Source organism: Pempheris klunzingeri, chromosome 4 (genome assembly GCF_042242105.1).
Source record: "Pempheris klunzingeri isolate RE-2024b chromosome 4, fPemKlu1.hap1, whole genome shotgun sequence".
NCBI classification, from domain to species: domain Eukaryota; kingdom Metazoa; phylum Chordata; class Actinopteri; order Acropomatiformes; family Pempheridae; genus Pempheris; species Pempheris klunzingeri.
The window spans coordinates 29,053,474-29,125,562 of NC_092015.1; the positions used below are offsets into that span (position 1 = coordinate 29,053,474).

The following is a 72,089-nucleotide window of genomic DNA, read 5'->3' on the forward strand; positions in this document are numbered from 1 at the left end:
CTGGCACACCTCACCGTGGGAATGACACTTCTCAGCCCATCTCTGTTTGAACAGGTTGATTCCACTTTCTCTGCGCTCTGCTCTGGGCATTCAGCGGCTTTTCCGATTCATAATGGAGCGCTGGCTGAATGCACGAGCTCAGACTTCAAAAAGGCCTAATAAGTGTTGAATACGAGTCCTAAGTGTGCACACGAATGCACCTTCCCCTCCGTTTGAAGTATGAATTAATCCTGTGTTATTGTTGACGGTCTGACAGGTTGACACAGAGGTGTGGACAGAAAGGCATCAATAAAACTTGCTGCTGAGCTCTATGAATTTCCCCGTTGGTGTTTTCTATTCCACGTATATATATATTTGGGTGGTGTGCTGCTCACGCCCAACTTAACACTGTCAACACAGATTTAGACTGAAATAATCCATTTTAATTATTCATCATGGTGGCCTAATTTTGGCTAGAATACATCTGTGCTGGTTATAGTGAGAAAATCCAGTGAAAACTGAAATAAATGTTTAACTTGGATTCTGTCTTTTATTAAACGTATGAAATAAATATATGAACAGATACATAGTCAGTCAGAGATTATTATCTGCAACTATCTCAGTTCATCGATTAAGTCAGCCGTCAAGCAGGCTAAACATTCGCTGGTTCCAGCTCCTCTGAGGACGATTTTTGTTGCTTCTTCCTGTTTTTCTAAAAGTGTCAACTGAAAATCTGGGGTTTAAACTGTTTAAAACTATTTTCCGCTGTTTTATACACTGGTTAATAAATCAGTTCATCGAAAACAAAAATCAGTAGATTAATGGAAAATGGAAAATTCTCATTAGTTGTAACAATGAATTCAAAAGATGCTGCCTTTTTCCCACATTTGAAACACACACTTCACCAACATTTTATCTGTGATGATAACATTGTATGTAACATTGCATGAAATCTGGAAACATGGTGCCATCACTACAACGAAGTGTCATGAGGGATCAGTCGGTCAGACAGTTTGTAGATATTTTGAGCTTGTGTGTTTGGAGGTAAACCTGAAGGTGAGCTACGTGAAGGTTTGGTTACAGCGGACTGTTCAGGTGATAATTTCACCCTTGCCTTCACTTCCAAATGAATCTGACTAACCTGGGGATTTGTTCAAAACCCGTGTGAACGTCTTACGGCTTGTGTTTCTTGCCCCACTTGACTTATTTTTAGCCATGTTGTTGGGTTCTCAGACCTCTGTGGAATCACCATTTAACACGTAGGGGAGTAACTGGAGACTTTCAGCTCTGAGCTGTTTCAGCTCTGCTCACTGTGTATTAACCACAGAACCATTCTCGGAAACCCTTCCCCATCAGTTTAACTCCATCACACCTGATGCAGGTGTCCTCTGATGACTCTACCAGTACTTCCAGTCAAATAGGAATTCAGTCACGCACCAGAGTCCACAGCTCGCTCTCAACACCCCCTGTTCGTGTCAGAAAACAAAGGCCATGGGCGTCCCTGCTATACATAGCCGCTGGGGCAACCGGACAACACCTCTAAAGCAAACATGCTTACCCGCTCTTTATAAGAGCAGCATAATGCCCAGCCTTTGTCCTTTCCAATCCTCCACCCTGGTCCTCCTGCTCCATAACAGGTGCCACTTGAAGTTGCTCTTCTGATTCATTGTTTCTTCAGTTCCAAAAGCCCATCTCTTGTTATATTTGCCGACTTTGCCGACTGACTCAATAGGCAACTCTATAAATGCATTCGACAAACCTACAACCTTTTATTTTGTGTGGTGCAATGAAAGCATGGCTTAGTGAGTGTGGGCCTGTGTGTGTGCTGTGTGCTTTGGTCTTTGGTTTTCCCTGTGAGAAATGACACGGCTCCATCTCTGCCCTGCCTTCGCTCTTCACTGAGATGTGAATCATTTCCAGTGTTGAGCCTGAAGTTCATTCCCTGACTTTGGAAATAGAAATCTCAACCTGATCCCCCCTCACTGGCTGCTGACGCCACAGTCGCCCCAAAATGTCAATGACGGAAACTCTGAAGCCCTCTAGTGGCCGTAGGATTCAAGACTCCGTCGGAAGTGCAGGAGGAGGTCGATGACATCATTATTAGATTTTTGTTTATCATTAATATTATATTATTATTATTATTATGTAACCATGACAACAAAGTCTCTCTAACGTTAACAAAGTAATGATATTAACCAAAACTATGATATTTCCCTGAGTACTTACTTCAGACCAGAACACGATCTTTCCTTTAGCTGAACCAGGTTGTCGTTGTGCCTCCAAGTCCAACAACCAGTAACCTGTAATGGTTTTGGAAGGCACAGACAAACGATCAGACCACAGAGGCTTATATGTGTAACAGAAACTATGTTGTTCTAATTCGGAGGCCTTGTTGATCCCAGCGGCCTTTGGGCAGGTCCCAGTCCGTCACGGGGCCAACACACACAGGTGACAGTGCTACAGCTGAGCTGCCATGCCGCCCCGGCTGTGTTCTGGCTCTTTGTACAATTAATAAAAGATTAGAGTCGGTCCCATCTTTTGTATACTTGCGAACATTATCTTGATGTAGTTTAGTTTTTCAAACAGACCAATAAAAGCAGCCGACTGCAACAACACATAGAGCGAAGTACCGTGAACTCACATGACCAAAGGGGTAAACAGACAACATCACTATCTTGGATTAAAGTGTTTCATTTACAGACAAACACTTTCACATTGTCTGCCGTCTTCTAACCGTAGCAGAGACTCCTGTGATGATAGTGTTTTCCAGCACTTTTTCATGGGCAATAAAAGTATAGTTCTGTAAAAGTGGCCCATAAAAAAACAGATGGCTTTTGAGTTGAACTGAACATGCACCCACTTAAGAATCATTCTATTTATTATAATATAAAAGTGCGTTTGGTGTCAGCATATATCCATATATGGTTGCTCGGGTTTTTACAAACACAGTTTTTGCTTAAATGATGTACAACTGGGAGGCAGAATGAAGAGATGAAAGGCAGCGAAGCAGAGAAAACATGTCAGTAACTGTTGTGTTGATCCCTGTGTACCAGAAAAGCCATATATCAGTCAGGCCTGTAGGTGGTGGAGGTGTAGCAGCAAATAACTTACCAGGGCTAAAGCCATAGGATCATGAGAGTGCAAACATGATTATTGACAGAAACACAAAGGGAGGTTTAAGGTAGTCTCATCCCAGCTGTGTGAAATTTCAACCAAACAGCCCTGTGCAAAGAGGGTGGGCAGGTGACAGTGTCGGAGAACACTCGTACCCACCCCCACAACCAATTTGTATGCAGTTTCCTTTATTCTCTCTTCTCGTGGTTTTCAATCATGACCCAGTTTTGGTGGGACAAAGCCCCTTTGCACCCCTGTTGTGCTTATAATAGCTACGTCTCTAATTAATAGGGCAGTCTGTACGTTCGTGTGCGTGCATCTGCGTATACTGATCATGGGGCAACCTGATAATCCTTCTTCTGTCACACAAAGGTGTTGCAGACATGCTGTCTTTGCCTTTGCCCACCTCCCGCTTGAGTCCTTAAGCCTTATTGCCCTTGACACACTGCCACACTGCAGAGGATGAAGTCATCCCATTTGTCTTACTCGTTGTGGACAGAGTGGGGCACTGTTTCCCTACTTTGCCAGCAGGGACTCGTGTGATTGAGCTGCGAATGGTGTTCCGGCCTCCGAGGGCTCACCATTGGGCTTTGTTGCTAGGTTCAACCGCGATGTCTATTGTGTCGGTAGCAATAAAGAGACATCTGTTTCTTAAGCTAATTCTGCTCATTTGCGATCGCTCCCCAAAGTGAGTGGCTCACCCAGAGACAACAAGGCACCGCCATTCTTCAGTTCATCTTGTCACTTTTGTTTTGCCAATCTGTCCAAACAGATTTACTGTTACTGAAATTAAGTGCTTGAAAGAATGTTAAAACAAGTTAATGAGACGGCCAAGGGTCCCAGGATGGAGACACCATTTATAATGACACAAGCGGAGCATTTCTGGGCCTAAACCAACACTGGTGTCCCCGGGGATGAACTATTAACAACACCAGTTAGCAGGAAAAAGATTGGTCACCGCTGTGTGAGCAGCTGATCTATAGAGTAGAGCCTGGGCTTGTTCTGAAACCATTTACTATTATGGCACCGCTTCAGTCTACCACATAAACATGTGGAGATAGATTGCAGCCAGACCAGTGTGTTTTGCTCACGGTGCCACTGGGTGAGGAGAAGCCATGCGGAGTTTATTTTCAAAAATGCCAATGCAGATGACATCAGCAGAGAGCCTCTCCAAGACTCATAAGTCGTGATTGCTTAGCTTTGATTTTCAGAGTCTGGCCTCGATGCCTCTTTGCTTAGTTGACAAAAGGGATCAGTGATGATTTACAGCCGCGCACAGTTTGACAGTAATGTCATGTAATTTAAGTTATTTTATTCTCTGACTTTCTACAGGGAACTGTTGCTACGGTGAAATATCTCTGCACAGATTCAGCTGCTCGAGGCGCTCAGTCGACAGGTTATTAGTTTGGTCAAAGTGTTTTAGTGCGGCTCTACCACACCAAATAGGGTGGAAAAAATATTAGGGATGCATTATGGGTACTTAACAAACTGGCAGTTAAGCGTATAGTTGCTCTGTGGTGACGTGTCAAATCATATTGGATGGAAATCACTGTCACCACTACATTACTAGGATATTTAATGCGTCTGTCACATGCTCCTTTTGTGACTTCTTCATTGTTGAACTGGGTTGTAGTACAAATTTGTACCTTTGTGTCATCTTATCTGTGGAGCTCTGTCTTCCTGTCCATCACTACAGAACATTAAAGTGCCACATCGAGTGTCAAAACTCCTGCACCCATAGTTTTCTATGATACACCACTGTACCCTTTCTTAACATCAACGCTCCGACCAACAACTCTGCTTTTTCACTTCCTGGGTCAGATTATCCCCGCTGCTGTACCATGTCGTCAAAATGCACTTTTTAATATCTTCTCAGCATAAACATGTGTCCGTGGTGTGTTCAGGGACCCCCAGACTCTGAGAGAGGACCGTCCTCTGTCCGTTTTTGGTCCATCTTTCAGTAAAATGTGTGTCAAAACGCTCCGTTTAGATTTAGCCCCTCTTGTGACATCACACTCAGGGATCTGTCCTCACTGGGGACAACTTTCTGATGGGCCGACACCGGCTGTCTGTGACCCGCCCTCAGACTTTGAAGCTGTGGGGGGGTTTGTTGTGCTCTATGTTGCTTTTTGTTTATTTGGCTGGTTACTCTGTTGAATGTGGTGTTAGCATGTTGCTATGCTAATGTGTTTCACCTTTGGAAACAGGAGTTGGTGGGCGGGGCCTGATCAGCTCGTGGGGGCTGACCAATCAGAGCAGACTTGGCTTTTCAGGAGGGGGGGCCTTAAAGAGACAGGAGCTAAAACAAAGCCTTTTAGAATGAAGCTGAAAATGCAGTATGCAGTATGACTGAATGAGGAAAATAATGCATTACATTATTTTACATTGAATTGAGCATTACAGCGTGAAAACATAATGCAGTAGGACCCCCAAATACAGGTTTGAACATGAAAATGTCTGATTAAGTATGCTACAAACAAAGTGCTTATAGAATCATCTAACAGCATCCATTTCTTATTATCCATAGAAGAATATGGATATATACAGACACAATATATATATATATATATATATATATATATATATATATATATATATATATTATTATATATTGTCATCATCATTCATTCATTCTTCAGCATTTAGTAACTTTGAAACAGAAGATATGGCATTCACGCCTTTTTCATATAACAGTTGCGCACCATTATCCCAATGTGCATTATTCAGTTGGGACTACACAGACATGCCAGTGTGGCCATTTGGGAACAGTTGTAAACGCTTTTGCCTTAAGACATGGTCGTGTGACATCGAACCCTACCTTTAACGTCTGGTGTGATTTTCTGTCTGTTTTCCTTGCCTCTGATTTGTAGCATCCTACCAAAGTCTTGTTCCATTAGAAAACCTTTAGCATGTTGTAATGAGTAGCTTTTTTTGTATACTTATTAATTCTGAACTTATGACATGTGAAGTCTACTAAGAAAACACATTTTTGTTTTGTTGAACTTGTGCTTGTGCTGTGCACGGTTACCTGATTTTCAAAAATTGACAAGTAACATCACTAAGGGTGTCAACTCGTGAAGCGCTCAAACCAAACAGAGGGATTCACCAAAGTAAACACTGGTGTCATCTGAACAAAAACATCCCCACACACTCTCGCCTATTAAGCACACACTTTGACACAAACAGCAGCGCGGCAAAAGCTTGCAGAAGCGACAAGAATAAGCTGCAAAGCAAACGAGGGAGTGGAGCTTAAACCTTAGAAGAATTCTCAGGCTGCAGGGCCTGTGGGTGTCAGGGAGAGCTCTACCTCTCACCTTTTGAATTGTGTTTGCACACACGTGTTTGCTTGCCTGTCTGTGAGTGTGTTTGCACATAGGTAAGGATAAAAGTGTAATGTTTGCTCTCTTAGCCTGCCTGACAGCTGTCTCTCAGCTAAAGCCCCATCCAGTTTGGGCCTTTCAGCAGCACTGACTGCTAATGGAAAAATAAGCTCTGGAAGGAGAGGCAATCTGAGAGAACACATTCATTTGCAGTCAGGCCTTTGTATTCATTGAATTTGAGAAATTGGCTGTCATGGATCCCTGTTCTAATAATTTTTTAGTTAATACTTTGTTCATGTAAATGTATCAGTGGTTACTGAATGCTTGAACGAGGCACCCATCGGCCTGCTTGGTCACAGTGGAGTTTAATGATGTTGATGTTCAGTCATCATTAGACTTACACTGCTGGTGACCTCTCTGCTTTTCACTTCAGCCTCTCGTTGGTGTTGTCTGCTCTGTTTTCCTCTATACATGTGCGACATACTGTTGGTCAAAATCAGCTATTCCTCCAATTCCAGGTGTCTTCTGATGCCCCGACCGGACAGACGACTTAATCTGTCTGTGCCTTCCAAAACTGTACTAATCACCGTTATGCTGTTATGTTACTATGTTCAAGGTTCAGTGCAAATACGATAGGGGAAAATAATGATTTGGGTTAAACGTACACCTTGGTTAAGGTAAGGGGACCTTCGTTGCCATGGTTACAGCCGTCTCCTGTGTTACAGTCTGATGTTTTGTTGACCTGTCCGTCCCACCCCCCCCCACGAGCGCAGCCTTGGTGGCCCCATAATAATGTCACATGACTTATGCTCCTGTGCTCCTGTGTAATAATTCCCAGAGCCACCCAGTGGCGCTGTCACTTTTTCATAAACATACAGTAAGTCGCTAAGGAACAATGCTGTTGTTCTCCTTGGGAGGACGGTCATTGGCATTTGTCGGCGATGCTGTTGGCACGGCAACAGTGATGCATAACTGAAATAAGTTTATCAATCAAAGAGTCAAGGAGCTGTGACGACTGTTTTTTCAAAAACAGGTTGTTGTGAGACATAGCAGAAGTCTCTTTCCTGATAGCTATTAGATTTTAAAAGTTACAATAAATGTATGAGATAGAATACTTTGTTTAACTTAAGATTTAAGATGAGACGCACCTCGACCAGCTCTAATATTAAAGTTATATAAAAGATAGTAATCCCTTGATGTAACCCAGGTGTGTGTCTGCGTGATGAGTGCTTTTGATACTTGAAATTCTTTACATTCTGCTGTCACTTTTATAACTTAAGCAACGGATCTGAGTGTTTATTCCACCTTTAGTGGATACACCCCCGCTCCCGACCCAGTCAGACAGTTATCTGTGAGGATGCACAGAGTGGCCTGCACCGCGGGGAACCTGTACTCAAAGAGTTGCTTAAGCCCTCCTCCTCCTCCTCTCTGTCTTCCTCACATACACTGTGGAGCTCATGCTCCTGCTGCAGCAGACACACTGTCTTGTTAATTTCCTGATTGTGTAATTATATCAGGATGTTATTTGTGCTATCTGAAATTTCGCTAATCATTGTTTGGGCTGTGTGTGTTTGTGTGAGATGAGTGCCAGTGATAGCAAAGCTTGGCTCCATGCTTGCGCTATCTAAGCCATCAGAGATAGCCGTTCCTACAGTCTGACTTTTTCACATAACACAGCCTTTCAACCTACTGCTTGTTTTGGAAGATGTGTGGTGTGAGGAAAAGCTAAAAGTTACAGCAGTTAGAATCTGATACATCCTTGCTCCTGCTCTGCAAAGCTCAGGAGGTGTGTTTGTAGTGTGGGCGGATGTTTTTCGAAGGCAGAAAGAGGACAGAGATACTATCCAGCCCATTAACTGTAATTGTGCTTGTTTAGGGTTCATTTGACAAGGAGTGGGGCCTGTAGGAAGAAGGCAACGGAAGGGGAGGTGTCATCCTCTCACATCAGACAGGAGGCTCTGGGGCCAGCAGGAGAGGAGGTGCAAATGAGTTTAGGTCCCAGCGAAAAGGGACTGCAAGATGGACATGATAAGTTCCACTGCGGCTGCCCACCCTTCCTGGGCCTGGTGATGATAATCACTCAGCTTGTTTTGCCTTCACTACCTCATGATAGAAGCCAAGGGCTACATGACAAGACTCTAAACAAACACTTGAGATGATAAAGGACAGACGGCTGGTTCACACAGCTGAGACTAGTCATGCTCTAAAAAGGCTGTTACACTGGAGACACAGTGAAACTTGTTGCTTTCCCTACACTTTTCCTTGTTCTGATAATCATGCAGTACTCCAATAATCCTGTTAATCGGCAGAAAGACGCTGACCACCGTTACAGGAACATCACCTCTATCTAAAGTCCACTACAGAAGACTTGCACCTCGTGCCTGTCCCAGTCAACAGTCTGAAAACACTTCTGAAGCACGCTGAGCCTGACTCTGATGGGCTGGGAGTCCACAACACACGCAGACAGCAGGTTTCATCCATACTGCGCCACACATACGTTCGTCGACATGTATGGTCTCTATGTTTAAACTCTGCTGCAGTGGGACACACAGACCCTCACGTAGATGCCACACTCTTTGACCCTTGTGGCCGTTTGGATGCAGAAGAAATAATTTGGGTTTGACACCGGAAATGAGTAGGATCCCGTGAGAGGACAATGGGAAAGTGGGGAGGATGGAAGCGGTGGACGTTCCAAAGCACAGTAACCAGGAGTCACTCAGCAACCATTGACTCCCGCTGTGGATCTCTCCAACTGGAACAATCTTGTAATCAGTGCACCTCATCTTCGATCCCTTAAGGTCTGCAGTTGGCTTCCGTGACATCTGTTAATTATTCTCTCAGACCAACACAACTGCAGTTTACTCCCTCCTACACGATGAAAACAAGCTTGTACACGTTAGCATATGGTGTGTAAATGTTGCCTGCCAATAGCTGCTGTCAGAATCCTTCCTGGACCTGTTTTGGAACACATTATGGAGTTTTCAATCCAGCGTAATGGGATCACCCTTTAAATACCCTTTCAAACAGCTACCCTAACAGGATGCGCGACCCATTCTTCAGCCATCTCCTCGATCAACCTGGCTGCGTTGCGTTAAGTAGACACCTGATTTGATGGTCAAGCTTTGTCAGATCGTCACAGCCTAAGCCCTGAGGGGATGAGCCACAAATCACCTGCTAAGACTCTTTTGAGTCAGAGCTGAGGACTTAAATCCCCAAGTTTACCTTTCTTACCTGTGCTTAGTCCTCTTACTGTATGCTCACATCTCAGGACACAGGGTTGTGTCCTGGAAAGGCCAGCTGGTAATCCAACACCTGCTGTAAGGAACACCCGGTGTCCAGATTTACTGAGATTGCATTGCAAGGGCAAGACCTGGATTTTACACCTCTGCTTGCGTCGACCGAGAGCAGAGGTTCTGTTGTATTCATTAAGAAATGAATGCAAATCAAGATATCGCATAAAACAGTCAATTATCATTAATTACAGGCTTAAATGACATGTTTAGGTAGAAGTTATTGACACCCTGGTGCTCTTTGAGGTCTGATTCAAGGATGTAGTTTCTTGTGTCAGTGCAACAAAGATAGAAACTGTTTTGAAAGCAAAGGTTATCTTTGAATTCTTTACATCACTTTCCTTTATTTTAAAAGCAATGGCTGAAATTGGAGTCAGTCATTTTATTGAATTTCCACAACCTCTCTAGAAAGTCTCATCCCAAACTCAACAGTTTTGCACTTCTCTTCGTGCCTATTTTCTCACAGAAGTGTATTTATGAAATGTTGTCTGTGTAAATATCACAGACATATATCAAGATAGATGCCAGTGAGGTTGGGAGATACAGTACTCCCTCTCTAGACTCAAATACAGATGGTATTGTGAGGTTTACACTTTTATTTTGTGTTGTATAATTATAGTGAATGATTTTTAAGCACACCAGTACTGATATTTGAATTTGTAGAGTTTGTTTGAAGTACCAATGTGAAGTGTTCACCCAGTCCCACTGTAAGGCCTTAGGCTCTGACCTGAAGCCTGAAATCTGTGTGAGGAGGTGAAGAACCAGTGAGGAGCTTTGGTGTAGTGAATGTATCCAGTTTATTACAGCAATGCTTCACCTATTGGCTTTTATTACCGTGACATGGCCAAGCTGCCCGGCAACTGGACTGGACAGCAACACTGATGCTAAACGCTTAAATCTGTGTTTTGGCAAAATCCAAATTGGTAGGGTGAGATGAAACTTTCATCTTTACATTATTTTTATATTATTGTCATTTCAATAGAGTTATTTGTGAGTCATGTCATCAAAATATGCCCCAGACTACTCCTGTCTGACTCCATCTTCCTCCTTTGACTGACGGCCAGATGACGACTACAGATAGCAAAAATAATCAGGAGAAAATTAAAAGGAAACATCAAACAACGTCAAGATGTTATTTAACTGCACTTAAGTCACACTACCATGTATGTGAACATGGGAGCAGAGGAAATGGGTTGGACCATTCGTGATCTTGTTTTGTTTGATCCCATCATGAGCTCTGCCTGTAAAGAGCGTGCAAAATGGTGAATTTAGTTGTCTTGTGCCTCTCACCCAGCCTTTCTTTAGGTACTTAATCACCTTCAGGGGGATAGTTCCTCCTTTGGCTAACCAGCCCGTCTGCAGCGTGTGATCCCCAGTAAACCGTACTTATCGAACTAAATACTTGATCCGGACCAGGCTGGCAGCTAAAGATGAGGCTCTCAGGGGCCGGCTCAGAGCATTGTGATTACAGACTTAATAGAGGACAAACATCTAAGCAGGATACATGTGACCGCTCTGCCCTGTGAATCTCACCTTTACTTAACCCGGCTGGACTCTTGCCTATCTGGCTCTTCTTTAGGTGTTCTTTCTGGCAAAGCAGCGTGAATTCATGTTTCGTTTTCTTCTCAAGGATATGACTGTGAACGCAGAGGCCTTTCTTTGGCGAAATAAGGACTTATTTATGATATGTTGGTGAAATAAAAGCACTCTGCACAAGTGGAAAGAAACCCAAAGGAACTTATTCATGACCCAATAAACCCAATAAAAAACACATGCAAAGAAAACTAACAAATTTCCACTAACAGTGTTTGGTTTTTACCCTGCATGGGAAAATCTCTTTTAAACATCCCACATAAGACTTGAGAGATTTAGATGCCCACAAATGAGAAAAGGGTTTCACAAAGTTCCCTCATTTGGCACCACGAGCCAAATTCCATTTTTCCATTTCCTTAGTTTTACTGGGTTGCTGTCAGCAAATAAAACCCAAACTATCTGCATGAACAGATGCCGGTAGTGCTAAGTGATGAAAATAGTGCTAACATAACACAATCAAAAAAGCTTTATGTATAAGTTAGTTGTCATTTTGACAAATGCAGATGCAGACCTCAGAGATTACAATTCATCTTTGTTTGATATGACACATTTCAGCCAGTAGAGGGTAGAGGTACTCCAAGCGGAGATCCTCTTACTCTCAAGCCTCATTGTCTCATTGCACATCATTACCTTTCATTTCCACATGTCTCTGAGGGCTGTTTGTACAGTGGATGCACTGATGTCAGACCCCCTCCCAACAGGACAGCAGGAGTCACACTTTGTGCACCACTCCATTTTTTCTGTGTTTGAGGTCGTTTGTAACCGTGCTGATGTAACTGAGCTCAGCAAGTTAGAGACCCATCTCCCACCTGTGGGCAAACATCAACACAAGACCTTCAAAAGCATTTCTACAACTTTTCAGGACGGGGAATTCTGAGGAAGTGTCCTTTACCCTGTCGAATTTGTTAAATAGGGGCATGTACTTTGAAAGGACCCACTAAGCCGCGATGAATGTGGTGGGGGTGGGGGTGTGGGTGGAGGGGTTTGGGTCTTCGTGTCAGGGTGCCTGCCCAGAAAGCCAGACATCAAATAGGCTCCAGCCAGAGGTGAAAGAGGGCTGAGCGGGTTAAAGGAAATAATTAGGGATCCAAAGAGTGCGCCTCAGTGCTCGCTTGGCTGATGACGAGGCAGACGCGTTATCGAGCAGCATTTCACTCAGACTCATTAATTGCCTTAATCACGATTGCCTTTTTTTTTTCTAACATGTTAGCTCCCGTGGTTCACCTTGTTGTTTCTAATTGAAAACAGTAATTAAGACCAGAGGGGAGAACAGAGGGAAGCAGAATCCGTCCGTTGGCTAAATGAAGTCTAACAGACTGTGTTCAGTCTGAAGAACAGCTCAACAGCTTCTGCTCACGTATTTACTATAAACTAGCATCACGTGTCAAGTTATTAAAGGAAGAAAAACATTTTGTGGAGGCGAGTTTACCTTTGCTTTTATGTACAATAGCAATCAGTGTTGAAGTTGTTTTGGAAGTCGACCAGTCTGTTATTTGTTAATAGCAGAGCTTAACTTTACAAGCCGCACGATGCAGATAGCAACATATGGAGGTTAGTGGCCAAGAAGAAGAAATTACAATTACCATCCACTTTGGAACCATAAAACTTAATGAAACTTATAGCACATGCACATGTAGGAGAACAAGGGTTATTGTTGTTATTATGTGAAATCCAATTAATAGAGCAGGTATTTATGAAAATCACCCCGTCTTCTCCTCAGTTGTTTGGAACTGAACTAGCCGTCTTATTACACTCTGCTCCAAGAAGAAAGTATTAATCACCAACAATGATATTTGACATTGACATTTAGCCTTTTATTACTCTTTCACCTTCAAAGGTGATGTTGACTGCAGTGTAAAAGTAATAGCCCGCAACATGCCAAACAGTAAATAACAGGATCCATTAACAATATTTCCTCAACTACATAAAACACGCAGCCAAAGAGAAAACACAGCCAGAGATGGAGGTCAGGAAGTGAAACGCTGTTTCAATCCCAGCTGACTTTGGGCGAGAGGCGGGCTCACCCTGGACTGGTCGCCAGCCAATCACAGACACACACTGACCGCTTACAGCTAAATTACAAACTCTTGCTGTGCAGCCAAATCTTGTTCAAAGCCACAGAACTTTAATCTACTGGAGAGTCCAGTTTCTAAAGATCCCAAATATGTTATTTCAACATGTGTAAATGCGTATTTCATTGACCAGTGCAGCCATAAAAAATGTTTGAGTACTTCACCCAGTGTAAGGATCATGTATCTTCAGTGAAGAACTGGAACAAGCAGATACTCAATATAGAGTCAGGCAGAGCGGAATAAAATGATTTCAACAACCTCCGAGTTACTTAATGGGAAACAGACGTGGAAGTTTGAATGTTAAAGGGTTGAAACTACAATGAATACACAAAAGTAGAGAAGTAAAGCAAACAACACTGCTTAAACAGCGTGCAGACAGTAAACTGAAGCTCTCTGCCATATTTACTAAAGCATGGTACCACCGATCAGGCCTGTGTGCTCAGTGTATTCTTGAAAGGGACAATTGTATTCAGGTATTACAAAATGACAGAGATTAATGACAAACAGTGAGTGTGGTTTGTAGTGGAGGTTTGGATGTAGCTGATTTGCTGCTGCTCTCCCTGGTGCTGAAACAACACATTACCCCACAGCCAGGTCAGGGTCAGAGGTGCTGTTACACCTGCACTGTGGCGTAATCAGTGGAGACAATATGATTAATTAAGACTCATTAGTGTGACAGACAAGATGGTCACAGACAGGTATTTTTACATAGTGACCTAATGTCAGTGCAGGGTGAACTTTTACCTTCTGATCTAACTATCAGCAAGAAAGTGAATAAGCGTCTTTCCCAAAAGGACAAACAACTCTTTTAAAGACAGTCAGATAACGATAAGATGATGAAGCAACACACGATGGCCACTTCAGTCACAATGTGATCATGTGTGATAATACACTTTGTCTTTGGTGAATGTACTCCTCTGGGAAGAGAGTTTAACCTCACTGTGTTGCACCCTTCCTTCCACAACTCCAGAACTCTTATTTGGCATTGAGTCTTGTTAGCTAGAAAACTAGCCACCAAAGAAACCTGTCATGTAGGATGCTGTGCAGACTCTGAGAGTAGTGGTCATTGGACGGGATTTTGTAACCTTCCTGTTCCTGAACCACTGTCTTGTTTTCTGTCTCTTCATGTTAAGCACATAAGACACAGCATATAAAAAACACTGCTAGGCTAGGCTAGGCTAGGCTAGGCTAGGACACACCTTCTAATTCAATCTTTTTTCTTTATTTGTATTATTTTCTAGATTGCAGATAAATATTGAAGACATAACTACAAAGGAACACATATGTAGTTATGTAGTAAACAAACAAGTGTTAAACAAACCAGAATATGTTTCATATTGTAGATTCCTCAGAGTAGACACCTCCTCCTCCAACTTCACGGTGGGAAGCACACATGTAGAAACCATCTTCTCACCTTTTCTGTGTCTCACAAAGACATGGGGGGGGGACAGAAATCTTTAATCTGGACTCATCAGACCAAAGTCCAGATTTCCACTGGTCTAATGTCCGTTTGTTGTGTTTCTTGGCCCGAGCAGCTTCTTGTTCTTCTTCTTCTTCACTCTGGGCCTCCTGGGAGCCAGTTTTATCACAGCGTTTGATGGTTTTCCTGACTGCAAGTTCTTGAAATGATCCAGACTGACTGACCTTCATGTCTTACAGTAATGATGGACTGTTTCTCTTTACTTAGTTGAGTGTTTCTTGCCATAATATGGATCAGAGCAGCAGTTGAATAGGTCTATTCAATGTGTAGTATTGCTCTCTGCACAACACAACTGACCGTCTCAAACACATTAAGGAGACAAGAAGTTCCACAAATGAACTCTTGACAAGACTCATGTGTTGAACTGAAAACCATCCAGGAGACCTCATGGAGCTGATATTTTAGAGAATAATCTGAAATATTAGTATATATACAGTACATACATGCATTGAACCAGACCAGATTAGACTGAGTATAATTTGGACTCAGCCCCCTCAGGTTGTCACTTGGTGATTTGACCCTTTTAATTGAGCCATAAAATAATGTCGCACAGAAAGAAACACCCAGTTTTTCTAACTGAAGACTCACTCATATATCATCTTGTGTGATAACTATAATTCATAGCAACACACTGAGGATTCATCAAACACACATAACTGCGACTCTAGAGTGAGTGAATTCTCCTCCTCCTGCCTCTCTTCAGGCTTTAATGTGTTTGGTTGCACATGTGCTCTATAGTCCGCCACACTTCCCATACCTCTTCTCACCGGTGAAGCTCTTGGCTTAGTTTCTGAAGTCGTTCTTTCGCTTTGCTCATTTAATCATTTTTTCACACAATCTGATGTGGTCAATCAGCATCTCCTCAGGTTGCTTCATGTTGATGTCTTAACACAAATCCGCAGTGTTCTTACTCAGATGACACTGGAGATGAGATAAAATGCTCCAGCAGACAGGGGGAGTACTCATGACCGTGCTCGAATAATACTGACAGGTAAAAAATCTTATTTTGAATGTGAACAGAGTGAATTCACGAGCACTTTATGAAGCCTTCAAGAACATTTTGCTCCAAACTCCTGCTAAATTATCCTTGGAGGCAGCGTTTACTGTGTCTCCTCAGTGGTGGAGAGTAACTACATGCCTTGCTTTGGTATGGATTTTGATAATAGTTTGGGTTTGATTTACTTTGGTTTCGTTTCATGTAAGTCTTTAAAGTCCAAAGACAAAACAGTATGTTTGTCTCTGCTCTTTGTACGCCGTGCGTCTCGTCCAAACAATGCATTTTTCAAATGTAAAAAGTAAATAATCTGCGCCTTTTTCCTCTCTAAATGTCTAATCCAGAAACTTATTGTAATGATTATTAGTTTTTACAGATGCTTTTATCCAGAGCCATTTTTAAATGCAGGGATCCTGTTTTATGCAGCAGATTTAGCTTTGGTTTCTACTGCTGCCAACCAGCTGTATGTTTGATCAAGGGACACAAACACAATTTAATGTCGCTCCACCAGAGCTTTGAAGCCACCGTGTGCCCTTTTGGCCCGAGCCTCAAGCCTCCCACTCTTCAGAGCGGTGCCCACTGCTGGGAATCCATGTGTGTGTGTGTGTTGTGCTCCTCTGGCCTGCTCTACACAGTCAATCATTTTTATGAAGGAGGAGAAGAAGGAAGACTTGAAACACCTTTGCATCTTCATTATCCTTGACTTCCACTAATGGACAGTGTCACCCTGTACTTGTGGCACATGGATGGTAATCTGATGGAGAGCCAAATGAGTACACCCCCCCTTGACCGACTCTCTTCATCCTTTCCATGGTAGATCTCTCTGCATGTGGATCAAATCAGAATTATCCACTAATTGACTATTTACAGGGCTGCAGAAAAGCCCTAATGGACTTGATATTAAATCCCCCTCAGATATTTAAAGTGTCTTTTTGGAGTGGCTTGCCGAAAATCAGGGCTTTTCATTTTTTACAAGACGGCCAAGTTAAGCCCGTCAGTGTGGCGGAATGGGCCGGCCAAGCCCAGGCGGCTGTTAGATGGGATTACAGGACGACAGTAGGCGAGGGCAGCGCGACGCAGGGGAGAGGGGAATGGACATCAATGACTTCCAGATGGACTGCAGGCCCAGGTTCTCTCAGTGGAGATACGTGCTCAGTTTGGTTAAGTCGTGCTCCATAAGGGGCTTAAACTTGGCTTCTTTATAATGAGATTGACTGCGGTTTTATGTGGAAAGTTAGATAACATAAATTTCAATATGCCTGCCCTGCCCTGTAATGCACTTTGACTAAAAACGTGGACTGTTAAAGTGAAGTCACGTATTTTTCATTGTAGTTTTGGCAACAGCAATTAAACATCGCAGAAGTACCAGTAACTGTTTCATATAAAGGAATAGCTATATATATATATATATTTCAATAACTGTTTCAAGAATCATTGTTTTTTAGGAAAAGTATCAAACTTTGTTGTGTGTCTCTTACAGGTTTGGTTGGCTCCAGCAGCAGTCCGGTTCTGTTCCCTCATCCATATTGAAAGCTGAAGCTTAAACTGGACCAGAGTGAGGACATCACTAACAGCAGGAGAGGTTTTTTTTTGCCTTTGTTTGAATTATTATAACAACATGTGATGGTCTATGTGTAAATCTGTGTACTGTGTCCTCTGCTGTCAGTACTCATTAATCTCTAAATAAATGGCATCACAAAAAAAATGTAAAGTGACCCTTAACATTATCTCACAATTCTCACACTACACAGAGTTATTATTATTATTTTTATTATTTGATCACAAATTGCAGGCATTGTCAGTTTGGTTAACACAGATTGTTTAATTTAAACAACCATACCCATCAGTGGCGTAGAATTTATGTTCATATGCTACTCACATACAAGAGCAAACACATTCTGAAACATAATGCCGCCCCAAACCTTTATTAATCTTCAACCAAAACCACGATCCTTCCTAAAGGATCGTCCTAAACCTAACCGCTCAGTCGACTCAGGACGCAAACGTAGTTGTATGAACATAAGTCACAGGGTTTCCACACTAGTTCAGCCTGTTTCACTGCAAACAGACTTTATATTACAGCTAACCTGTTTGTAAAACCTGTCAGGATGTCATAGTGACACAGGATGTACATCTTTTACTTCTACTGGTTTTTACTATCTTGATGCCATCTCAAGGGGCCGAGGTGGTAACAGCACAAGAGCTCAGGACAGAGCAGATAGACTGGAGGCAGGAGAGACCTTTTTAGCTGAACTCTCACGTGGACTAACATGCACACACTGACGTCCCGGCTTCCAAAACAAAGAGCAGAGAAGCTCTGATTACAACACACACGGAGGAAGTAGAACACTATTACTCCACCGCAGCTGCACATAGCAAACAGTTGTTTGCTGGTGCATGTTGTAAATTTCATACATAGGACCGTAAAGGAAACGTGTAGTTAAAATGTTAAACACTGGTACGACCCTCTAAGCGAATCAGGTTAAAGAGTACACTGGTGGTGGAAGCTGTACTTTGACAGCTAAATGAATGTCTGATCACTATTATCAGGCAAGTTATAGCTCAGCATTTCAAGATAGCAGGCTGGTGATTTGTTGATTTGACTGGTAGCTCTCTGTGAAGAGCCCCCCCTTCATGTGAAATGCATCAACAGCTGAGAAAAAGATAGAGGAAGAGGTGCTGACATGAACCAGGACCGAGCCATCAGCATAACTCATGATCTAATGAGAGCTCTGTGAGAGAAAGCAGTGCCCTGAATGCTGGTGTACTCATCCTGCCGTCTCTACATTCCTTTCAATAAATTTACTTTACCTTGACTTTTGATTGCAGACCGATCAACATTTGCTGACTGTTACTCCGGGGGATGCTCTGCTGTGAGTTCATCTTTATAATTCTGTAGGAGAGCACCATGCCGTGCCCAGATAGTGCTCTGTCTGTTGTATAAAGGGAGAACTCTTCTGTAGTGGACAAGTTGTTTTCCTTTTCACCTTCTGATGTAACCACAAGCAAGATGGTGAATAAGGTCTGTGGATTCATAGACCTCAGACTTGAGGACCACGGCCTTCCACAGTGAAGAGGGAACCGTGCCACCATAGATCCTCAGAAGCTTTTTAGCATTAATTTTACAAGTTTATGCTGGAAAGAGGGTTTCATTTAAATGATCCGCTTTGGCAGGTTACTGTTTCCATGACTGCGGGAAAACATACTTCATATGTGTAAGTAACAGTAAGTTTTCAGGTCTGTAATTTCTGAACCTCAGTCCAACTTACCTAGCAGAACTTATTTGACTCTTATATTGAGCAGTATGATGTTATCACCAGAACACCAGAATAATTGACACAAGATTGTGGCTGCGCTTCATTAAATAATGAGGATTAGTGAACGATAAAGGGATTCCAGTATGTTATATAACAACATACGGCACTACATCCTCACTGGCACTGAACATGGAACACAGCGGCTGCAGAGTTCTTCAGTATGAATGTAATTCATAGGGCTGTGAAATCAACACAGTCAGACCTACCTGCTTGTTTTGACTGTAATGAGAAAAACAGCTCACAAATGACGTAACAATAATAAAACCACCAAAGAATGGCTTTAATTTGAAAATGTAATATTATGCAGAGCCTCAGGGAAAAAAAATCAAATTTAAAGTGAGTGTAATTTCATTTCTTGGACATAATTTAGCAAACAATTAGAGGCATGAAGATGTTTATCAGGTGTGCAAAAATTTCACAACATGAAATGAAGGGACACCATCATATCCTACAGATAGCCTTTGCTCGTCAGTGGAAGTTCAAGCTCTGCTATGATGCTACTGAGAGCCTTTTCTGTCAGCCTCCATGTCTGCTCAGGCTGTTTTGTATTTGCAGTCTTGCAAAGATTTTTCCAAGTTAGTCATTTGGGAGTGGGATTTGTGTGCAGCGCTCTTTTCCGGTACTCACCATGGCTTAACGACAGTTTTTTAAGCTCCCATCTGGTTCTGCCTGAGAGTTCTTTGCTTTCCCGTTTCACTAGCATATTGTTTGGAGTCATGAGTTCGGAGCCAAGCTTTGACGACTGACCACAGTAGAATGGCTTAAGTAAACATGATGTTTTCTTCAGATGAGAGCTCGTATCATGAACCTAGCGTAGACCTGTAGAAAGTATTTGGATAAAACCCACAAACCAGCAAGTCTCACGATGGGTGCTCTTTTGGTGCACCTTCCATTTGATTTAATTGCTCCTTATGTACATCATAGGAGAAGAATGTCACATACAGCCGGCTAATTTCACGTCCCTTTGCATACGATTCTTAGCGTACGAACAATGAACTTAAAGTTCTCTCCGATATATTCCGATATGATCAATCTCACTTTGCAGTGGACTCAATGCACTTCCACCCTGCACATCAAGTTGTAGCAAATCTCATTTTGGCACATATGAATAGTGAGGACTGGAAAGAGTTTGGCTGTGATAACTTTACAAATCTGTAATAACTTTTGGACATCGACCCCTGCCCATCCCAGCCAGGCCTGTAATGTTTGTCATACTGTCAACAAACCCCACGAAAAGACCCAAACCACCAATGTATTGATCTGTCACATCCATGGGAGACACTGTGGCACAGTCACTGTCAGTCCTACAGACGCCGTCCTTACATTTACACCGCCATGATGAAACGGGTGCGTTGGTTATATGTTGCAGTGAGATGAGTGTGCTGTGTGAGTGAAGCAACGCACTCGAACTGACAACAAATACTCCATTTGCTCCCTATAAATACTTACTGCCCAGCTAATTTAGTATTGAGAGATGAACTAATGCACTGTTGGTTTTGGTCTTTTCATTGGATTTGTTGACAATCAGAAAAATACAGAATAATGACAATGATCTCATTCGTTAAACTTCATGAAAATGCTTCATCTGAGTGGAGCTCTGCAAGAAGGGATGAAATCCTCAGTGCTCAGTTTTCCCTGGGAGGCCATCGTAGTTCCTCGTTCCTCACTCATAGTTTCATAGTTTACATGTCTTCACCTCTCATTCTCTTCAAGAGCAAGCACAACAATCGTTGATTTTCCCTTATCTATGTTATTGTCAGAAAAATTACCGTCATTGCCACTGAACACTTCTTGTGCCCTTGAACTCACAGCTCTCTCTGACAGCCGTTGAAGCGCTCTTCAAAGTGTTAGAAATCCACTATATCTGATCACAGGCTGGTACACATGCTACACATCTGCATAAGTAAAGAGGAGGTCAGCCACTGTCCACCACACACACACACACACCGTTGTATGTAATAGTGCTTCAGTGAGAATTCATGGATGTAAATGGCTTTGGTGTGCAATTGAGGCAATGATCACGGCTGTAGTTCATTATCATTGTCACCAGCAGCCCACGGTGAGGTTTTGAACCTTGGTGAGTGTCAGAGTTGTACGTTGGACAAAGCTGGTTTCTCCAGTGGTCCACATTAGCTGTCGGTCCAGTGAGTCCCTGCGCTGCTCAGCCCCACTTGGTACTGATAGGATGGATCCCGGATGGATATCGTGCTTTGTGTGGGGTAGGCTGAGAAATCTCTGTGGGGCCGGAGTGGTGACCCCGGCTTCTTGTGGTACAGAGGTGGGTGGCCTGACCTATCTCTGGATCCCAGAACAGCTGGAGAGCAGGATGAAGAGGAGGATGAAGGAGGTATGACGGGCAGGCCTCGCTGGACCGTGGCTGAGTTGTAGACCCCCAAGTCAGCCTGTGGTCGTGACGCCATGGATGGCGTGGGGTGCGGTACAACAGGCGTGACGGGGGCAGTGTTGGTGAAGTGAGCGGTGAAGGGCTGGTACGGGACGCCCTCCACGCTATAGCGAGGGTACGGCTGCATTGTAGCCCACATGTTGCAATTTAGTGAAGGGTTGGTCAGGTCATCTGAGTCCCCTGGCCCAGATCCCGGCTCTGTCTCCATGCCGCCGTACATGCAAGCTTCTCTAGAGGTGATTGCCTCGGCGCAGTACGGATGAGACAGTAAGGACGACTCATAAGAGGGGGCTGAGCGAAAGTAGTGCTCCTCCGAGACGGCAGGTGATGTCTCCAGATATGGACGCTTGCATCCGAGCTCCAGGTGTCGGGCGTTATCTGCAAAGTGATGTAGTTAATGACGTTTTCTTAGAAACCAGAGATTACGTGATGGTCCCGTGTGACTCTACAGTGACTGACTGACTGAAGAGTGGCTGAGGACTCACCTCTGTGTTTGAAGCAGTGGTACAGAAGGCTGGGATCTCTGCTCTGAGGAAAGTGGTTGGAGATAGGATCCTGGGGGTCGGAGGTGGACAAAGGAACCCCAGTCTCATACTGATAGGAGGACAGGACCTGAGGGTGCCCTGTGAGGACTCCTGCTCCCAGCTTCCCTGTTAGGTGGCCATGTGAGGAGATGAGCCTTTGGCGAACCATGTTCTTTGAAATCACCGGATATTCTTTCCTACACATCAGTAGCAATAAAAGAAGGGAAAAGGAATCAGTTTGCCACTTCATGAGAGACTTTCGGTGTGCTAAATGGTGCTATGGGATCGGTTTTAATTTCCTGGTTCTTTTCTGTGTAAACATACCCCTGTATTCTGGAAACGCGCAGATCTCCTTCTTCACTTCCTCGGAATCCTTTGGCAAAGGGATTGTTTTCTATCTTCAGCTGAGTGATCTAGGAAAATTAGATTCTCTTAAGATCTCAGTCTGTTTGGTCTAAACCAAACCACAGGTGTGCTGCGTATAAACCCACCAGTTAAAGTTCATCAGTCTACACCTAGAAACACTCACTATCATTTTTCAGATTTGTAAAACCATGACTTTTGTATTGACTTTACTTTCAGATCTGTGGAATGATACATATTGTGGAAAGGTGCTGTACCTTGTGGTTTTGATAAGAGGTTACAGAGATGAAGGCTGTCTCATGAAAGACATGGGTGCAGTAGGCAGTGTTCTTGGATCCAAAGGCATTGTTTTCATCTGCTTTGACTATGTGTAGCCTGGGCTGGTATTTGTGCATAGAGTTCAGGATGATCTAGGAAGGGGAAGAAAGGCAACACGTTTCATTTTAAACTGTCACATGTATAAAGTAGTCCACTTTTTCCATCATTAGTTTTTCACCTCCAGCAACGGACTTAAAGGGTAAATAAACATCAAGTACACAGCCACAGTGTTACCGTCCCTGACGACCTAATGTACTGAAGATAAGAGAAGAAGCACTGAGCAGCTACAGTGTGGTATGCCCCGACAGGGCGGGACACTCCACATGATGTTGTTCTTGCTCTCTGCACAGTGTCCAATCAATATAGGAGGCTATATAGAGTAAAAAGTCATGAAAAAATGCTTGAAGAATTAACTGTGCAATATCTGTATGTTATACACATTGTGCACATGAGCACAGCAATAAAAGCACTTTCTCCAGGGACTCTTTTCTCAGAAGTGTCCCTCAATGGAAAACACAGCTGCTGCTAGTAAAATCCATAATGGGTATAAGTTAAGCTTACCCATTTCCTCTGGTTAGCTAACGAGCCAGCAGTGACAATAGGCAGCATTATTGTCAATGCTTGCTAACTAGCCCACCTAAATGTAACCGTCATTACTTCTATTAGTTGCAGCTGTGTCTCCAGTATTGTGGGGGGTCTGCTGAGGGTCAGGAGAAGTACAAGTGTGACAACATCTTTTCCCAATTGGCCGTAACTGTGTCCCAGTTTTCTTGTACTGTACAGTACGACTTTTATTCTAATGTGTGCAGTCACTATACAAGAAACCATTTTATACTACCAGGAAACAATATAAATATAATAACATTTGTCAACGGACGTCCATCAACCAGAGGCTCCTCCGTTTCCTGTTCGCACTGAAGAGTGAGGAACAGTGTCAATAACAAACGACTCAAAAGTCAGACAGAGTTAATATTCAGCAGACAGTGTTTGCTTGTCATAGCAGGTAAAGTACAGGTAATTAAGAAAATGAATGAAGGCTCCATTCTATTTAGGTTCCTCAGTCAATCTACCAAGAAAGTGAGTGTGCATAATCACAGGACTCTGAAACTAGAACACTTAAATAATATATATATATAATATAATAAAGAATAAAATGCAGACAACATTACTGCTGCTGTTCCTTTATCCTTCTGATAAAACACTGAAAAATATCGACCATGAAAAGGGCCAGTTTTATAGTACACGTTAATAAATGATTGTGTCTTTGTAAATCATTTTACTTTGTAGCAGTTTATTCCCTGTTAGAACAGTTAAGTACATACATTTCTTGCTTATTTGCTGCTTTAAAACATAAATAATAAAACTGTGTAGATTAGTGGATATTTCATGCTTTATAATGATGGTATGTAGCATGAAAATGGTCCCAGTGTCTTCCCTAAGAAGACTAAAAATAAACACGGATGCCTCACATCATTTTATGATACTTCTTTTTATCCTCAGCGCTTTAAACTGTGCACATCGTAGCATCATAACAGAATATCAATAGAAGTCAATAATAATGTGGGCATCGCATTCTGTGAGTCTGTGAGGGTAAAGATTGCGACTGGTCTACGCGCACTGCTTTTTACAGTGCATTGTGGGAGTTTTATAAGCATTTGGGACATGCGAGAAAAGATTCTGACCACCCACTGAAGTCAGAACCAGTCTGAGACACTTAAAATCCCACCATAAGGTCAAAGTACTTGTAGTGAGTGTTTCTATGCCTTTGTATGATAGTCAGCCGAGTACTTAGCTCGGTGCAGTATGTACCATGCTTGTTACCATCCATTCCTTATCGAAACTGAGCCTTTCAAGAGCAAAGTTGGTAGAAAGTTGTTTAAGAATTAGTCATTGAACAGTTTCTCTGCATCTTTCATCTCCATCCCTCTTGATGTGGACTCTTAAATGTGTTATTGTAGCAGGTAGCATGTGTTGAGCCTGCTCAGTGTTTAGTTTGTTTGGGTGTCTGCAGGTCGGCTCACTAGCATCAGTCGGCAGCCGAGCGCTGTGCTCAGCGAAGCGTTAGCAACAGTAGGGCAGGGTCATCACTAGTCCAGCTCTGTCAGTGCCGATAAGCATCAAGCGCTGCACCTTGGCTCCCCTCCTCATTTGCCAGACACTCTCCTGAGGAGCCTTGTCCTCCAGGGGGCTTCCAAAGAGAGGCAAAGGTTGAACAGGGCACGGGGAGCTGGGCTCCGGTTGAACAATGAATGGGCCCGTGCTCACATGCTCCTGTTGCTGAGGCAGGCTGGAGACAGAGATAAGCTATTGGCTGGTTCACCAGGGGCTCACTGTTGACCTTTGGCTGCTCTGCTGTCTGGCTGAAGTCTGAGGGTGATACTGGAGACTCTTGGGTGACTGAATGCAGCGATCAGGGAGACCTTCCTCAGATCAGTGACCGGCTAAAGAAAATATTTGCTTTCATCTGCCCTGATAAAAAAAACATTCAGGTACGATTATTTGCTTCCACTGACATGTGCTTGAAAGTCTAATAAGAAGATGTAATAACACGAACCAGACGAGAACGTCAGTGTTATTGTAATATTCTGCCAAATCACAAATCATGTCCAATGTTAAAATTCTTTCTGCACGTGGCCACTATCATGTACGTAAGGCTAGGCAGAGATTGTAGTTGTGGTGAATACGCTATGGCTAATTGTGGTTATGGTTAATAAAATGGTGACGATCGGTTTCAGATGTGTGACAGGACTCAAATTCCAGCATCTCACATGAAAGTCAAACATTCACACTCTTACACACGATCCTTCCTGCACTGGTACTGAAGCGTGGTGATGGGCATAACTCGTAAAGGGCAGTGACGCCAGAATCTGCGTAGGTTTACTGGGCTGAATGGCCGTAGTACATGACGGTAGTACATTACTAATGATATCAATGATTCTGGACTGTTTGCTGTGATAACTCTCCATCACTCGTGGGTGAAACATGTCAGAGCCATTCAAGCTGAGGTTCCTCTGAACATCTCTCAGCTTTAAGTGACAAATATACATCCCAGGTCACTACCATCTGTTTGCTATCAGTAGACAGAGGGTAGAGTGTACTGCTGATGCTGAGCAGGTCCGTTAGCGCAGAACGATGGTGGGTGAAGCATTTGATGCGATATAGAATGACGGTCATGGATTTGAAGGACCTTCGGAAATAGACGTCTCTAGGCAGTGTGAGAACCTAATGCTCTGTAAGCTCTGTTCAGAATAAACACATCCATGGTGTCCTCTCCTATATAGACTCATTAGACACAGGCCTGCGCTTGAAAAGGAATCCCTGATGAGGGAAAACTTGTTAATTTCTACTGAACATACAGGGCGGTGCCAGTGAAGAAGAAGAGTTAAATGAGTCCTTCTTATACATTCTGTAAGGAGCATAATTAGTAGTGAAGGGGAGTTCCTTCACTCCACTGTGAGAAGCTCTGCCCTTCCACACACCTCCTGGTCTGGGCGTCATCTGGGTTCTGCCTGGCCTCAAACTTGCTCTGTCCTCATTACTCGCCCTTATCACTGGCCAGGCACTCAACTCAATCTGACAGCAGGCCCCGCCACTGATCTGAGAGGTTATGAACCTAATGAGCCCGCCCATTGATGGGATGGCTTCAGACAAGCTATCCCAGAGTCCCCCTGGGGAGCGCTGCCACAGTCACACTCTTCACCTCCCTCTGCAGCCTCTGCCTTCTCAGTGTCTTTCATTCTTCTCTCAGAGCTCTGCCTGTGAAAAACACCTTGATGATTTGGCTCTTGGTGCACTACATTTTCACATCAGCTGCATGTTTCACAAGTAGTTTGATGATTCTGACAATGAATGTCATTACATTTCAGCGATATGTTGGAGTGTTGGAGGTATACTCCCAACAGGCAACGCTGAGCTTCAGAAACTGGCTTAGGAGCACAATGACTTTTTCACACATGGTTTATCTTTGCTCTTATCGCTCTACAGGGATTTCATCTGCAGAACCCTGTTTACCACATTACATCTTGGTTGTGGACTGTATATTATGGGGCAGATCATCAATGCTTCCCTCATTATGTGCACACACACAGGACTTGATTTGCTTTGGTCTTTTTCTTCACTCTGTCTTTTGCTGGTCTTGTGGTCATCCCACCATTTGGCCCACACTGAAATATTTCACCAGCTGTTGGACGGATTGTTGTGAAACTTTCTACAGACGTGTACGGTCCCCAGAGGATGAACCCTACTAACTTTGGTGACCCCTCACTTTTCTAGATTGATATTTCTGATTTTTGATAAATTCTCTTGACAGCCACTGGATGAATTGCCATAAAGGGGTTAATGCTCTGGGCAGATATCCATGGTGCCCAGAAGATTCACCCTGATGACTTTGGTGATCCCCTGATTTTTCACGTAGTGCCACCAGCAGGTCACTTATCAAGTGAAATATCAGACATTGTTTCACAGAGGATCGATGCTAATCACCATGGTGATCTCCTGGCTATCCTCTAGCGCCACCTGAAGGGCGGCATTTCAGTGATTCAGAGTGAAAAGTCTCAACTGTGGGATGGTGATCCTCCGACTTTTTCATCTGCTGCCATCATCAGATCAGATCAGATTTTCTTTAGATGACTTTTTCTGTATTTTACCCTCATTAGACGGCAACAGTGAGGAGGTAGACGGGGAATGGAGGAGAAAGTGAGGGGTATGACATGCAACAAAGGTCGCCAGCTGGAATCATGGCGGTTGTGACCATGTGACGTGTGCTGGAACCATTCGGGTACACGATCCATGGGTTTTCTGAAAGTAATTTTGTCCATAGATGACAGGCACCAGATGTATTGGAGGGATGTGGCAACTCCACTCCAGTCAGTCAGTCAACATATTAACTACACAGTATTATTCAACCCACTGATTTCAATTTGTAAAATTGAAAGCATGAAACAGCATGTGAAAGCAACCTTTCTTTGAGCACGTCTCGACTTAGGAAGGAAGTACTAATACTCTCTGCATGTACTCACATGCCCGAAAGGGTCCAGGTGATTGTTTGTTAGCTTGAGCTTCTGAAACGACACCAGTTGCCTCATCCAGTGAGCTCCTGTGGCGGGGGAGTCAGGGTGCACATAGAGTCTGCCTGGCATTGCAGGCTCAGCTTTGCCAGCCACCATCCTATAAACAGAGAAGCAGAAGCTGTGATAAAGAAAAGAAAAAGGAATGTAATGATGTCTAGTGGCATCCAACAGCCATGTCTATTCCTGCCCCCACACACACCAGGGCTCCTTTACCATAATGTAGCTGTATAGAGGCGTGGCACAGCACCGCTCTAAACCTCACAGTATTAAATCCCTCAGACTGGAAGAAGGTGGCCTCTGCTAAAACATCATTACTAATTATGTTTCTCCAAGGTGTCGCTGAGGAACACCAGAGCCCACCAACTGCAGGCCATGCTGTGAGTTCAGAAACAAACCACTAGGAAATCACTTCTTTCTGCTGCGTTCTTTTCAACTTTTCCTGGCAAACTCTTTTTGTCCACCCATGGACGAGTGGCCGTGCCAGCTCTAGTGTCATACTGATGGATGGAGAACTGCAATGTCATTGCCTCCAGATAGAGGGTCAACTGGAGAAACACTGAGCCCAGTCCAGCAGCTTCTTTCCTCTTTGACAAGCGTCTTGCCTGTGCCCTGCGGTCAGGAGCCAATTATGATGTGCAGTAACAGTCGGCCATCATCATTAGGTGTGGATCTCACAGGAAATCTTTGGAAGCGCTGTGCAAGAGTTATCCGAGGAATCATTTTCCTCTTTTAAAGGGATGTTATTTTTCCAATATCTCTACATGTCTGTCTCATGGAGAGATCAGTGTCATGGTTTGGCCCTTTGTGGTGACCTGTGGGTTTACAGACTAAAGGCCACGGCCATGGTTGGATTAACATATTAGGAGGCCCCAGAGCAGAAATTTGCACTTGGGTCCTTATTGCGCACAATACAAATTAAAATAATGAATGTCTTGAAACTATATTTTGACGACTCTCCAACTGAGTGCCACATCATTACTCTCAGTAATGATGCAGCCATCTCAGTGGATGTTACACTTCAGTGTTGTAAGTTCCCTAACAAACTTGCACTGACAGTACAGAGGACTTTGGGGCCCCGAGATAGTTGCTGTTTTTGGCCAGTTGGTAACTCAGCCTTGCTCGTGGTGTGAGTTGGGGGTGTGTATTTGCATTTGAATTTTTCTGCTGTTATCTTAAACAATGCAGACGTGTACTAAATAACATTTTAAAATAATTTGTGAACATAATTGATCCATAGCACAAGTAGAGAACACTCATACGCCCGTAGTGTTACTTACACAACAATCTCAAACAGCAGCTCAGCTACCAGAGCAGGTGAGGCTGTGGTACTAGGCCATGAAACAACCCCCAACTAGACGCATTCATGGCTTTGCACTTGCAAACTTACCACTTGTTATCACAGAACTTGTAGCGGTGGTCATCAGCAGGGACGATGTCAATAAGTAGGATGTATTTGGTTTTGGGGTTCATCCCGGTGACTTTTACCTTGTAGCTAGGAAACATCCTCCTGTTGAAGAGCGTAATGGAAAAGTGTTAGAAATGCTCTTAGTCTGTGCTCACATGAAGGCAATACTTGATTCAACAATAGAGAATTAGATTAGTTGGGGCAGCTTAAGCACCTTCTGTACAGTTCCACAAAAACACAAGAAAACAACTGAAATCCGACAGGCAAAGGTTTGACCCGAACTTGTGTTTCTACATAATTGTCAGTTTCCAGTGAAAAAAGAAGAACTGCCTATTCATTCTGCTTTTACTTCAGGTCTGTATTTTGTACTGATGGTCCTGTTAAGAGAGGATTGTGTTGGCTGTTAAAAACACTTGTGTGTGTAGGATAAGTGTAGCATCGTCGCGGATCGTGCAGATTAAGATCCAATTAGCTCACTGAATGCAGCTCAGTGATGCTCTTAAGGGATTGGGATGAGCAAAGTCCCATAGAGATCATGGGACTGGGAGACTAGTTGTGAGAGAAGACGCCTTCTCTGAAACCTAAAATTACCTTTAGCTGCACATTAAGTGGACAAAGCCTACTCCTGCACTGACGACCCCACCCTCCAGGATCCTTGTCTTGACATTGTCCTCACTGTCAAAATCGTACATGTTCTGGCCTGGTCATGATTTGTCTCCTTGCAGGCATTTATTTGGGAAAGGACTGAAATCCTCTCATACTTGTGATACTGAGAGGCCATAAAAAGTATGGGAACACGCTCTATCTTTCATCTTTTAAATGCCTCCAGACTAAAAGACAGAATATGCTAATATAGCACTCAGGGCCATAAAACACATGAAGGGAGCTACCTTTCCTGACCTCTTCTGGGAAACCAAAAACTTTTTTATCCCATCTGCGCCAAAGGAAATTTCGCAAAGGGCTCTGCACCCCTTATAAAGCCCTAAGTGGTTTTTAATGGCACCCCAGACCGGACAACAGTTTAGATAGTCGACTTGTCATTGCTCAACAGGCTGCGGTCAGAAAGGCCTGCAGTTTATCTGTGGGTGCCGCTCACGGCAGAGTGTTCAAACACTGGAGGACATGAAAGCCACGCAGGCTTTCTGGGAGGATGGGCTAGCATTCATACTTGCTGTTGCGATTGGTGCAAATGCCTTTCTTCAAAGGCTCATAGTGCCTGACACCATCTGATCATGTTACTGTAAATACTCCCTCACGTAAGAGAGAGCGAGACGATGGGGATTGAGGGCAGGTAATTTAAATCTCTCTCCCAGGCTTCAAATCCAATCAGGAGGAGAGATCAGTCCTGGTATCATCCTCACCGAAAGACGGGTTAATCTTAGAGGAACATTCAAAGCAGACCTCTGCTCATCTCTGGCTCCACTCACACCGTTCAGACGCAGCAGATGGAGGCCTGTGTCAACACATGTGGCCCTCACATTTGTGTGATATGGCCACAACGACCAAGTGGAGTGCTTCAACTGTGGAAATGAGTCTGAGTCTGGGTCGTACGATGTGCCCGAACCCGAAGCCCGCGGGGGGGGACAGTACAACACGAATACGGGCTTTTGGACAGTCTGTGCTCACAAACAGACAGCAGTAGTTACACAGTTTGTGTGAAACAAGAGCTTGAGAAAACCTGCCTACTTTCTCACCTCCGCTCGCCCGACCAGTTACAGAGTACAGGGGGAGGGTTTTGGGACTATCTGTGTCGGGAAGTTACAAAAATGGTTGGACACAGTTTCCCCGTTCCCACTATCTATAAGGGGGGTGGGTCTTCTAGTTTAGCATTCATACTAAGACTCGGTTTCACAATTTAACTTTATCATTTACACTGTTGTGGTGATCCCTGTAATATGTGCATGCAAATTATTCCTTATTCAGCTTTATGACAGTATTGGATTAGCAGGATTTCTGCATCAGTGTGATGAACAATCTTGTTTTTTGTTTCTCAGTTAAATTTCCAGGTAATTTACTATAGTGCAACATGTGTTTACATTGGAAAACAAGATCCATTGTGCTTTCATCTGTCCTGGCCACCTTGTCTGAGTAGCTGTTCTCACTGCAGTCCTGCTGTTAAACTGTCTGTCAATAATCTGAGACACACGTGATGAAACGTGGTTTGTCGTGGAGCTGCACCTGATAATAAAATAAGAATAATAATAAAACATCTATACAGAAACACGGGAATTGCAACTGTGGACCGCTGATCTTCAAAGGCAGACAACATGAAGGCACACGTACACATACGGTGGTGTGACTAAGTGAGTGAGTTTAAGAGGAGCATGAGAAATGGAAGTTGGAGAGTGTGTGTATGATATCAGTGTCAGGGTGTGTGTGTGTGTTTCTGTGCCCAGCCAGCTGTTTCTCTTAACAATCCCACATGTTTAGGCCCTCCAGTGATCCATTCCCTCTCTGGGAATCTCCAGTACCACGGCGAGATCAAAAGGAGCGTTGGGGGGCAGGGGGGGGGCGGATGATGAAGCGCTACAACCTAGTAGACTCGGCCTATTGTGGGCGCCGGATTCCTCTTATCAAGCGGCCGCTGCTCTCTTGACGGGCTGTGTACAAAGAGGGAGAGTGAGGGAAGAGCTGCGCTGGGTGCTTTGAAGAGGGAGGATTACGCCTGGACAGTGACACTCACAATAACAAGTCTCCTGGGCTCAGCTAGGTGCTGCCTGCGAGCCGACTGAGCAAGTTTCATCTCCGAGTGTTGGGAAAATGTGGGATCCCCTGCGTGACGGCCTGGCTGCTCTGCATCTGTACGTCCTCCCCCGTCACCTCTGCACTGGCTGATCCTGACCCCCCCCCCCACATGCTACAACACTGGGTCCCAAAGGCCTTTCAGACCAGGACACCCCTCTGTTCAGATGCTCTTTTCATGGCCCCCTCTGTCACAAGTATGTCGATAAAGTAGGTTGACTTGTGCGTCTAATTTACTTCTGCACAGACTTTCATGTACAGACGTATTCTGTTGTGTACCAAAAACCTTAAATACATGTTTGTAGCACCCTCCAGTATTACTTACTAGTGTGTTGCCCACAACTAATGTGCATGTCTAAATACACTGACAAATATTTCTACCGCTCACGCTGACATTTGTTACTTGTGACCATCGTGCATGTGGAAAATCCACAAGGAGGAAAGTGTGCTGTTACCATGACGACTGGAAAGAGTGAAGTGTTGTGTCGCCATTGTTAGCTGCATCATAACCGCAGATTTAACACCATTCTTTTAATTATGTTTGAACCAGAGGCCAAAGTCTCTCCGTCTGCCCTGACATGGAACCACAACTTCTTCCCCCGGTGATGCGCTCACAATGTGCCATTAGACTGGTTCCACCCAAAGACATCATGGAGCCATAAAGAACTTTATTTAAGTCATTTACCGTAGAATCCTGTGTGATTGGGGTGTTATTAGCTGCATCGCTTTGTTATGAAGAACATAAAAACGTCCCATTTCTACATATTTCCTGAATATATCGAATAAACGTGCACACTTGTGCCCAGTTTCTCCGTCTTTAATAGAACCAAACTGTGGTCGTGAAGATCTCAGCTGTTTATCTTCTTTTTCTCTGGGTGTAACAGAACACCTCATTAATTATCAAGAATTTGTCAGTGCTCACAGGGTCTAATCTATTAGAAATCTGCTTCTTAGGGACTTTGATGCTGTGCTTTTGAATTAATCTTTCTGTCCAAATACTTATAAACTCTCCCACAACACATCCCACATGCACAAAGTTCAGACACGGCTGAAAGCATCATTAAACTAAAGTAAAACTGACTCTGCAGTTTAGTCTGACAGTCAGTTCATCATTTAATGTTTAAAATGATACACGTAACATTTAACATTTTGACATGGCTGTGAAAACGTGCATTTCAGCCCCTCACTTCACCCCGGCCATCGCTCCACCCACGTTTCACGCTTCCCCTTAACCTTTCACCTTGCACTTCTTTATCTTTATCTTTGATACCCTGCTTCACACTCTCCCTCCTTGGTGGTCTTTATACTCTGGGTTCGAATGTAATTTGTAATGTAATGTAACACATCGTACTTGGTAGCTGCAGCTGCACATGGAACATACGGGACAACTGGACTTTTCTCATCCTTTCGCTGTGCTATCCAAAGCTGAGCTCCAGTGTTATTGACACGATATGAATGAAGACAGACTTCTGCCAAACAAAATGCTCAGAATGAATTCCAGCCTCTGGTGTGGGGCTGAACATGGGCATTGCTTCATTTGAAAGGGTCACAAGCCAAAAAGGCCAGAAACAACAGAGCTGAATGATATATTATATATTATCTGTCTCTAGCAGCGGTGTTGCATCGCCGTGTCTTCGAAGATTAGCTGTTGAGTCAAATGTTATCAGGAGCAAAGGGAATGACAGATGCACAGAAACCAGCCCCAGTGTGAGCTGCTCGCTCCGCTCTGCTGCTCGTTGGCTCTGAGCTGAGGTTTACACTAGACGCTGCTTTAAACTGACCAATCACACATCATACGGGATGTGACACAAAGGGACATCATTCTGTGTGGCTGGACGCCCGCTAACTCTACTTATGTTCAAGATGTCAAGCCAGTCATTAAAGAAGAAACAAATTGGGATACAGCCCTGCCGAAGAGTCAGCCTTTGGATATCAGGTGGTTCGCTCATACAGCCTCTCAGCAGACGTGCACCCAAAGAAACCATTGTGCTTTTTCAGCTAGCTGATGAGCACCTGTTTGCCGACATTAAACTAATGCTTTGGTAGATTGCAGGTCTTCAAAGATTACTGATAAGGCTGCTCAGCAGACTACAGACTGCTCTGACTGTTTTGGTGTTGTGCCAAATGTCCCTATTATAATAATATAATGTCCCTGCCACTTACAGGACGAGACAAATCTAAACTAAAGCTAAGTGCAAACAAAAGTTCTCTGTCCAGGGAATCTCAGCCTCACCAACAATGGTTGACATGAATGTAAATGAAAATGTTCTGTTTGTTGCTAAGAGAGACATTTCCAATCTGAGAAATGTGTAATGGCATGTTACCTGACTTTTCAGTGATGTAATCCTAAAGACTTTCCATAAATACCAAACAAATGCTTGCTTTGGATTGTCTGACTGCTGTCCATTGTAAAAAAAAATTCAGTCTGAACTCGTGCTACATTGAGTTCATGTGGCGTTCCACAGGGCTCAGTCCTTGGGACAATACTGTTTCTGTAGACATGTAAAACTCTGTTAATTAGGTAGATTCTTTAAATGGGATGTGGTCTACGAATGATGTTGCGAGATGTAAAAAATAGTTTAATGCCATCTCACAAGCATTGATTTGGTTCCTATTGTTCGTGAAGTTCAGCCATGGTCAAGACTCAGACCTCTCACTCACTACTGAATAGATTGTTGTGATCTTTTGTACAGACATTCATGGTAATCAGAGGATGAGTGAAAATGATCCCCTGACTTTTCCTCTAGCGTCACCATAAGCTTCATATTTGTATGAATGTAATATCTTGGATTATGTCCAAACACTTACCAAACTGATGCCATTCCCATCAGCCTTAGCTTTGTGTTTACTGCTAATTATCAAATGGTAATGTGCCAACACGCTTGTCTGAGACATTATAACTGCTATACATCAGCATGCTAGCGCTGCATGGTGCCGTGCTACTAGCACACTGATGTGACTGAGCACAGTCTCTCAGACTCTCAGGCTTGTTTGCTCTGAGATTTTAAGGCTATGGCCACATTTCTGACTCCCTTGTCATGTACTGTCATTGTCATATTTTCCCTTTTTTTTCTGCGCTGGCTTGTGAGGCTATAAAATATATAACTAAGTCTGTTAAATTGTTTAGCAGTTGTTTAATGATTTGTCATCTGGCTCTGATTACTAGCTAAACCAGTCAGACTTTTAGAAGGTATCAGTGGTTTCATTACTGCGGGATAACCTGAGCCTGGTTCACATGATCAGTTTTTCTACATTTTCATCTGAAAGGTGTTCACACGTACAGGACGTTGTGATTTCCCTGCTCACACATTGTGTTTAATGCAAAGTTATGTTGTGTTTTATTGGGCTGCTACAACGTTCTCATTGCTGCAACAGATTTCAGTGTGATCCAGTGTCGTCTGCCATGTTCACACAGTGAGTAGCTCTGCATGCACTATTCATAACACACTTGAATAATTCAGTCTGGTGTTGATATCATTTAGTGCTCAGAGTTCATTTTCAGAGCTGTTGCTTCTGGAGGGTGAAGCCAGTTTGTGTGACCTTCAGAGTGTGTGCTGCAGACTGACTGGAGGTAAACCCAGACAGGTTTCCCAGCACAGCTGCAGCTGAACCGCTGCACAGCCCTTCAAAGGGCTTTAAGGATTCAGAGCCCACTTCATCAGCTGGACAAGGGAAAGCCCATCTCTTACAGTTGTGCAGCATTAAGGAAAAATGCAGTGACCTTTTACATTTTTTTACTGAAAAAAAAAAAAACATCCCATGAGGAATGAGAGGCGGAGGTCGATTTGAGAGTGTACTCATTCTCTGGTTAATGTCCAAAGGCCTCACTATCTAATCCTCAGGTCGCATTAAATCCAACAAGTTGAGCAGTCATTTGTGTTTTCAATTATGTAGTCGGTGCTGCAGGAACTCTCTGTCTCTTCCTGAAAGACAAAGTTATAACTGCTATCTGTTACTATTAGCTGCCTAAACAGATGGTCACAGAAAGCTAAGATTCTCATTTTGAGTAATGAATCCATCACTGGAATATCAGGTCCTCTGTAATCACAAACCACTACTTTAATTTTTTTTGCACTGAAGAATGTGAGTAACTTCTAATTTATTATGTGACTAACAACATGCAGCGGTTTCCAAGTTTCTGTTGAAATCTTGGTGAAAATCCAGTGAAATTGTTTTCTTTCTTTTCCAGCCACGACATCAGTGAAACTCCGGTGTTGGAGCATGTTTTTATTTGTAGCCACTTTGTGCGGTGTGTGAAATATCTAACGATTCATCACGAGCAGCTGTGGAAAGTAACAAGTACATCGATTCAAGTGCATTAAAATGAGCCCTGCTTTGTCCTGCTCCAACATTAAAGTGCTCCCCACGTGTTAAATCATCATCAGTAAAATCATACTGATAGAAATACACAATGATGGAACAGTGTGCAAAACAAATAGTTTGACTTTTTCCATACTTCAGATAAATTTTGTTGCACATGCTTTTATTTCTACAGAGTATTTTTACGGTGTGGTGCTGCTTTTTTTAGTTAAATCTGAAAGATCTGAATATTTCCAGCACTGATTATTAAGCTCATTTATAATAATGGAATTAATTCACGAGTTAAAAACACACATCAACATTTCTGTCACTATTTTTCAAACAAAATGCAAAAAATCCCTTCTTGGTGGTGGTTTAGAAACATGTTTAACCCTCGTATGGTGTTCGGGTTTGTGGACCCGATTTCATCCGTTTTTATGTTCTTTATCAAAAGAAAAATGATACGATTAATAATTTTTCCAAACTCAGACTCATCTGAGTTTGGAAAAATAATTAATCGTATCATTTTTCTCTTGATAAAAAAATGAAAGCGGCTCCCACAGAGCTGAACACCATTCAGGGGTTAAATAAAGAATATCCATAACCACCCATTCTTAACCTGAAAATAATGAACACCTCTCCACCTTGAACTGTGATCAGAAGGTGTGTTTGCTGCTTTACTAACCTGCCTGCTTTAGTAATGATCATCTCTGTGCCGGCCTCATGGAACTTCTTCCACAGCTCCCTCTCATGAAGAATCACCTTGATGTTCTCAATGTTCTGCCACAGAGCAGAAAACTGGGTCATTTAATATAACACGCCACAGAACAACATATAAAATCACCTGCAGCTCACGTCAAAGTTAAAATCCAAACTCCAAATTTAATTAATTTCTGATTGAAGTGTTTCTTTTGTTTTGATGCTTTAAATTAATAGAAATCAAAGTACAACCAGTGAAAATCTGGCTTCAGGTGCTGCTGGTGTAATTCAGTCTTTAGTGTAAACAGATGTTTCCACTCTTTCTTTGTCCACTGAACCTTGTGAGGAAACAAGTTTTGATTTATTTTTATTAAAAAATCCCAATCAGCATGAACATTGAATTAGGTTCAAGCTCCGTCCACATTTCAGCGGCCACGAGGAGCAGCTGTGTGTGTGTGTGTGTGTGTGTGTGTGTGTGGACTCAGGCTCTCTGTGGGTACCTGGTTGGGCTCGCTGGAGCTGGGGATGGTGGGAGCTGTGGACAGGCCCAGTCGCGGCTGGTCTGGAAGGAGATCCGCGTCCCCGCCCGTCTGGGCCCGGCTCAAACATTCATCCGTCACAGCTGAAAGCTTCTCCTGCAGCATCTCTGCAGGATTAGAAAAATACTCAGCTGTCAGACGTCTCAGTGAGGAGCTGTGGAAGCAGAGAGAAACAACCACGGCACATCTGATCCGGCATGTGACACTTTTCAGATAAAATGTAGACCATAATATGAATCAGACACTATGTTCAGTGTGAAGCCGGCATCGTGCTGCAGGTCTGTTGCTCTGCTCGTGGCTCGTAAACAGGAGCTGCTTGTAGCTTTGGACCAGCAGTGTGAATGTGAAGCTGCCCAAATGTACTGAGCAGTCTTTACTGATAATACAGACAAAATTACCATCACCATAATCAAGACTGTAAAAGTGACCTTTTCCTAAATATAATTATATTAATTATGTATGAATTTTATTTTGTTAAATTCTTTGCGTTTTCAATTTTTCAATCTTTACATAATTTAATATTTAGAACTCTGGATCTGCTCCCTCATACCTTCTCCTTGTTAAAACACCTTTTCAGATTTATCCACAGTATTTTATTTACCACACTCACATTCAGACTGTTAACTCACTGTATCGTTGTGTGAACACTTTTCCCTCCTGCTCAGTGAGAAGAAGCCTCTAAAGAATAAGTGTTGGTGAGTCGACCAGGTTTTAAATGGAAATGTGAGTAATGTGGGGGTAAAACGTCCCAGCAGCGTGTGGCCGTCATCTGGCACATTTAAAACAGGCTTTTGAATTTAAACTGAAAAACCTAATATTTAATTGTTGTATATAAATTCACTGCCCTCTCTGACATGTTTGCTAGAATTAAAAATGCCATTTCTCACCGTTAGCTGCACGTGTTTGGGCCAGAAAATAAATTCCTTGAATTGCATTAATAGACCAAGAATTAAAAGAAGAATTAAAGATCCTCTGAAGGTAAAGTGAGAGTGTTTGAGCTCGGTGGGACACCAGAAGCTGTCGGTGAGAAAATCTGACAAAGTCGCACGACGGCGGAAAAAAACTTCAGTGGCATTTAGAGTGACTTATTATTGGATGTCGACGTGAAAAAGGAGTTCAGTTGAACTTGAAGGGAAACCTTGAACTCAAGGTTCACATGTTCAGTCTGACTGACGTTTTGAAGTTTTGAAATATTGCTGTTCACACTATTTGTCCCCCGACTCTGCAGCACGTCATCATTTAAAAAGGTTCATTTAACAGGATAAAAAAATATGAATAATACACAATCAGTGATCACGTTTTAGATATAATCAATGTTAACACAGGAAATTCAAACACAATATAAAATCAGAGGTGATAAACCGTCACCATTTAAATTTCATCTCTTGTAAAGTTTGCATCCGTTTGTCCAGCTGAAGTCAAAAGCTGTTTTCATAGTGGACATTGTATCCCATCATGCACTGGGGCAAACTTCTCATATCCGTTCAGCAGTTTTGTATTTGTCTGCTCCTCTTAGACACGATTTTGTACTTTGAGATTTGTGCCTCCAAATGTAAAGTGCATTATAAATAAAATGTATTATTATTATTATTATTATTACACGATGGGGCGGCTGTGGCTCAGAGGTAGAGTGGGTCGTCCCGCCGTCAGAAGGCCGGTGGTTCGATCCCCTTCAAGTGTCCTTGGGCAAGACACTGAACCCCAGCGTGTGTGTGAAAGAACACTCTCCTCCTGAATGAATGATGTGTGAATGAGGATGTGATGCTAAAGAGCTTTGAGAAAGACGCCGTACGAATGCAGACCTTTTAGCATGAGGTCACAAAATCCTGCACATTTTTTCACTTTGCTGCACCGTCTCCTCCAGTATGTGGAGAATGCCGGCACCTCATCATGATCCCGTCTGACCATGATCCCCTCAGCCCGCACAGACGCCACGCTGTTTATTCCAGATTTGTGGAAGAGACTCTGCTTCAGAGCCGCAGCAGCAAATCACAGCACGCTGAGGTCAAAGCTTAAAAATACATCTAACTGGTATGAAGAAGTGTGTGAAATATTAAACACTGACACCAAGTCATTACCAATAATTCAATAATAATAATTCCCCCCATGCAGGACAGGGATTATAGTCAGTTTAAAACTAAACGGACCTGGTGAAAGTAGCACAGAGCTGCTAGTAAAAATGGCGGCTGTATTAATCCATGTCATTATCGTGAGCCCCCCCCGCCCCATCTGTCCCACCTGCAGATTGTCATTCACACTGCTTCATAACCCCCCCGGCTGTGTCTGCGTCTCATCCTGCTGCTTCACGTCTCAGACTTTCTGTTTCCTTAGTGCTGAACCACCGGACACTAACAACCCGCTCGTTTCTGCTTTAAACACGTCTCTTTTCTTCTCGTGCATGAATTTCACATCTTCCACATCATGGTTGAGCTTCTGTGTTTCACACTGACCACAGCTTCTTATCACTCTCCTATAACTTTATAGTGTTCTCACTTATCTTTACCACCAATCTGAGGCAAAAACTGCGTAAAGTCCTGCATGTCTGAGTAAAACCTGTTGCTCTCCTCTCGTGCCCCTGAGAGCTCCTCCGGCCTGTAAACACAGAGCGGCCGCTCTCTCAGCCATGAAAGTCCAGTGTAAACTGATGGAGACATTTGTGAAAGCTAATAAAGATAAGAGCCGACAGGGAAATGGCCACAGTGCCTTTTTTGACGGTGTGAAACTGGGCCTGTTTAACCAGAACCGCTGACTGTCTCTGTCACTCTGGACACTCAATCTGAAAACTATTCAGGGTAAGTATTCCTCCGTACGCTGTGCCATGTTGAAACCTGTCACCACTGTTAAAAAAAAGAAAATAAATGAGCACAGAAGTTGTGTTGTGCCATTAGGGAGCAGCTCGTGTACTTTCAGTGCATTAAGATGTATTTGAATGTGTCAGATGGTCACAGGGAGGCCGGTTGGTGCCTGATGTTTGTACTGTAGGAAAGGTTTCTTTAAATGAATCTGCTCGTAAAACATCACAGTGAATGTGGTGTCTGAGCAGCCGTGATGAACAGTGTTGGCTGTTGATGTGTGTGTGTTAACTGAGACTGCTGTGATAAATTTCAATCTGCCGCCATTTTGTGTCTGCAGCTCTGATGCATGCAGAAGGCCTGAGCATCAACAGGAAGCTTCATCAACGACAAACACTACGAATTATTAGATGGTGACCCAGGCAGGTAAAACACTGATCCTCCATCCTCTCTAAAGTTTTTAATTCCTCCTCAGCGCAAAGAAAAAAACTGCATTTGGAAAATCCCCATAAAATGACAGAATAATAGAATTATATTAGAGAGATTATGTGTGAAAGTGTGAAGGCCACTGGCACAGAATAATAACCTGTGGTGTCCTTTAGCCCCCCAACACCGCCCTCCATGTTTGAAAAATATTTTAAAAGTACAGTAATTAGCACCATGAATTTAAAATCACATTTTTATATATTATATGTGAATATAAATAATATTCACACCATCATTAGTTTTTTTATTCGTTCCAATCTGCAGCTGCTAACAGCAGCAAGCTGCAGGCCAACATTTTAGCAACATGGTGGAAAAGTACAGTTAGAATTATGTCAAATAAATAATAATAATGATAATAATTATTATTATTATATTAAATAAATATGATCATGCTCTTATGGTTGTAGCCGTAATCACAGGATAAACCTACACCTGTAGATTAGAACATCTGTCATCATTTATTTCTCAGCTTATTAACAGAGTTTTAAAAAAGACAAACCAGCTCCATCTGAAAACAGCTTGTTGTTCTACAGTTGTGGACCTCCGTCACATCCAAACCCCCCCACATCAGACCGCAGTCGGGGGAGTTGGCTGGTCTAAATATCGCAGCTGATGTCCCTCACAGGGGATGTCTGTCTGTCTGCCTGTCTGTCTGTCTGCCTGCCTGTCTGTGACCACACAGAGCTGTTTACAAGCACGCAGATAATCAGCAGATAATCAATTAATCCTGCAGCTGATCAGCAGCGGACGTGTCTCTACTGTACCTCATGCATTCAGCTATCATCTGCTTAAATCCATCCCTGTGCGCGCGGCTCCGTGTCCAGCCTGGAACAGCGGGGTGTTTCCCTTCCCACGGAGGCTGCACGTGGCCGTGAAAACGCCTGCTCTCACGCGGGACTGTGGACCGTGGCTGTCCGCTGGGAAGTGTCTCTGCGCCGGTCAGCTCTGCTGCCTTAGTGCCCTTCAGCTTCTGCAGCACCGAGCTGCCTTCTGCGCCTGTGCAGCGCGCCTCTGAGCCCTGGGGGGGGGACCTCAGTGGGGTGTTTTCTTGGAATCACATACACACACGCACGAACGCCCACACACACACACACACACACACACACACACACATACATTGCAACACGTTGCCTCCATGCAGTCGCTCAGCCCCCCTGATGTGTGACAGCAGCGGGGGGAGAGACCGGGCCGGCCCTGACGCTGCAGCGGGGGAGCAGAGCCTCCCAGGCGGACAGAGCCTCCTCTGAGCCTCGGTAACATCCAGGCACTGGACACCAACACCCCCAACACCCCCACCACCGTCTGCATGTAGTATCTAACTGTGGTGCACAACATGCACCTTTACCGTCCATGCCCCCCCCCCTCCCTCTGTGGGACCGACATTATTTGAACATTACAGTGTGATTGTGTGCACATCAGTCCGACAGGTCAGCGGGCTGGAGGACACCTCAGGGAGCCCCCGGCTCACCTGGACTGATGCTGACACTCCGCGTTAGAGGGAAGCACAGCTGTGGCTCCACAGATAGAACCACCGACAGCAGTTATTACAGGGGGGGGGGGACATCACACCTGAATAACAGAGCCGTCCTCACCAAGAAGACAAGGCTGTGACTGCCCCCCCCACCTCAATAATTAGGGTATTTTTTCAGGAATGATTTACCCCCAAAACGGGGTGTTGCCTGACCAGATACATATATACATATATATATGTGTGTGTGTGTGTGTGTGTGTGTGTGTGTGTGTGTGTGTGTGTGTGTATATGCATATATATATACACACACACACATATATGTGTGTGTGCGTGTGTGTATAACATATGTGTTATGTATATAAATATATATATACTCACACACATATATAAGTTTAAATATATATATATATAAACCTATGTGTGTGTGTGTGTGTATATATATATATATATATATACGCACGCACACACATACATATATATTTATATATAGTTATATATATGAGTATATATATATTTATATATAAAACATATATAGTTTATATTTATAATATATATATATAATACACCAACAACCTATACTATATATCAAAAACGGTCTGTAATCCGCCTAAAGAAATAGTTCCCCTGTCCGTCCACACAGCGCCCTAAAGGATCAGTTTAGTAGGTTTACAGAGTAAAATGCAGGAACAAGGAGCAGCGGTAAAAATTATTAAATATTAATTATTCATTTCCAAAGGAGTCTTTTATAAAAATGGCTCCGTGTAGTTCCCGTGCAGCAGGTTTTAATGGGCCAGTTTTCGGGTTTCTCGCCCTCCCTGGGTGCTGTGTGGTGTTTACTTGGTACCCTGTACATTCACCGTTCATCCTGGATTCAAGCTCTTTATTGGATCACTTGTTGGTCTTGGAGTTTTACGGTTGGACTCAGAACTCATTTACAGGGAAACTTTGAAGAACCGCAACAAAGGAAGCTAAAAGTATTATTTTTGTCTAACAGCGGGGATAAATATGACCCTAACTAATAAAAGATGGCTTCATTTAGAGAAAGAAAAGCCTTGTAAATTGGAGGTTTGTTGAAACATTGTGTAAACGCAGTGTTTTCGCAGTGAAGGCTCGTTTGGATGCGTTCATGCGTCTCTGGCTCCCTCAGAGCCTCTCCAGCCTCTCCAGCCTCTCCAGCCTGAGCGCGAAACCTCTGGGAAATAATATTCAAGAAAGTCCTGACAGCGGGTCAGGCTGTGGCACGGTGCCCGTGTGTGTGTGTGTGTGTGTGTGTGTGTGTGTGTGTGAGGCGGAGGCCGCTGTGTTTGCAGGTGAAATATGGTGGTTTTGTGGTTTTGCAGTAAATGAAGCGTGAAAGTGCGCCAATAAATCAGGTGCCAGTGTGACTTCATATCTGTTGGTGACATGAGCGAATGAACGGCCACCGTTTGTCATCTGTGTGTGTGTGTGTGTGTGTGTGTGTGTGTGATAGCTCTACTACGACTTTCTCCAACTGCTGAGAAATGGAGAGAGGCTGCTTTATTCTCACACACACACACACACACACACACACACACACACACACTCAGCCTGCCTCAGTAACACTGTAAACATCCTCTGCACCGCCATCTGAGCTCCGTCCATCAGCCATTTCTCCTCAGGTTTTCATTATTTTTCACATTGCACCTTTAATGTGCGCGCTGATCGGACTATTGGCTCTAGAATAACACCTGGGGTGTGTTTAGCTGAGAGCACTGATGTCTGTCCACACCACAGAAGCTGTGCACAAGCCTTCACTGGGATGTGGCTGCGTTTGTCTCCATAAGTGCTCTTATTCCGTCAGAGCCAATTAGACAACCAGTCTAATTAGCCAGAACGCAATCATAAAGCCTAAACTCATTTGGAGCTTGTAAAATCTGGTAGATTCAGCGATTTGCTCATTAGGGAGAATTATGGGCCTCACACCGCCCAGCTCTAATAATATCAGAGCATGTGGCAGCCCAGGAGATGAATATTTAAATGGCTATTTCCAAGCGTGTCACACATCCTGTGGTCACAAGGCCACAGCCTGTGGAGGCACTGCAGGTGTGTTAGATGTGTCTGTTTGCTCACTAAAATCTTAACATGCACCAGTGAAGCAGAAAAAGTCCTCTCATGCTCACATTTGACCAAATTAAGTACTTTTGCTTTTCATTTTTGTCAGGCTTCAGCTGCACCAGACTCTGTGCAAAAATCAGCAGTTTTAAGAGGGAGAGAAAAAGCATTCGAATGAGGAAGCCAGTGGTGAGTAGTTTGGGACCAGTGTTAGAGGTCTGTCTCTGTTCTTACCTCCTGCTTTGCTCTCTGTCAGCCTGACCTCCGGCTCCTTCAGTCTCCTCTCCACTGGGGGAACGTCAGTCCTCACTGTGCCAGAGCCATGCAGCACCTCTGCAAGTATCTGCTGCAATCTAAAAGTTAGATTTTTTTTTTATAGCAGCAGAATTGAGCTGAAGTTCTGGAGGGGAATTGAACGTCCGCACACTCCCACCATCACGTGGTCGGAGCAGGAGGAGGTTACAGCTGCAGTCAGTCTGACACCAGAGTTGGAAATATGACTTCCATTTGGTGATCAGTGGAAGGGAGACAAACGCCAGGATCCTCGGGACCCGGCTCTGCCTCCAAACTCTTATTTAACGCCTCATTTTATGTCCTGTGACTTTCATTCAGCCGTCCATCAGTGCGCTAGTCACTCAGTTCAGACAGAAAACAGTGTTCATGCAGTTCACTCTGTAGGTTAATCCTCCACTCAGCTGCTTTGCATTCTTATCTAATATTACAGGCCCAGAACAGTTCACACAGCGTTGTAAATATTCCACTGTTGGACTATTGCTGTGTTTCACGTTAAGACTCAATTCGGTGATTTTAAATAAACTGTTCTTCCTTCCTGTCCGGACTGATAGAGTTCAGCTAAATAAGACATTTTAAAATCCAACCAGTTCTCTCAGCAGTGTGCGGTCACACGGCTGACAACACAGCGACGTGGTTAGAGGAGTCCACAAAATGCAAATGTGATTTCAGTTTTATTTTACTGAGACATATTAACATGTAAAACCACAATATGTAATACATTTAAAATTGTAAAATTTTCAACAAGAGTGAAACAAAGCGCCGAAGATGTCAAATGATTAAATGTGAGAATAGTGGACTTCATGTTGATGATATCAGAGACAAACACATGTGCTGTGTTGCTCTATAGAATAGACTCATTTTATTTTACATTTCCTGTTATTACATCATCCAGAGTTAAAATCCAGGTCATTTTCCTGCTCCGGGGCTTCGGGATCAGACTATTTTCAAATTGTGAATCTGCATTTTGCTGCAAACAAGTCTCCCACATATCTGAATGAATGATTCAGGCATTCATACATAAAACTATTTGGCTGCTCTTACACTTTACTGCCAGTCCAGTGGTCGTACGCAGTTGGAAATGATGCTTGCTGGGTACTCCTCTCGCTCTCAGCTCCCTGTGTGTTATCAGTGCTTTGGTTGCGTGTCTCGGACACCTCGGAGATTGTCAGGCTGAAAATGCGGCTCTTCTTCAAAGTGGTGCGGCGCTTCAATTTCACTCATTTGAAGCGTAGCTGCTGTTGGTGTCACGGTTGGAGGAGTGAGGGGGTGTCAGATTTACAGTGGTGGGAGTCTGGCCTTTTCCCTCCCTGACCAAACATTTTCTTGTGTAATTGGCAGGAGGTGAGGAAGGGGGGTCTGGCTAATGCACGCCGCCACATTTCTTCCTCTGTCTGTTCTGGGCCTCCTCGTTTCTTCACCAGTCAAAATGGCGGCGGCTGGGGCTCCTTTCTTGTTAGCTGGATTCAGTGTCAGCCCCCTCCCCCCTGCCCAGTCTCCACACTGCTTCATTTCTAATCACTGATTGGCCGTGTTCACTCCTGGCCAATGTTGAACCCTAGGTGGCCGCGCTGCGTCACAGACAAGGTGGAGATTCGTGCCTCGGCTCCCCTCCTCAGGCCTCCGGCGTAATATTGTTCATGGCCGACCTCCAGCATGTTGCACAAGCACGCTTTAGCACATATTAGGACGGAGTTGTTCTGAACATCATGTCTTATTGAGCACTTGGACACAGTTCCTGACTGATTGTCCTGACCACCCCAGTTTGATTTAAAGATGGAGGTGCCTAAAGTACTTTGAAAACTACGTTGCTGCACAAATGATTATCTTTTATCTAAAAAAGGAATCAGATGTTTCATGTGAACGGTGTCGTACACCCAACAACATTTTAGCACCTTTCAGCTCAGTGTTTGTTTGAGTGGTTGGAGAGTTTGTGTTAATGTGTTAATGTGTCAAAGGAACAACTTCCTCAGGTGATAATGTCAGTGTCAAAGCCAATAATCAATCATTTACCGTTCCTGTGTAACTTCATTTAAAGGTGTCACATTTATTTCTCTCAATTGTTCCTTACATTTGAAACAGCAGGTCCTTGATTTCAGACAGAAAAGAAAAAGCAGGCTTCTCCTTTCCAACCGTCCACTTTCTTGGCTAAAATGACAACTGTCATCAGGAGGTTTCATCAGCTGTAGCTAACCTGCTAATTATGCTAATATTAGCTCCTGGAGTTGGCGTCTCCATCTGACTCCTGGAGGGCTCTTAAATGTGCACATGATGACTCAGTACATAATAATAAAGATGCTGCGTTGTTCTTGTATCGTAGAATAAAGTTAGCAGGTCACAGGACTACATCTGTTATTGTACGTTCATTAATCATTATTAATTCATTACGTTAATTTAATGACATCATATCTTTTAATTCAAGTCATTTGGCTGAGCAGAGCATTTAGTAACATGAGTTACAACCCAGGAACACATCTGAGCCATGAGAAAAATCCCAACTCAAGGTCCACTTACTAGTTTTCACACACATCACACAGGCTTCATCATTGGATGGAATTTGCTCACCCGTTGACGACCACTGACTTCATCAGTATCATTTGTAGGACTTCTCTTCCGTGTTTGCTTTAATAACAATGTGATCCAGTTGAAAGCTCCAGAAACAGCTAGTAAGTTGACCTTGAGCTGGAGCCGTTTTGATGGATGTGCTCTTTGCTTGAAGACCTTACATTCATAGACAGCATAATGTTAGTGAATGTTTTTACTCCTGAGCCTCCAGGGTCATTCAGCTGTTCCAGTTCAGCTGATCTCTAGATACCAGTCACCATCTTAAAGGGGTGTGTGTGTGTGTGTGTGTGTGTGTGTGTGTGTGTGTGAGAGAGCTGTAGTGTTGTTTTGAATGTACATCTTCATTATGAGGAGGGATTAAGCCGTGCGGTCACATTAGATTGAGCCCCAAATCCTCTGTGGCCAATTAATAGAAGAGCAGTGGTTTAGGTTTCAGCAAAGGTTTTTAAAAGTTGTGCACAAACATTGGTTTGACACTTTTGGAAGATGACTGGTTGTTTCCTGCTGCAGTGGGTAATTCTCTAAATACAGACATCTACGCCTCAAGTGGCAGCTATGAGAAACTCCCTTAGTTCACTCAGAATTAATCATATTATAGATCATTAACAATGAACAGTCTCTGTCCCTAAATTCTTCAAACAAATACTCTTCACATGTATAATCGTTTACAGACACTTACAGGTATTTTCCCCTTTAGTGAGACTCAGTGTCCAAAGAACAGTAAATCTGCTGCAGCTGTCTGGAGGAGCAGTTGAAGCCACTGGTCCTCAGTGTTGGCACAGGTCAGCTCTGCTCGCACACACAGCATTAATGAGTGTGAGCGTCCAGCGCTGAGCAGCCGACGGTGAGGCCGGAGCACCGAGGGAGAACCGAGGGAGAACCGAGTCACACCGAGTCAGCGTCCTCCCGTTTCCCATCGCTGCTGCTCTCCCCCAAACGCTGCAGCATGTGAGAGGGGACGGAGCTGCAGCACACACTTCTACCTCCACTGTTCAACCACGAACAGGAGAAACCAATCTGCAAGTTTCATTAAGCAAAAATACTCCTGCAGGTTTCTATCAGTGTCTACAGGCTGCCAGTTGTTCTCTAATAGTGGACGTGTACATCATGACTTCAGGTATCTATCACTTTATTTCTGACTATTATGAATCAGAGGGTTTTGCTTGCTAAAGAGCTGCTCTGTGTGTGTGTGTGTGTGTGTGTGTGTGTGTGTGAAAGCATCACTTTGAAAATAAAAAATGTTTTCCTAACCATTACAAATGATCCTGGTTTTAGCTTCAGTGTCACGTCGACATGAGAGGAATATAGACAGACATTACACTAACAGAATTATGTTAATTATGTCAGGTTCATGAACAATCACAGACTAATAACTCAGACCTGTCCTAATATTGTCAGAATATTTTTATGATTTGGATTATATTCATGGCAGTGGACAATTCTTAGATTAATACATTTAAAAAAAAAAATGCATTAATTGTAGAGTTAATTTTACAGCTCAGGGACGATGGAGGTTCACTGGGGAATTTAGACTCTAGTACTTCTAGTATTGCAGTAGCAGTATTGCTGCTACATGAATTTATCTGTGGGGCCCAGCTGAGGTTAAACTAAGGCTGGCTCAGAGTTTTGCTCACAAACGTAAAAGATCTCTTCAAATCAAAATCTCTTGAAATGCTCCACTACGAGTCTTCGTGTCCTGCCTATCTCTCACTTGTGTTGAGGAAAAGAAACACAGAACACACACACACACACACACCGTGGCTCCAGCTCCGTGTTGTTGGGCCCACATGCAGGAAATAGTTTGAAATAGATTGATGACAAACGCGTTGTGCTCACATGTGTGCAGTGTGTAATGTGACTAACAGAAAGGTGACGAATGAGTGACAGCGTCCCCTACCTGCTCCACAACAGGCCCAGTTTAAGGTTTTTGTGATGGGAATTTACAGCCTGAAACGAGTGGGAATGTTTTCTTTTGAATCTCTGAATTAATTGAAGAAGAGTTTGTCTTTTTAGAGCGAAGCTGTGCAGAAGTTGTGCAGCAGAGTTACAGCCTCTATAAAAGTGCTCCTGTTTATCCGGCCTCTCCGTCTCAGCTCCACCTCACGGGCTCTGGCGTCTCGCTGCTTCTCCACTGCTTCTATTTAAACAGTGTCATGCCCTTTGTTTTTCAGAGGTAAGCCCCCGCGCTCTTTGAAGTGGGCGCCATGTTTGCACTGTGACCATTTAATTTGGAGCGCAGCTTGATGATATTAGTGTCAGGGTCAATTGCTGATTTCAGTTGGACTTTAGAGGCTGCCTGGCCGGCGGTATGTAGGCATCATGTGCTGCTCGGTTCAAGATCTGGTCAAACCCATCGTCTTACTTACACTCACATACACGCTCCAGCTCCTCCGGTTCCTCTGATCCCCAAACATGTGACACGGCAGACATGGGACCTGGTTATCCTGCAGACTTCACAGGCCTGAGCTCAGCACAGTGGGAGTTGTCGCTCGGACCTCCCATGATGGAACCTCCGAAATCCCTCGTCGCCTTCGTCCTCCTTCTCTTATCATCGACTCAGAAACCTCAGAGTGTGTGTTTTACTCGCGCCTGGGTGCAGAAATGGCTTTGCCATGTGCACAGAATGTGGAAGTGATACATTTGGACTTTCCCTGCTGCCTTTTATGTGGTTTTCTAATAGCAGATGTAGATCAGAGATGGCTGGCTCCTATTCGACTCTCACTTATTAAACCAAATACTTCAGTCAGGAGGAAATGGAGCCAGTTGGAAGTGAGGTGAATTTATAAACCATGAGATTTTAAAGTGTTCCTCACTTCTGATCAGCAGGTGTTGGTCAGCATGTTGTCAGTGTGGGGCACCAGTAACCCTGAACCAGTGCAGCTAATACACTGTTGTGTTTTCATGCTTTGAGTTCCACATCTCTGTCGTCCTAAAACTCCCCCTGTCGATGGTCCTCTGTCACTGTCCCTCCTCTGAGCTAAATGTAAAACAGCAGCGTATCTCTGCCTGTGACAAACCCATAAAACACAGACGCTTGCGAGGAGGACAAGCTCATCTGAATTCTTTTTCATAGTTTGGTTCGGGTCATTAAAGCTAAATGGAACTGGGGGATTTTGAGGGACTAGTTTTTGTCCCCGTCCCGGCGGCTGCACTTTGCCAGCTTTGCTCTGCTGTTGGCGGTAAAAGCCGGGCAGCCATTTGTCTTGCGGCACTTCACTATATCTCCGTTTTTATTGGGTGTGAGTGACTTGTCAGCAGTCATCTAAAATGCATTTCAAAAGCCCCTTTTTCCTTTTTTTCAGCCTTTGTTCTCATGCAGGACAGAAACCTTGTGAGTTGGACAGGAGACAGAAACTTCCCACACTGATGATGTCACTAAGTGATTCTTTATGTACGTGCTCGCGTGCAGTCGAATCTACGCAACTGTTGTCATATATGTGCATTTACTGAGATTACAGCTTGTGTGTTAGGATGCATCCACATGTGTGCCAACATGTAGAGTTTATTTATCTTTTATTTCATTCATTTGTGTTTGCAGCCCAAACGGAAACATTGTGAACATTTGAGTGAATAACAGTGATGATAATGATGAGACTCACTGCTGGACACGATGGCCTGTTCACGCCTGTATTTTCAATCACATTTTAATGCCTTTATTCAATCAGTTAATTGACTTTTTATTTCTCTTTCTATTGATATACTCAGCTGTGGAGCCAACATTTTAAATGAATCACAGACATTTTCATGTCATGCTCCTGTAGACCCGTTACAAAAACATCCCAAAGTTCAATAAATTAATTCACAAATTAAGTTTTAGTTTATTTGGTTTGACTGTGTGGGTTTTTTCTCCCCTGACTGTTGGCTGGAAGGAAGGACCTCAGTTCTTCTTCACACACATCAGCGTGTTTCAGCAGAATCAGTGCTGACGAGCAAATGCTAGAAAAAAGCTTGACTCTCACACATTGTGGAGGTGTTCAGTGACCTAACACACAAATATCCCACACATTTTATCAGCCATCGGTGTTTGGCTGTGACATGCTGATGAGGCTTTGCAGTGAGGACACAGACACAGGAAGTGGGCTTTGCTTGGTTTTGAGTGATCATGATCCTAATCAAACAATTCTCACACACACACACAGCGTCTGTGTGTGCAACCTTCCAGCAGTCCTACTTGCTGCTACATGAGGTCTCAGTTGAGGTCGACTTCTCAAATCAAAACACTTTCCAACCTCGTTCTTTGGTCCTAGATCCAGGATTCCAGGAAGTAGTCTGGTTCGTTTCAGCAGGTGAAACTGAGTTTTGTTCAGTTTTGTTTTTGCCTCTCCTGAAGCTGATCACTGTATGCCAGATAAAATGTCTTTGGCCTTTCTTTTGGGAATGTGAAAGATCCTCTTTTCTCTGCTTTTGGCTGGGATGAAGTTGACCCTCATCAGTTGCGGTTTGTCCTGTACACTGCACGCAGTTTATTTCATGTTGTTTGTTCATGTTTGTCTCATTTGCTCTGAGGTTATGTTTCCTCAGGTGATTTCTTTCCTATGGCTTGTTATTAGGCTAGTGAAGCACAGACTGTACAAACACACAAGGGAACACTATTGAAACGAACTGTGAATGAAGCCCAGGTTGGAGCTTGTGTTGCAGCCTGGTGGTTTGAGACATGACTGACTTTTATTGATTAAGGAGCCTGAATACTCTGTCATGCTGTATATACATGCATATTCTGTACAGGTTTCAGATTTATTTATTTATTTATCTCTCTCTCTTTATACGTGTGTGTATATACACACACACACACACACACACTTATATATATATATTTATCTTGTGTTTCTACTCTTATTGTTTCACTTTGTGTTATTTTATATTTATCTTATTTTATCATTGTTTCAGTCTGGAACAGGAACTCATTCACAGGTCTTGAGTCTTGAGTCTTGAATATTAATTTTGAAAAAAGAAGTTTGAAATGATGTTTGAATGACATATTATCACCTGATAACGTCGATGTGGTGATTGTGTCTGCAAACTGTTGTTCATTGATCTTTTATTTGGAATCATGTTTGTGTCCACCTCAAGAAAGTAAGTCCAGAGATCTTGCAGCTCTGTTTTGGTCTCCACCACTTGCTGAGAAAAACATCAGTCTATTTAGCGACGACATCCTGTAGCTAGAGAGCGTGTTCACCAGCCGGCTTTTAGAACAACTGCAGACCAAAGGGTGGAGGTGTGGCCCGTAAACCAAAAGACAACATAAAGCTCCACAGAGCTGCAGAGTGAGTCCAGGTGACACCTTTCATATTACACAGAGACATTTAACCCAGTGTTCATATCAGATCATTAACTGTAGCGGCTTTGAATAAATCTGTCATTTGAACAGATTAGTTTAAGCTTCGCAAACTGAGGACGAGATCTGTGTCTCCACTGACAGCTTTTAACTAACAGCGTCTGTTCACCCCTTCAGATGTCCCGTCTGCAGACACGTTCAGATAGAAGGTGCAGCAGCAGGCCATAGCACAGCCTGAGGGGGGGACAGGGCTGTGAGGTTCAATGAAGAGCAGTGTGTGTTGCTTCAGAGGCTTCTCTCAACACCAAGAGTACAGACTGTGCAGCAGCTTCAGGCCAACACAGACACTACTGCTCGGTCGTCAGGTCCGACCGGGAGTCAAGCGGAGCAACATGGCTTCGGCTTTACATTCCCTAACATCACACGCTGAAAAATTCCCAAATCGGCACGTTTGCAACTGGCTCACGTCGCTTAGTAATAAACAGCACTTATGAATACTGTACACTGTCTTTGTTTCTGAAGAAGCAGCAGCATCAGTCAAACTCCAGGCTGAGTACACTGCACGTCTGTGGAGCGGCTCAGAGTTTATCTAAGCAGGCGTGGGTGTATTTTACATGCGTCTGAGCTTGGACAAGTGTTGGGGGGGATTGTATGTTTTTAGAAGGGCTGGCGGGTTTAGTCTCAGCGTCTTGACTTGGCCCCGGCGTCCGTTCATCATGACAGAGACTGTTAGTCTTTGCTAATCTCCTGTGTTCATCTCTGTGTCATCCCAGTGTGTGGAGGCCAGGCCTCTTAGTGCCATCAGAGCAAATGATTTCTCTAGGGTCAGGCGCACAGATCCCACATAGTTCCTCTTGCTGTCCTCTTTAAACACGTCCTCGAGGACTCGGCCATGATCAAAAGCCCACTTTCACGCAGGCCTGGATGTGCAACAGGCTCCCGCCGTGTCTGTGATTTGGGCTCGAAGTGCAGGCTCGCCGCTGTTTGATCTAGGACAGTGAAAGGCGTCCGCTTCCACAGGAGCCTCCGCTGTTTCCTTTAGCAGTAATGAGTGACAAGATGGAGGCTGCCCAGCGTGGCCCTCTCCAGCCACTTCATTAGCTGCCCCGCACTGTTTGGCTTTGCTCTGATTTACGGCTTTTCCGTTCAACATCTTTCAGTTTGTAATTTGTCTCCAGAGCAGGAGGTCAGAGGAGGATGTACGACGACACACACTCTTTACATAAAGCTCCTACATGTTATATTTATTCCACATCGTGCTGTAATGTATGCTGGGGAACAACCAAGGGTGCGTGCAACCAGGCACTTACACAGCACGGTTCAAAACTCCGACCCCTCCAGCATGTCGGCTGGAGAAAAAGGTACAGTCATTTAGGTCAAATGGTTTTTCTCCAACAGGATTAGGCCTGCGTCATGCTTTCACTAACATTAGGTACAAGAAGTGTTCACCAAAAGTCTTCGTCTGTCGCTTGTCTGCTGTGTGTGTGTGTGTGTGCTTCACCGTTCCCTTCTCAACCCTTCACAGGGGGGTTTATTGGGCTTGAAGAGAAGTGGCAGAGAACCACCAGAGAGGACTCTGCTCTGCTTGCCGTCTTTCCTCTGGTCAGTGGTCACTCAGCCTGTGAAAATCAAAATCATTTATAGGTAAAACAGCCCCACGTTTGACTGGAGGTTTGAAGCACAATTGCAGCGACCTGTGTGATGCATTGAGTCGTTCTGTGGCCTCCAGCTGCACCAAGTCCTGTTTCACGTTTGTCTGCTCATGTTCGCTCTGTTGTCGCCAAAACAAACCAAAACAGTCAGGATGCCAAAACTAACAAAGGAAGAGCTCTTTTAAACGAAAACACACCACCTGACTCTCGCTCCGACACCAAGAACCTCACACCTGGAACAATTAGTCCCCCCCCACCCCTCTGTGGACCATCATGGCTACGCACAGCGCCACCCAGTGACAACCTGAGAAACACTCCAACTGTTGGACACACACACCTTAAACTGATTATTTAGTACCTCTGTCCTGGGCTTTCAACTCAGTGTGAGATTTATTGTTTTCAGTTTTAGTGTGCTGAGGTGAAGTTCATGAGAGAACACTGAGGTTTTTTGGGGGGTTTTTTTAAGGAAAGAGCTTTCAAACCAAATGTTTAATGTCAAAGGACAAAGAAGAGCAGCAATACTCCAGATTTAATGTCTCCAGTGTGTGAGAGTCAGGCGTGAAGATGCCCTCTGTAGTGTGACGGCGGTTTGAGAAGAGAGTCCATGAGATCGGTCATCAGTTATCAGTTAGTTTCATTTGGGTTTATCTGTGTGAGCTCTGAATACAGGGGACACTCACACTTGTCCTTCCTCATTTACATCATATTCTAGACTGATGCTATTCCACACAGTAATGTATTCATCAGCATCTTAAGTCTTTTTACAGTTTTTTGACTTTTACAGAATCAAAAATCATGTCTTGTATTGATTTAAGACTTTAAAATGTCCATTCTTTACTTTTTAAATTGATTATAAAGCAGATGTTCACACTGATTAGCTCTATAACTAAGACCTAGAGCTGATGGAGTGGATCCTCCTACATGATGATCATAAACTGTGTCTGCTGAAGTTCATCCTACAGAAGCTCTGATGATTCTTCTAAAGTAAGGAAGTGTGCCACCTAGTGGTTGGTGGTTTTGGAAGCAGAGCTGGTTCACATGAGACCATCTGCTGCTGTGTTCAGCTTAGAAACATGAAGACACAATCAGCCTGCAGTGACATTCACACACACACACACACACACACACACACACACACACACACACACACACACACACACACATCTGATAGCAGTACGTTACATGTGTGAAAATGACTGAAGAGAAGCAGAAGTTTCCGGAGGACGTGCTGTTGGCCTGAACGGGGCCTTGCAGGTGCATTCTGGGACACAGTCTGATCCTGAACACTAAACAAAGGGACTGAATCAGCATCAGTTATTCTACTCATTTTAAAGGTAAACTGACAGCTGTGATTTAATGTACAAAACCCTTCAGCAGTGCCTTGGCAGTGTCTCAGTGTCCCTCCGTGCTGCTCTAAAAACTTATTTTATATATATATATTATTTAAAAGACTCTGGTCCTGTGTTTGCATGAGGAAAACCATGTCAGAGACACAAGGGGACCCGCTAACTGACTCAATTTTGGGGTGAAAATGAATAAAAATGAAAGCTTTGCAGAGGGTCTGTGTTCTTATGAACTCTGTCAGTGTCCAGGAGGGGGCGACAGGCCTGCATGCTCTGCAGTGCTGAACTATCCAGAAGTAGGACTCTCTCTCACACACACACACACACACATGCACAATGAGTAGTGTGTGTGTGTGTGTGTGTGTGTGTGTGTGTGTGTGTGTGTGTGCTCTGACAGCAGCACCATGACAGCCTGTAGTCTCCTCACACAGCAGCAGACATGCTTTAAAGACAAACTTGTGCACATTGTGTTTTATGGTGAACTTCACTCATGTGATGTGACTGCTACATGGTGAGTGCGCTGCTCCTCCCTTTCCTTCTGTACATACATGTTGGATTTACATCCGTGGTGGCCCGTGTGATGTGCCTGTACTCTATTATAAGTGCATTTTATAGGTGTGTTTATTGGGTGTTTTTAATGGATCTTTTGCTCAGACGATTGGAGCTAATTCAAAGCAATCTGCACTTTTCCCTTCAGCACATTTCACTTCATCACTGCATACGGAGGAGACTCAAACTTTGCATTTGTACTTTCTGCCTTTGTGCGTGTGTGTGTGTGTGTGTGTGTGTGAGAGAGAGAGAGAGAGAGAGAGAGAGAGAGAGAGAGGCACAGGCTCATGGGAGTGTTGCAGTGAGGTAAGAGGGTGTGTGTTTTCTCCCCCCTCCTCCCTGCTGAGAACAGTGGCCTGTGATTGGACCCCTCCTGCTCCACTTTGGACCAGTGTGATGTCTGCACCTGAGCTGAGCAGCCAATAGGCCGCCAGCACTGTCAGTAGCAGGGGGGGGAGAGAGAGAGAGAGAGAGAGAGAGAGAGAGAGAGAGAGCAGCCTGCAAAGCTGCAGCACAACAATACACAGTCTGTAGACAGCACACAGGTCTCTGGGCTGCCTCCCAGCACCGTCACACCGATATTCTGCACCGATAGTGGCCTTCATTCACAGGCAGAGAGCATCCGGCCTCTGTGCTGCATCTTTGATATCATGAAATTAGACACAGTGTTGATTACAGAGTTTTTGTTCCATTTAAGATGCTGTTTTATCATTTTGCTGCTCAACAAGGTTAAAAACAAAAGTATGTTCCTGTGTTCTGTAACACTGGTGTGAAATATTGGCTTGTAGCTGCTTCAGACCTAAAATACATCTGTCTCAGCCTTCAAACATCCAGCTCAGTGTGTCTGCAGGGATCAGAAGGAGGCTTGTGAGGGTCATCAGCAGTGGCAGGGCAGAGTGCGAGCCTGGTACAGCCTTTTCCTTCCCATCATATCACTTTATCATCATCTCATGAGGCAACTCACAAATCACAGAGAAAATCAACAGGTTTATGTGCGCGGCATAAATCATTACAAAGACGGAGAACACGAACAAACACAGCCGGGTTCACAGATTCATTTTTCATTCCACTTGAGTCAATCTCACTTTATTAAGGGAAGTCAAGTGATTGCCAAAAATGCTTTTGCAGTAAACTTTAGGTTCACTGCTGCAGTGGGAGAATGACTCTGGTCTTTTATTCAAGTAAAAGCAGCTCAGTGTGAAATAGTTTCATTATAAAGAAGGATTATCAGCAGGCTGTGCTCATCCTGTGTCACACTGTTTTATTATTTTACAATATTGGTTCATTATTACTGGTGCATTGTTTGTTGGCAGCACTTTAATGTTGTTTTTAGCTATTTTATTCAAAAACAAAGCGCCATATATTTTGAAGCCAACCATGTGCTGTGTGTAAAGTAAGACTAAGTGAAGCTGTGGGATAAATACAGTGGAGGAAAACATTTTCTATTTGCCTCTGAAATAAAATGTAGTGACAAGAAATGGGTCGAGCCAAATAAATTACAAGCACCACAAAATAATACTGCGAATGGACTTAATGTTCATTTCCACCACTAAACTGGTGAATGCCTTGATACCAAATCTAGGTTGAGATGCTATTCGACAGGTTTTTACCAGAGGAGCCGAGGCAGCAGTGTGCCTGAGAGGGACAGAGGACTGATGGGATGAGGAGTCAGAGCTCCTGCAGACTCCTCTCAGGGTGGAGAGCAGGAGGCTGCAGTTTGTCCCGCAAGAACCCAGAAACTTGTGCTGTTGGCCTACAAGAGCCTCAATAACAACACAGGCCTACACTGATCATTTAACAAAGTTGTGAATAATCTTGGCCTTTTTACCCCACGCCGTCACCAGTCATTAGTTATGATCCACGGGGCCTCCACAGGAGCCTATTGATCACTCATTGACTGATTGAATTAGACAAATACTTCTTTCTGCCAGAGTGCGAGGTCGAGTCTCTCTCTCTGTTAATTGAAGATAACAGAGTGGCAACAATGGCCCCCGTAATAGAATGAGAGTTTTGTGATTATCGCTGCAGAAAGAAAAGAAAATGAAGAAGAAGGGGAGGAGGGGGAGGAGGGGGAGGGGGCTCTCTAATTAGGAAGCGGGGCGGTGAGGAGGCTGTGGCCGGCAGGCAGGCGACAGGCGCCGGGTCCCGGACAAAAGGCTGTCTGCTGCCCTAAACTCCCCCTGCTTAACCCTTTAAACCGAGACACACACACACTCACACACACATTCTGACTTCGGTACCAAACACTGAAAATAAAGGCTGTGAAGGGCAGGAAGGAAACAAAAAGAGAATAACCAGAGAAAATAAAGATAATAAATTATGGGTTCAGCCTCCGAACATCACGTTACACTCTTACATCTGTGTCCGCAGGTAAAAGCAGATTTAATGCTGGACTGGTGCTGCAGAACATGCAGGCCGGACCCCCCCACTCCACCCGCCCTCCTCGGCCTGATAACCTCACTGCTGAGTGAAACAGTTGAAGTTGCTGTCGGGCTGCAGAGGATGTGTGTGAAAGCTTCCTATAAATACTTACATTACTCGACTCTTTCTAAAAATACAGCCGCACACACACAATAGTGGAGGAAGCGCTGACGGCGGTGCGTTCAGGGGCCTCGGCCGGTGGGACAGAAAACTACCAAATAAGAGACAGCACGGGCTGCTGTTACTGCTGTTACTGCTGCCACTGCTGCCATGCAGCTAGCACGGGCTACACTGGAATAACAGCAGGAAGAAAAGCTGTCTCTTTTATATTATCGGCCGATTAAAGCATCAACATATTAAATATTATTTACATTTTCACAGCTGCGGATTCTGTGAGAAAGTCAATGTGCCAGAAAAAAAGGGGAAAAATCCCCACAAATGTCACCAAGCAAATGTTTTATAAGAACAGGTGAATTCAGTTTTTATCAAAATGACCAGAACACACGCAGAATCCGCCCTTTTCCCTTTTAAATGTGTCCGACAGGTGGCGCTCCTGCCACACGTGTGTGTGTGTGTGTGTGTGTGTGTGTGTGTGTGTGGACTACATGTCAGTAAAACCATACATGACTTCATTAAAATAAAACTCCGTAATCCACCGCTGTTCTGCTCTAATTAGACATATAATAATAATAATCTAACAATAATAATAATAATAAAAACAATAATACAAATATAATAATAATAACAATAATAATAATAATGATCGAACAATAATAATAATAATAATAATAATAATAAACGCCTGCAAGATTTCAGCACAACGATTTTTTATTGAAATTGTGAGACAATCAAAAAAAAAACAAAAACCCGGACAACCAGCATAAACAAGATACTTTCATCTTTAAATATATTTATGAATAGATATGAATGATGCGCCCATAGGAGGAATTGCTTTGAACGTCTCCTGGCTGGAGTGAAGTAACCTGAGGTGTTTTTGAATCCATGTGGAGCTCTCCCTCTCTCTCCCTCTCTCTCCCTCCATCCCTCCCTCCCTCTCTCCCTCTCTGTTCCTCTGTATCTGTCGGTGGATGCGGACTAAAACATGGCACACACGTCTTCTAAAAATCAGCGATGCTTCATACACAGTTTTTCAAACCAACAAGCGCTAAATAGCTTCATGTACAGAATATGTTCATGTAAAATGGGGCAGAGGAGAAAAAGCAACGAGTTAAATTCGAAATATATACACGCTAATATACAGCCTTGAATAAATTAATACCAATTGCATATTCTTGGATCTTAGCTTTATTTACAGATTTTTTTTTTTATCTTTAATTACATAAATAGTTCAGAAACAAATTTTCTGGCATGAAATGATAAGCGGGTCTTCCTGTCTGTCTGTTCTGAGATAAGCAGGCCCGGAGGAGAAGGAAGAAGCAAAGGTTTGGACGCAGCTTGAGGCCTGATGAGGCTCCTGTTCGGGGCTAAAAACCAGGCCTGGGTGCTCAAATGCTTCAAGTTAACTAAACTCCACACACTCACACACACTCACACACACACACACACTCACACACACACACACACACACACACTCTCCCTCCGCTGGGCCGCTCGGTGTGTGCAGCCTCAGGCCCGCAGCAGGCACCGGCCCCTCCGGCCTCATGGAGATGATGGAGTTTGACTGGTTCTGTCTGTCAGTGCTGCTCTGTGCCTGAAACTGAAGGGCCACATTTCTCTCCTCTAATGTTTTACCATCATTATAGAGTCTAACATGTGTTTCCGTGTATATTTTACATCCTTGCATATTTTATATATTTATTAATTGTTATTTTTGTATATCTTTTTTTTTATTATTATTATTATTATTATTATTAATGTAGAAATGTATCCCAGAGTTTCTGTGGGGGTCGGCCTGCCGTCGGGGGCTGCTGGCCCTCAACACTGGGGGTCAGGGGAGAGTTTTGGTGATGATGGTCAAAGTGTTTCTAACAGGGAGCTCTGGAGGAAACATCAGTGATTCCAAAGGTTCATTATATGGACTCAGTTTCTGTCTGTCTGCAGCTTTGTTCCAATAAAGACCAGTTCTCAGCCTTCACCGACCCACATCGGTCCAATCCTCGTCCCAGTCTCTGTCATGTGCTGTACAGGACATATGCACTTTTAGTCCTCTGGTGAGTCTTCATCCCAAACAGAGTCTTCATCACTTGGGAGAGTCTGCGGTCGGGGAGGGCTCCCTCTGGCCCTCCAGGCCGCTCACTAGTCTCTGGATGCTCTGCAGCTCATTCACTGAGTCCTTCATGGAGGTTTTGGGAGACGCGGTCCTCCCGCTCGACCCTCCCGTCTTGTGGTTGCTGTGGTGCTCCGGGGCCGGGCTGGTCTCCCTGCTGCCCGGTTTGGAGGACTCGGTGCTGGGGTTGAGGCAGCTCTGCAGGCTGGTGAGCAGGCTGGAGCTCTGAGGCAGCGACACTGGGAGCTGGTAGGGGTTGAAGCGGAGCCGGGGCCGGGACGAGCTCAGGAAGGGGTTCCTGGAGAGAGGGCTGGAGGTGCTGGTGGCTGGGAGGGCCGAGGCCGAGGCCGCTGCTGCGGCCGCCGCCATGTAGGTGTAGGGGTACGGGAAAAGTCCTCCGAATGGAGGCATCGGGATGCCCTGCAATGTGACAGAGGACAGACTTGGAGTTACTGCTGTACATTTCACTGTTTCCAGCCAAACAATGAAGTTAGTGAGACATCACACAAGCAGCAGCAGTCTGTTTCTACACAGTGTCCCAGAGTGAAGGTTGTGAAAATACAGGAAAGAACAAATGTTTTCAATAATTACATGTAAATTATTGAAACATTCCATGTTTCAATACACGTTTTAATTACTGTATTACTTAGTGAAACCTCACAGAGAAGTCCTGCATGTTTGCAGCGCTGCTTATTTTCAGCACTAAATAAAACACACACTCTGGTGGGAATGCACAAGGTGAGCTTTACATTACAGTTATGGTCCTAAGCAGGTAAAACCTGACACCTAATCCTGTCCTCCCTCCCGACCCAAAGCTCCTTCCTCCTTCCTGTCCGGCTGCGCTCTGAGCTACAGGTGTGCAGGCTAACTCAATCATGTTGGGACCGGATGACCTTCCTTACCTGAGAGGCGAGCATGTGCTGGGACAGATGGAAGGGGAAGGGGCTGGGGGTTCCTCCCGTGCCCTGGGCGGAGAGGCTGCCGTTCTCCAAGCCGCCCGCTCCGGATACAGAGGCCAGTAGGTGCCCCATGCCCATGGCGGAAAAGGCTCCGGGGGCCATGGCAAACTGCCCGGGGTGAAACAACAGCGGCGATCCGGCGTTCAGAGGGTTAAAGAACTGCTGACTGTGCAGGCCAGACAGAGCCAGGCTTTGTAAGTGTCCCGGGCTGAAGTGCGAGGGGCTCTCGGTCTGGACCATGAGGGGGGAGAAGGCCTCCTTGGTGGCACTGATGCCCCCGGCCTCCGAGTCCTTTGTCAACGCGTCCGTGGTGTCCTTCCTGTGCCTGCTCTCCACTTTGTCCTTCTCAAGGTTCCTTATACTGAATATGGAGTCATCCTTCTTTTCCACGCCAGGCCTGTCCCTCACCCGCTCCTCACACCTGGAGCTGTAGGGGGACACGGGTTCGGGTCCCGGGCTGTTGGAGCCGGTGCAGAGCTCGTCGGGATGCTCCAGCTCCGGCTCGCTGTCAGTGCACGCCTTATCATCTGCAACAGCACAGGAATCACAGAGAGAGAGAGACAGAGAGAGAGAGAGAGAGAGAGAGAGAGAGAGAGAGAGAGAGGTGAGCAGAGTTTCCACCATTTATCTCCCACCTTTTCACAGAAAACACACACACACACACAGGTAGCCCAAACACACACTAGGATGGCTACATAAGCCCTGCACCCATGTGTTCACTCATGAGGAAGTGAAGACATGTCATTTAAATAAACATTTACAGTATTTTGTCTGTAACATTCAATAGGTTTGGTATTATTTGTTAAATTAAGGCGTTTGAGTGTGCAAACTTTAGAGTAAATCCACACATTCCCAATAGCAGGGCCAGCTGAACCTGATCCTGGCACAGCCGTGTTAAATAAATCACTTTGATAAATGAAGGGATCAGAGCACATGAAACACCAAAACCAGATCTAACCTAGGACAACATTTACTCTGAAAATACAAGGAACCTAAATGGTAGTTTTACACTGTATACTCTCACTGAAAGGTGCAGTGAAAATTCAGGCAGATCTTACTTTTAACACACACACACACACACACACACACACACACACACACATTACACAGAGCGTTTAGCTGCCAAACACAGAAATGCAGCTAAATTCACAACGGAAATGAATTTAAAAAAATCAGAATTATCTCCCTGCACAATAACTGATTTTCCACCATCAAATTACAGACAGATTTTAGCAATAATAATTTAAATGACTCCATTTATTTCTTTTTTTCATGTATTATTTTTAAGTATAAATTCCAACAACGCCTCGTGGCTGTTAAAGGCTGGATTAATATTTAAATTCATTAAAACATTAAAACATTTAAACTCCTCATATATTGGACCCAAAATAAAAATATATAGGAACCAAAATAAAAATATAATGGACCCAAAATAAAAGTGTCTCACCTCGGCTGGGCCTGCTGAACCTCAGCGGGCTGGAACCTGCTCCCAGCGGGGAGTGGACCGCGTCCCTGCCGGCCGGGGGCTCACTGGACGAGGCGTCCGAGTCCGCGCCCTCTCGGTCCGCTTTGCACTGGTCCTCAAACATCCGCAGCGACGGCATGGTCAGCTGTTTCCTGTCAGCAGCGCTAATATTAATCATAATGCTGTGGATAGTTATAATGTGGACTACAGCAGCAAAAACACATCATGACCTTTAATAATGATAAGAACATGGTGGGCACACACACACACACACACACACACTCTCTCACACACACACACACACTGTCAGTGCTGCAGGTGTCAGTCTGGTACCTTTTCTCTCTCCTCCCGTTGCCTGTGTCTCTGAATCCTTTGGCAAAAGGGTTGTTGTCGATCTTCAGCTGAGTGATCTGATGAAAACACCGTCAGAAGAAACGTTAGAGGCCTAAAAACTCATGTGATGGAGCCCATTGTCTTCATGTGGCCCATTTCTGGGACAACGACGTGTCTGGATTAACACACGGACAGCGGCTCGTTGGACAGGAGCCACGCAGGCCTCACATTTGCATTATTAATAAAAGCGTAACGATGGGGCGTTATTCTCATTGGCCCCTGGAGACAAGTCCTGCCACGAAATATTCCTCCACGGGGCCACACGAGCTCCTGCTCCCCCAGAAAAAAAAGGCTGATGGAGCAGCACTGGAACAGATGACTATCATATCAATAATTAATAATGAGGTTTGGATCACTGCTGCTCCACGGTACGTCCTGGTGTGGAGGGGGCCGGGCGCAGGGCTGCCGCAGGCCCGCATGGCCCCTGCAGGAGCTCCCGGGCCCTCGGACACCTCGGGCCTCTCTTATTGGAGCACAGAGGGCCGCTGACCAGAGCTCTAAATGGCCTCTAATCGATGGTGACTCTTTGCCCATAAACTTTTACAACAGGACCCCCCCCCCCCCCCCCCCCCCGCACACACACACACACACACACACCGACCCCCTGGACACGAGCTCCAATTAGCTTCATGGAGGGTAAAGAGTTGGTGAGGGGGCTCATAATACATCATAATGCACACACACAAAACCTCCATCCAAATATGATGATTTTAAAATCGACAAACACAAAACACACACGTCACAACCCGGAAGCTGCTGCTGTGATGCTTTCTTCTCTTTTTTCTTTTTTCTTTTTTCTCCCCAAAAAACAAAACAACGTGAAGAGGACATTTCTGCCATGTTTGATTCTGGATCACAACAGAACACCACATTTACACGCCTGCTTTCTTTACAGGCCGCTTATGGCCCGTTTATGAGCAGCAGATAACACTTGGGTGTCTGCTGCAGCCACAAGTCCAGGCAAAACAGCAATTAAAAAAATCAAGTGGGACATGGGAGTCCTCTGCGGGGAAATTAGGCGACCTACAAAATCAGATTAAGTCTTCGGGGGTTGGCGGCGGGGGGAGGGGACGCATGTAGGACATTTATTATGCAAAGTATAGCAGCCATATTAGGGGCGGCTGGCGCAGCGCGCACGGTGACTCACCTTGTCGTTCTGGTACGCGGTCACAGCCACGAACTCGGTCTCCGGGAACACGTAGGTCCTGAAGGTGCTGTAGGGCAGCTTCAGGATGTCGTTGGCCCGGACTATGTGGAACCGGGGCTGGTACTTGTGCATGGAGTTCAGGATCGTCTGGATCAGCACACACAAACACACACAGCTTGGGATAAATATCGCGTCGGTCGGTGTGTCGCTGTTATTGATGCTCTTCTAATTATTGTGTGAGCGGACTTGTCTGTAATTAGCGCGGGGCGAAGGGAAAACCTGAGCAGGCCACACATGTTGTCCAGGAAAAAAAAAAAAAGATTTAATCCAGTTTTTATCGGGACAAAAGCTCCGCTGTGTCAGTCAGTAGCAGCGAGGCATCAAATACCTCCCACAGCTGGAAACATGCTTTTAAAAATCCACAGAATTACAGATAAATTAAAAAGAAAAGAATCAAATAATAATAATGATAATACGCCTGATGTAAAGACACCACGGCTGTCCGAACCATGTGCTAATTCCAGACAAAAATAAATCACCTGGATATTAACTTTACAATTTAAATATCACACATAAGCAGCAAATGCACGTGTGAATAAGACCTGTAGCCTGTACAAAGAAATCCCCCCTGTGACCAATTGCAAATCTTGACTGACATGTAAATGCAGAATTTGTTTCCAGCCGGAAGCCTCAGTGTGTCACAGGGACTCATCCACACATCCACACTGAGCTCCCAGTGCTCTTAGCTAGTATGGCAACAGTGGAATAATATTAAATATATGGGAAAAAAAAATAAATTAAAAAAAAATAAAGGAGGGAAATATTGTGGGTGAAACATGCAGCACCCTGCAGGCCACATTAACCCCCCCCCCACACACACACACACACAGCATACACAAATAACACTATACTATACTATACTATACTATACTATACTATACTGTTACAGACGGGGGGGTGTCAGATGCTGTCAGTTCGGCCATTCAGGCTCATTTCACGTCATTTCTCTGTGACCCCATTTGATGATACACCAGTTAATCTCCCAAACACTCCGCTCAGATATTATGTTAGTTATATTTTCTTTAATTCCCAATTGGAGCTCGGTTAGAAATCCAGAATAAACGCGCCTCGAGCTCCAGCTACCCCCCCCACCACCACCACCACCACCTTCACCACCACCACCACCCACCCCCGGAGGAGAAAACGCAGGCTGATATAAAACTGTGGAGGAAACATAAGCTGTGTGTGTGTGTGTGTGTGTGTGTGTGTGTGTGTGTGTGTGTGTGTCGGCGGCAGTGGGAAGTCAAGTGGCGACAAAGTGTCAACAGCTCTGGACGTAAATACGTCCACCCAAACCAAGTCCCCGTTTTTAGGAGCGTGTGTTGTATTTTCCTGGATTATTCTCTGATGCACGGGTGTTTCTAATCCGTGTCTCTGTCTCAGAAACTTCCAGCTTTGCTCCCTTTTATTTATTTCACTTCATAATTCCCCTGCACACGTGTGCTCTGCTTTTATCTAGTTTCCAGTTCTCCTGCCTGTTCCTTATTATTATTTAGCTCCCACAAAGACCCTCTTTCCCCACAAGCGTCATAAAAAAAATCATCTAGTGTTAAAAACACGTAAAAGCAGCCTGCCCCGTCTGCTGCTGCAGCGTGTCAGCGAGAACAAGGCCTGCGCTCCGGCGGGGGGAGAACCCCTGTGAGTACTCACAAATCCGTGTTTGTCCGAGATGTTGTTGGTCAGCTTGAGTTTGTGGAAAGCAACAGGCTTGGCCATCCACTGCTCCCCGGTGGCCGGGCTGTCCGGGTGGATGTACATCCTCTTGGGCATCTCCGGGTCGGCCTTCCCCGCCACCATCCAGCGGGAGTTGTGGAACTTGTAGCGGCAGTCGTCCGCCGCCACGATGTCCATCAGCAGGATGTATTTGGCTTTTTTATCGAGCCCGTTTATCCGCACTTTGAACGGGGGGAACATCCTCCTGCAGGGACAGACACACACACGGAGTCAGCGCGCCGTGATTCAGCCCAAACACACAACATCACGTCAGCAGAGCGACGTGACAAACGAGGCTTTGAAGGAAAAACACGCGCCGTGACAAGTGGAAATATTGTAATTATCAGATATTACACGCAATTAGGCGACAGCAAAACCACGGTGTGTGTGTGTGTGTGTGTGTGTGTGTGCACTACAAAGCTGAGCAGTGTATTTATGACCACAGCACTGCTTTTTGAAGTGACAGCCTGTTTATAAAATCCAGAAGCTCTGCTGCAGTTTGGGAGATAAAACCTGATTAGAGCTCAGCACACATTTCTCCAAAATATCCCAAATATGCAGTCTGCTTTGATCAGCGAGGGAGGGGGGGAATATAATATAATATGTCTCCAATATTTCAAAATAAACGGACGTTTTATTCATTAAATTACTTTAATAAATGGAGCCAGTTTCACTCCTAAATGCAGACACACCTACGGGACTGGAAGTCCGTTTAAAAAACTATATATTTATCGTTTGGTGGGGGCTAAACAGCGCGTGTTCCTGCTGAATTGTCTGGTTTTCTGGTTTGTTTCTGCTCGTCGTGGAGCGGGCTAATAATCGGAGGGGACTGCCGAGGGCCTGGCGCAAAGGCTGCCATTTAATAAGGTGAATAAATGGCTTTTCGGTCGCTCTAATCTCGTCAGCTGTGGCCCATTCTGTGCATAAATGCGGACAAAATGTCGGGGGGGAGGGGGGGTTTATTGTGAATAAAGTAGTCTGGGCTCATCCACGAGAGGAATCATAGCCGTGGGTAATTCTTACCTTCCGGACTTGGTGATCACCATCTCCGTCCCGAGTTTATGAAACTGGTCCCAAAGATCCTTGGCTTCCAGTGTAACTTTGGGGTCGTCGTCCACTTCCTCCTCGGGCTCCAGGCTCTTCATGCTGCGGAGATGAGCCGCCTGATGGTGGCTGAGGGCCGGGTGGAGCCCAGCCTCCGCCGCCCCGGCCAGGCCGTGGTCCGCGATGGGCTTGGTGAGCGCCCCGGGAGGCAGGCTGAGCGCCGGGAAGAAGGAAGGCTGCGCGGCCGCTAGAAAGGCGGACATGGGGAAGTCGGTCGGCCGGTGTGCGTGGAAAGGGTGATAAGCCATTGCAGTCCCTGTAAAAACTGGATCTCTCATCGGTGCATCCACAAAAACCGAAGTGAAATAATGGAGATTTTTAGTGGTATTTCCCCCCAACTAGAGCCGGTGTAGGTCCGCGCTTCGCGAGCACTCAGTTTCTGTGAGGCGGTGCGGAGGAGCGCGGCGCCCTGTCACACACACACACACACACGCACACACAGACAGACACAGACACACACACACGGCGCGTTATCAGGGTGAAGAAAATAGCCCGGAGTTGCTGCTGATGTGCTTTTCCTTTGGCTCCTCCGCCGAGTCCTTCAGCAGAAGCGGCGCTGTGAAGGCAGAGCCCGGCTGCGCTGTGTGCCTCTCAGAGAAATGAGCAGTTCCTCTGCTTCAGTCATCCCACACTGACTGGAGAGATGTGGCCCCGTTCACTGCAGATCTGTGACTATCTCACATGTCCTTCCTGCCTCCATCCCCAACACTAATGAACCAAGCCCCTTTGATTGCTGATTTTACGCTTTCTGGACCAATTGTGGGCCCCTATAGGCGTGGTTCTGACAGCTCCGGCCAGACTCTCGGAGAGGAGGGGGGGGGCCAAGAAGGTGTCGGAAGCATTAGCAGTAAGAAAACATGTCAACAGAATAAAATATTAACCAATGACAGGAAAGATCGGGAAATCCCACCCCCATTTCCAAGCCAAACACCGGGTCAGCCCTCAGCTCTTGGCCGGTGGAGGCATCACCTCTCTCGGCTTGCGTTTTTACAATGTCGCCTCCGGAGAAACCAACCTGTCCACAGACTCACTGTCTCAACACTCACCTTAATACGGAGGAACAGCTCCACTTCTCCACGTTTACCACTGTGTTTTAGAACAAGTCACAGCAGTAGGCTCAGCCCACGACTCGCAGCTCAGCCTCTGCATTCCGGAGAGATTTATTCCAGAGAGCTGCAGCCCTCTGCCCGCTCCCCGTCTGTAATAACAGCCTTGTAATTATTCCACGTTATCGGCCGCTCTGGCGCTCAGGCTGGATGTGCCTGACCCCAGCCCGGGCTCCGTTAGCCGTGTGAGTGTGTGTGTGTGTGTGTGTGTGTGTGAGACTGTGAGTGTGTGTGTGTGTGCGCTGACTGCAGCCTCACGGCGCGCCGGCTTCCCCAGGCGGGAGCCCCGTGTGCGCCCTCCTGCTCGGGCTGACGGGAAGAGGCAGCAGCAGCGTAGCAAAGAGGCTGAGCTGGAAGAGACAAACCCAGACGCTGCGTGGAGGAAAAGAGAGGAAACCAGCTGAAGGGTGATGAGTGAATTTTGAGAGAGAAATGAGGGAGAAGGACAGCGGTGAGTGCTCACTTCGACACAAACTCTTTCCTTGTTTGGGTGCAAATAAAGTTGCCTTTCTCGGAGCTTTTTATTTGTGCACGAGGTCAAATGTTATCATGGTTATTTATTGCTGTTGTCGCCGCACTTGTCTTAATCCTGCTGTTTGCCGTCGTGCTGATATTTTAGTTTTTGTGCCGTTTGTGTTTCCACTTCACACAGCCGCAGTGATGAGATGATTTAGGGCTCAGTCGGGCCGTGGCACCGTGTAATCTCCGACAGGTTGTATTTAGTCAGACCAGGGACAGTGCGGGGGCTCCGGGAGCCACGGGGGGCCCCACCAGCCTGCCCGCACTGCGCTCTGCTGAGCTCCTCTGGAGAAATCCAGCGCCGCCGCGGCTCCTGATTAACTTGGACTCAGTTTGCAGAGGAGCCGCTCGGCGCCAGTCGGCCGATGCGCCACAATAAGAACAATCTCTTGTCTCTTCATATTTCCCCTCAAGTCCTGCATGTGCGAGCCCCTCCGGCCCCCGCGGCCGCCTCATCTGCGGCTCCGCTCCGCTTTTCCGCCTCGGTCATGACTCGGTGTCAGATGTGATTTTTTCTTTTCTTTTTTTTTTTTTTTTCTTTTTGGATAAACAGCTGCTCTCTCCGGTGATGTGGGCCACAGGCGTCACTTGGACAAAAACTGAAACAAAAAGCGATAATCCCTCTGAATGAGACTGTCAGAGACAACTGCGCCTTCCCTGTTAACCCCTGGAACTCATCCGCGTCTCTGCGGCTTCTGCTGACAGGCACACAAAACTCTTGCCGGCCATAAAAATGTCTGGAATAATATTTATAAACCCTTATTATTAATGCATTAAATTCACCTAATTCCCCCCCCACCCCCACCCCCCGATCGGCCGCAGCAGGACAGTAAAACAGTCAGGCCAAGTCCCTCCGATTTAAAGAGACAAAAGGTGAACAACTGATTTGTTTTATGTCCTTAAATGCAAACAGTGTGATCAGTGTGTCGGGCCCAGCGTGCTGTGTGATTTAAGGGCACTGGATGTGAGCACGTCTCCGCTGTGCTGCACACTTGTTGCTCTCACACAAGCCAGCAGGCCAGACGGGAGCGGCTCCGGCACCGCAGCGCGCAGCGGACCTGACTGAAGCCAGGGCGGCTCCCGCAGGCCCCGGACGCACGTCACACCAGACGCGAGTCCCCGGAGCCGCAGCTGCGGAGGCAACGAGCGCAGAGCCGGTGACAGCGTGGAAAGGTGTGTTTTCAGGCCGCCAGGTGCTGCAGAGAGAAACGCCAGCGAGCATCAGCTCCAGAGTAAAATCCCCCAGAACGTCTCGCACATGCCTCACAGTGAGCTGCGGAGCCTCGGCGTGCTGAGTGTCCGCTGTAATTTGGCCGGACAGCTGACTTGTTTGGAATGCGGCACCTTCAGACTCATGAAATGACAGAGACGTGGGAGCGGCGGCGCTTTGTCAGACTCCTGGGGCCGCGTGCGCGCAGCTTTAGTGGGCAGAGAAAAGATTAGCAACATATGGAGGTGGATAACGGTTTTCTGCCGGAATACTGCACTGGATAATTGTATCAACAATGCCCGTGCAAATTAGTCACCATTTATTTGTTCTGTGCCGTCAACGGTACAGAAATGTCCATTAGGCGCGATTTAAAAGTCATTAAGCCCAAAGAGGAGCTGCTGCTGCTGCTGCTGCTGCTGCTGCATCCACAGGCCAGGCTGATGGATGAACTTATTCTCTGAGTTGGGGATTAATGAACTCGGACAGTAAATATGCTGGACTTGTTCTGTATTAGTGTGTGTGTGTGTGTGTGTGTGTGTGTCAGAGGAGGAAAAGAACTTTTTTTCTACAATTATTTCAACAAACAGGAGCAAATGCAGGAGCCTGGGCGGCCAGTTTAGGAGGTTTAAAGGGTCTAAGATAGTGACAAACTGCTCGTCATGTAAACCCAGACAGGAGTCACAGCAGCGGGTCTGGGGGCCCAGGGCGGCCCGAGAGCCGGGCTCCTGTTTAAAGTGAATTAACTGCTGCAGCAGGAAGTTGACTAAAGCTTCTCTGTGTCCTTGATCCGTCCGCTGAGAACAGAAGATGCAGCACAGCTGCACATGTGAACGGGCGTAAAAGCGCCTTCCGTCCCGGTGCCTCGGCCCCTGAGTCAGTGATCCGGGACACGGACGCTCTAATTACAACATAACGGGCCACTTTTGCGCCATATTCGTCTATAATCGAGTATTGTTATTTTCTCCCCCCCCTCGACATTGTTCCCTTCTTCCTTTTATCTCTCCATCTTCTCCTCCCATCTCCCTGCATCATCTCTCGGCTATATTTAGCGGCTAGACTGAGGCCTTGGCGCCAGACCGTTTAAGACCTGTCAAAGTCCCTCATATTTCCCCCTGTCACATGGAGACCCGGCGACCAGCGGCCTCCTCCTCCTCCTCCTCCTCCTCCTCCTCCTCCTCCTCCTCCTTTTTTCCTTCCCTTCTGCTCCCTCATCATCCTCCTGCAGCTACCAGCAGTCCTCCTCCTCCTCCTCCTCCTCCTCCTCTCCTTCATCTCCTCTTCGGTTCACTCTGCTAAATGAAACATATCAGTTCTCACTTGTAGGAAAAGCAAAATGTTTCCTCAACCCCTCCCAACACACACACACACACACACACACACACACACACACACTGAACCACACTATCATATTATTTGGAACAGTACAATGAAACTATGTTTTGGGGACCAGACTAATTCCTGGTGCATCGCAGCGCTTCTATCAAACAAACATTTTCACTTCACAACAAAACTACACCCGCTCATATCCGGTTACCTGGCGGCCCCGCGGCCTGTGCACCCCCCCGGGGTGTGTTCTCAGCCTGTGGAGGCTGTGGGTGCGTCTGCCCGACAGGTGGAGCACCAGCTGGGGGCGCTACAGTGACCCAGGGGAGCCAACACTGATGCCACACACACACACACACACACACACACACACACACACACACACACACACACACACACACACAGTGTCACAGAGGAGCTTCTC

General features: G+C 44.9%; 2 protein-coding genes across 4 annotated transcripts; both read right to left on the reverse strand.

Moving 5' to 3' along the window:
* Positions 1-21,027: 21,027 nt before the first annotated feature.
* On the reverse strand, positions 21,028-44,658 carry tbx4 (T-box transcription factor 4). Of its 2 annotated transcripts, none has more exons than XM_070829425.1 (9): positions 44,578-44,658; positions 37,483-37,628; positions 36,969-37,063; positions 29,225-29,344; positions 27,787-27,934; positions 22,708-22,860; positions 22,412-22,500; positions 22,049-22,284; positions 21,028-21,941 (listed from the first exon to the last, which is right to left on the reverse strand). In XM_070829425.1, exons 2-9 carry the CDS (start codon positions 37,624-37,626, stop codon positions 21,289-21,291), a joined length of 1,638 nt encoding a protein of 545 aa, XP_070685526.1. In that variant the 5' UTR covers positions 37,627-37,628; positions 44,578-44,658; the 3' UTR covers positions 21,028-21,288. The 2 variants fall into 2 exon arrangements, with proteins under 2 accessions (XP_070685526.1, XP_070685525.1); XM_070829424.1 differs by lacking the exon at positions 44,578-44,658 and adding an exon at positions 41,564-41,624.
* A 14,599-nt stretch (positions 44,659-59,257) lies between these two features.
* On the reverse strand, positions 59,258-68,489 carry tbx2b (T-box transcription factor 2b). Of its 2 annotated transcripts, none has more exons than XM_070829441.1 (7): positions 67,427-68,489; positions 66,341-66,608; positions 64,631-64,777; positions 63,424-63,500; positions 63,073-63,254; positions 61,569-62,152; positions 59,258-61,086 (listed from the first exon to the last, which is right to left on the reverse strand). In XM_070829441.1, exons 1-7 carry the CDS (start codon positions 67,783-67,785, stop codon positions 60,640-60,642), a joined length of 2,064 nt encoding a protein of 687 aa, XP_070685542.1. In that variant the 5' UTR covers positions 67,786-68,489; the 3' UTR covers positions 59,258-60,639. The 2 variants fall into 2 exon arrangements, with proteins under 2 accessions (XP_070685542.1, XP_070685543.1); XM_070829442.1 differs by having other exon boundaries at positions 63,073-63,242; positions 67,427-68,485.
* Between the last annotated feature and the right edge of the window lie 3,600 nt (positions 68,490-72,089).

Coding starts and splice junctions, on each gene's coding strand:
- tbx2b (XM_070829441.1), bottom strand. CDS start 67,785: ATGAGAGATCCAGTTTTTACAGGGACTGCAATGGCTTATCACCCTTTC. Junction 64,778..66,340: donor TCTCGGACAAACACGGATTT/GTGAGTACTCAC, acceptor GTGCTGATCCAG/ACGATCCTGAACTCCATGCA. Junction 61,087..61,568: donor AGCACATGCTCGCCTCTCAG/GTAAGGAAGGTC, acceptor GTCACATTGCAG/GGCATCCCGATGCCTCCATT.
- tbx4 (XM_070829425.1), bottom strand. CDS start 37,626: ATGCTGCAGGAGAAGCTTTCAGCTGTGACGGATGAATGTTTGAGCCGG. Junction 27,935..29,224: donor AAGTTCTGTGATAACAAGTG/GTAAGTTTGCAA, acceptor CTCTGTTTATAG/GATGGTGGCTGGCAAAGCTG. Junction 22,861..27,786: donor ACCTGGACCCTTTCGGGCAT/GTGAGTACATGC, acceptor TCCCCTTCCTAG/ATCATCCTGAACTCTATGCA.